The 72,089-nt window shown below is 40.9% G+C and overlaps 4 protein-coding genes across 4 annotated transcripts; 2 read left to right on the top strand and 2 right to left on the bottom strand.

The window, feature by feature from the left end:
- Positions 1 to 2,783: 2,783 nt before the first annotated feature.
- On the bottom strand, positions 2,784 to 16,665 carry LOC143296885 (osteoclast-stimulating factor 1-like). The gene is made up of 8 exons (XM_076608870.1): positions 16,507 to 16,665; positions 14,242 to 14,288; positions 12,481 to 12,595; positions 11,804 to 11,895; positions 11,037 to 11,156; positions 10,284 to 10,362; positions 6,864 to 6,953; positions 2,784 to 6,128 (listed from the first exon to the last, which is right to left on the bottom strand). The coding sequence occupies exons 1-8, from the start codon at positions 16,556 to 16,558 to the stop codon at positions 6,070 to 6,072; spliced, it is 654 nt and encodes a 217-aa protein (XP_076464985.1). The 5' UTR covers positions 16,559 to 16,665; the 3' UTR covers positions 2,784 to 6,069.
- Positions 16,666 to 21,167: 4,502 nt separating this feature from the next.
- On the bottom strand, positions 21,168 to 33,408 carry LOC143297417 (uncharacterized). The gene is made up of 9 exons (XM_076609762.1): positions 33,228 to 33,408; positions 32,530 to 32,668; positions 30,420 to 31,843; positions 28,190 to 28,269; positions 27,646 to 27,763; positions 26,197 to 26,465; positions 25,082 to 25,291; positions 24,072 to 24,209; positions 21,168 to 22,320 (listed from the first exon to the last, which is right to left on the bottom strand). Exons 1-9 carry the CDS (start codon positions 33,234 to 33,236, stop codon positions 22,146 to 22,148), a joined length of 2,562 nt encoding a protein of 853 aa, XP_076465877.1. The 5' UTR covers positions 33,237 to 33,408; the 3' UTR covers positions 21,168 to 22,145.
- Positions 33,409 to 41,547: 8,139 nt separating this feature from the next.
- LOC143297288 (armadillo repeat-containing protein 6-like) lies at positions 41,548 to 50,014 on the top strand. The gene is made up of 5 exons (XM_076609558.1): positions 41,548 to 42,102; positions 43,206 to 43,869; positions 44,508 to 44,653; positions 45,944 to 46,213; positions 47,660 to 50,014. Exons 1-5 carry the CDS (start codon positions 41,983 to 41,985, stop codon positions 47,870 to 47,872), a joined length of 1,413 nt encoding a protein of 470 aa, XP_076465673.1. The 5' UTR covers positions 41,548 to 41,982; the 3' UTR covers positions 47,873 to 50,014.
- Positions 50,015 to 53,611: 3,597 nt separating this feature from the next.
- On the top strand, positions 53,612 to 63,364 carry LOC143297358 (arrestin domain-containing protein 3-like). The gene is made up of 8 exons (XM_076609665.1): positions 53,612 to 53,970; positions 55,451 to 55,523; positions 55,834 to 55,981; positions 56,820 to 56,922; positions 59,452 to 59,708; positions 61,078 to 61,282; positions 61,754 to 61,936; positions 63,009 to 63,364. Exons 1-8 carry the CDS (start codon positions 53,712 to 53,714, stop codon positions 63,011 to 63,013), a joined length of 1,233 nt encoding a protein of 410 aa, XP_076465780.1. The 5' UTR covers positions 53,612 to 53,711; the 3' UTR covers positions 63,014 to 63,364.
- Positions 63,365 to 72,089: the final 8,725 nt, after the last annotated feature.

Here is a 72,089-nt window from a genome sequence, read left to right as displayed (position 1 = left end):
GTTAATAAACAGTGGAGTAATCTGGTCATTCAAAACGTTCATGGGTAGATTTTTGTTTGTCATGTTTGCAGTGAATGTGTCCTTTGTGATCTTATTTATAAAGAAAAGAAGTTTCTTTGCGACTGTTTCATTGAAGTCACTGAGTGGTGTTTGTATCCTTTCATGTTTCTGCTTCATCGCTGATCATGTTTAGCTGTTCTAATTTTGTACTTTAAACAAGTCATGGATTGATATGTTTAAACAGGTCATCTGTTGTTGAAGATCTTTCTCTTTTCTTTTTTTTTCCTTGTGAGCAATATTCATGTTTTGCATGAGTGGGTTTTTTTGGTGTGGTTTTTTTTTTTTTTTTTTGGGGGGGGGGGGGGGGTGTTGTTTGGTTACTATAGGGTTAGGCTGGGTAACACTGACGTTGTCTTGCATTGACAGTATCAGGAGATGGACGACAGATTGACAGGTTCCTGAGTCATAGTGACATACCAGTGTAGGTAAGAATTCAAACTAGGACAAAACCAAAACCTGTCTTCACCATTTTTGTAACGCCATTTCAGTTAAAAACTTGAAAAATCAGCCCAGACCATTGCAGCAGTCTTAATTGCAGCAAATTGAGGCAGATCAGACTTCTTTCTGTTTTTTTAATTAATGAAAGAAGAAAAACTCAAACTTTTAATCATACTTTCCCTGTATGCTTTGGTTTGTTGTTGTTCAAATAAGGGGCAGTGTGAGGCCTTTATTCATTCTTTTTTTTTTTTCCTTTGGCATGGTTCATGGTATGGTGATACTGTTTGTAACTTGCCCCCCTGGCCCCTAAACCCCCCCACCTTGTTTGCCGTGTTGTCTCCACTCTCAGTAATTTGAGAGATTCAATGCTCTTCATTTGATAGAAGGAAAACACATATAGCAAACTCCAGGAGAAAGTGTGATGTTTATATTCATGGCTCTGTAGCTTGCGTGATATATCTTGCTCCTGGCTACAGCATGATTTCACTGGGGGTTTTTCTGGAGAACAGATCTACGTTGCGGGGTAGAATGGAATCAAAGAAAAATGGGTGCATGAGAACTGGCCAGTAGACTTTGTCACTCCAGAGATGGTGCGTTTCAGTAATCTGAACACTGTTAAAATTCTGTTGAAATTGATATAATTGTCTGCCAAAAACGTTGCATAATCTCTGAGAGATTCACAGTGGCAAGTTTGGCGTATGTTGTGTAAAGATGTTTCAATGTTTACAGAGTTCTGCATCATGATTTGTTTTTTGTTGCTGGTTTTTTTTTGTTTTGTTTTTTTGTTGTTGTTGGGTTGTTTTTTTTCCTCATAGCAGTTGTGAAAACTTTGACAGCACCTCCATTAGAATTGTCAGATCATAATGAGTGTTTGATTTTTTTCACTGTTCCTAATGTTATAATTTTGCCACTGTATCAATACTCCATAGGTGGACTGTAGAAGAGTAATCCACTATTGCTGTTTGTCAAATTGTTGAATGAAGACCGACTTTGAATGCTGAACTCCAAGACAAGTTTGGCTACGTTAATAAATTGGAAACCCAGCTTTGTTTCTTTTTCATTCAATGTGGTTCATTCTTCAAGCAGTTCTGCATTATGTTTTGTCTTGCCAAATTGTTTGAGAATATCATGTGCAAATAAAACATTACAGCATCATTATCATTATGAAATCATATTGGCGTGCTGCGTTTTTATTATGGAAGAGAGAATGCAAATGCAAGTGTTTCATTCAAAAGGCCTGGGCCTTATTTGAAGAGGGGTGTACAAAGTTCACCTGATAAGCATGTTGTCAAGTTGTAATGCATCATACAAACATAAGGCAAGCTGTTGAAGGGGACAATACACAGTCCACCTGATAATGTTCTCTTGTTTTTAATTAATGTTCTATACAATTAGATGGATAGCTGTTCAGTCATGTCTTCATTATTTTTTTTTATGTAAGAAAGAGCACACAGAGAGTACATATGATATGAATTGAAATTGTTTTCTATGGATTTCTATTTATATTTAAGCGACTGGAGATAATTTATCAATGACCATGGAGAAAATGAAATGATTTTCTATAAATTGTTTGTGTGTGTCTGTCCATGTGCATTCATACAAGTATATACATATATGTACACATATCTTAGCACACGAGAGAGAAATGTATAAAATGAAATAGAATAAATAAATAAAATGTTTAACAATACCAAAGACCAAAAGAAAAATAAACCCGAGGAGAGAAAAACAAAACTAACAAAAAAGATATAAAAGGGATCAGCTGAAGTTTTATTTCACAGAATACATTCAGAACTAGTACAGCAAGCTGTTGATGCATTGTAAAAATGACACAGTGAGCCTGTTGACAACCCCTGTCAGTACAGACAGACCAGCTTTACAAAACAGTCACGGGTGAGGCTCGTCCACATGTCACAGCTGCAACTTCTTAGATGGAATCGGAACCCACGGCACAGTACCTCTTTTCAGCAATCCAGGCTGAATCCCAGGATGTGTGCATATATTTGAATTTACAAAACTTAAAGATCTATGGGGGGAAAAATAAAGTCTGATAATAAAATGAAAACTTCCCCAAATTTGTTCATTTGGACAGTATTGATGTAAATTAGAGGCATCAGTGAACTGTACACAAAACATGTAGTTGAACAAGGAATGGCAGAGGGGGAGGGGGGGGGGGGGAAGAAGCAAAATGGTGATAAAAGAAAGAAAACACAGCAGTCTTCAAGGAACACCGAGACTTTTCTTACAAGTGCCCTCTGATTTCTTCTCCCAAAACAAAACAACAAAGTAACAGCAGGGAAAAGCTACTAAAAAGACAGACCACTGACTTAAGCGTTTCCACATTTTTCTGATTTCAGAAACAAAATGAACAGTATCTAACAACATTCATGACAGAGTATTTCAGGTCACATCCATGAAGTTTCTTTCGCATGTGTGTGCATCACTTGAGTATGTGCATGTGTGCCGATATGCAAGTGTTTGAAGCAAAATGATGTATTTCCTTACTATGGCAAACACAACATGATACTTAATAGTTTGACTTCAAAGTGCTTTCCTGTGACTGCAACAGCCGAGTCTTCTCTCAAACTGTTCTTCTTTGGAATGATGTGATTAAAGCTCTCATGCACCTTTGGATGAAGGTTTATCAATAAACACCGTTAAAATGCCACTGCACGTTCGCTGTTCGTTCACATCCCACTCCTGTGTCCATGTGGACTGCGCAGTGATCAGCACACAATACTTGCTGCAGGATCAGATTGCTCATGGTAGAGATGACAGTTTCAGTTAGTTTCCCAAGGAAGCATCACTGCATTCAGCAGTATAACCCAATGTGCCTAGTCAGGCCTTGAGTGCATGCATATATATTTCCAATGCAGAATTCTGCCAGACGATAATCCTCTTGTTGCAATGGGTTCTTTTTCAGTGCGCAATATTCGTGCTGCACACAGGACCTCAGTGTATCATCTCATCTGAATGACTAGACGTTCAATTTTATTTTCTGGTCAAACATGGAAAAAAGGGAAGACCGGAAATCAAACTCAGACCTTCACTGACACTCTATTGGCAGATGAACAACTTAACCATTCGGCCACCTTCCTCCTTGAGAGATGACATACAACCTGCAGTATCAACTACTGTCATAACCTTGGTCAATTTGCATGTCTTCAGTCGTACATCATTTTTGATTTCAACATTTTTTCATCAAAAAGAAACAATAACTCCACCCAACCTGAACATGGAATACAGCTATCCAACCAATATCTTTTCCCACCCGAGTTACTAGTTCATGTGAGTGGCCTTTTGTGCAATCGTCAATTATTCAAAGCGGAAGAAAAAAGTGATTGAAAAGAAACAAAAAATTAAAATTTTTCTCGTTTTACCTTACACTTCTTTATAATACTTCACGGATGATCATTACTCTCCAGAAATTTATCTTTAACTTTCTGGAATAACATTCTCTTGTTCTGTGACCGATTTTCATCTTCAAAACACATTATGAGGCTAACGTTTCCATAACACTGTACAGAACATTAATATCAAGGCACACCAAACAACTTGTGAATCACAGAATGTCAAAACAAGATTTAAAAGATCTAGCAGTGTGCATGCATGCCTGCTCCTGTGCACGCACGCATGTGCATACATACAAAACATGTATCTCCCATGCCCCTCACCAAAATGTGGAAAAGAAACCGGCACACGCCCCATAAACGTATTGGAAAAGGGCACATAAATGAGGCTGAAAAAAGGCATGTAAATACGTTACCACAGCTATGCATAAATAATAAACAGAAATGCAACAACAACAAAAACCCAACCCAGAACACCACAGCAAAGCTTCAGTAAATTACCACAGCAAATTGGAAAAGAAAAAGCCCGAAAGACAGACCATTCCACTGTACTGAGTTACTGATTTAACCCTAACTACATGTACAGCACCCCGATACTGCTGTAATAGCTTAAAAAATTGTGATCAAACCTTTTCTTATTTTTCCTTTTCCTTAGAATAAAACTCTAGTTCTTTCTGAAGTACTCTGTGTCATCAGAAACAGACTGCAATAACAGGATACCAATAACATAAACCTGTTCAGATTTACACATGCATACAAAAAATGCACAAATATACACACACTCATTCTTGACAATTATCAAGAGAAAAGACGTAACCAACAACAAGCACACCCATATAACAATGCAAGTGCAAGATTAATTTCAGTAAGATGAGAATGATTACATTCAAATCATAAATGTGAGAATAATACTTGCATAAATACTTCCACATGATTTCAACGACCGAACAACAGAAATAATCGGAAATCCAAACTGAAGTTGAAGATTCCCAACTTGTGCTTGGCCCCTCATTTGTGACTGAGAGTAACTCCATAATTCATGTAACACTTTGTTTTTTCTACCTGAGAGCTAAGGCTTGCTTTCAAAACCTACACAAACATGCGTGTCCTGATCTGCAATACATGAGCTGTGAATTCAGACATGATCATCTCATTTGTACAAAGTACTTGCTTGCTTTGGTCCCCTCCACATATCAGAAACATGTTATTGGGTTGTTGTTTTAGTAGTGTGTGTGTGTGTGTGTGTGTGTGTGTGAGTGAGTGAGTGAGTGAGTGGATGTGTGTGTTCATATGTGTGTGTGTGTGTGTGTGTGTGTGTGTGTGTGTGTGTGTTTTATAATAAATACAAATTAATATACAATCAGACATGAAACATTACCCATCTCCACTAACCCACCCATCAACCAAAAAAAACCCATAGAAGGTACATCCACATACACTAGAGTGCCACTAGCCTATGGTACTACAATGCTAACATGCAACAAATACCCAAGAACTTATGAAAGGACTACAATGCTGAGTGTTAAAATGCCCAATGACTTACAAAAATCAACTGCCTTTCATTTTTTCTCTCAAAAAATACTGATGTGACCCTCTTGAAATAACAAGATGAACCTTGTAAGTGTATGTTACTGATCTTATCCATGACTAACACAAAGCCTCCAAACACTAAGCAGGCTGACTGATCAAACCTCGCAATACAGGCATTATATAGCAAGAAAGTGAACATTCTTTTTTATAATATGATTTACATACAACCAAAGGTGGTACCAAACCTTGCAAAAAGGTGAAAAATCTGTTTTACAGATGACCCAACAAAAGCAGACATTATTCTTTACAAGTTAATGAAGTTGTTGGCACGACCACAAAGGCAATAAAAATACTGACGATGATAATGAATTCAATAATGATAATGATGGAGCTGGCAACAATGACGGAGATGATAGCAATAAACTACGACAACGATAAATATTTCATTCCTCCTTGACCTAATTCCCTCGATGCATACAGTTATTAGTTTTTATCAAAATGCATATGGACAGCAACAACAGAGTTGAAGGCCACCTTAACTCACCAAACCACACGATTCGCTAGTATTCATACATAAAATAACAGATCTTAACGTACATGTTCTAGATGACACTGTAAATTAAAAAAATTTGAACAGAATGATGATGAATCAAAGCATCTTTCTTCATGAATTGTCAACATCTGCCTGTGATTAGTCAGAGTCCTCTTCATCCTCATAATCTTCTGTGTAACGTGACGCTTGCACACCAGCTGAAAGTAAACATAGAAAGTATATAAATAAAGAAACTGATAAATGACTGTCTGGTGGGTACCACATCAACAGAAAACAATGATAATAACTGTTACTGTCATCATTACTACAATGGGGAAAAGAAGAACAGACAGAGAGAAAGCATGGGGGGGGGGGTGAGGGGGGGGAAACAGAATAACAAAGAAAGACAGAGTAAACAGTACCGTCATTACTTCCTCCTGTTTTTTCAGTTTTCTCATGGCCTGACAAAGCGCACTGTTTCACTGCTGGTCAGGCATCTGCTTAGAAGATGCGGTGTCGCGTGTACGGATTTGTCCAAATGCAGTGACGCCTCTTTGAGTGACTGAACTGAACTGAACTTTTCAGTTTTCTGTCACCCCCATGTCTCATACAGGATGTAAGTGCATGTACATATGTATGTGCTCCATATAGTTCATTAGATTGTGTTTGTGTAGTATCGGTGTTCAAGTGTGTGTGTTATCATTTTGTCTGCCTGTTTTTTCAACCCCCACCCCCACCCCTAGCCCCCCCAAAACAACAAAACTAGCAAGTTCAACTCCAGTTCAATCTTGAGGTGAATGATCCATAAATATTTCACTATTCTCATCATTCTTCAGATCATTAAAGAACATGGGGGTGGAAGAAAAGAGAACTAAAATGGCGAGGGAGACTGGGACAACAAAGAGAAGAAGAAAACAAAGAGAAAGCATGATGGAGACAGACAAAGATCCCACCTGCTTCCCTAAGCTGTGCCAACACATCTGGGTCTTTGGCAAGGTCCACAGGCAGTTTCTTCTCGTTGTTCCGGACATCCACCCTGGCCCCTGTCCGCACAGAGAAAAATCATCATCACCACCACCACCACCACCTGGGGGAACAGTCCTACGTCTGGTTCACTTCACCAACCTGCCACATGGGTCATCAAGAACAGGAAATGCAAAGCCTCCAAGACACCAATGACTAGCATCCAGACCACCACTCAAGGTCAAGTGGAGGGGAAGAAAATCAGTCCTGGCGACTGTGGAATTTCGATCGACCACCCTCAGACTCTATCACTTCCCAGTGGGACTCGTTGCCACTATGCTGCCACTCACACTCCACAGGTTAAAGAATCTGACACGTGCTTCGCTCTGGTGGCTTGTGGCATAGACGTTTTTCTTATTGTGAGTCATAAGAATTTGATGCCAGTCTTTCTTACCAGATGAGATGACACATCACAAACTATTCTGATGTACAGAACGATATATGCTATAATGATGTGTTATTTGTTTTCAATCTGCTTCTATTTTCTTGTTCTTTTATCATTTTTAGAGGTGTTGAGGGATGAAAGGGCTGGATTTAGATATTAAAAAAAAATAAATAAATAAAAATCTAAACATTCATGCAATGTTTGCTCACTCTATCACACTCCCAAAACACAGTAAGTTCAACTCTCAAAAAATAAATAAATAAATAGAATAAAGCCTCCAAGACTTGTGTGCATTTCCCATTCCATCAAACATGGGAATTATGGAACAGAAAAGAAAAAGGGCACCACAAAACAAAGTATCTCCTTGCTACAGGGATTTTTTTTTCTTTCTTTTTAATAATTATATGCAGTTAAAGATCTTGCTTACCTTCAAATTTTTTTTTTTTTTTTTTTTTTTTTTTTAATTTATGCTGTGACCATGAATAATCACCGTGCTCAATTTTTTTGTAGTTGTTGTTTGTTTTTTTTAAGGAATTGTAAAATCCAAGCTTTATCATACTTCCACATTTCCCCCTGTTACGTCACATTGTAACCTGAACATGTGACCCAAGACATCAATCTTTAATAGAGAATCTGCTCTCATCTTCAACAGTCAATGAATCAAGCTTGATGACATCTGGATGCAAAATTCAAACTCGCTTGTACCTCCAGTACATCAGGTTGCAGCAGAGTAATGATAATAATGGCAATTTCATTTTTAAAGCACCTTTCCATGTACATATGCTCAACGTGCCCTGTACAATGTAAATACCGACGTTCAAAACATGCATTCAAATGCTAAAATTAAAAAAGGGGGGGAAAAAATCAGTTTGGGCAGCCCCTTATACCCTACAACAAGCCAGTCATGCATTCTTTTCCAGCACTGTTATGAAACCATCCCCACTTGTGCACTGATTTTTTTTTTCTTTTGTCGTTCTTGTCACACCAGATTTCTCTGTGTGAAATTTTGGCTGCTCTCCCCTGACAGTGCATCACCACAGTGCAGTGGCAACCACCTTTTTTTTTTTTTTCCTCCAGTGCTCACATTCCTTCTTTTTTCCTCCAGTCACCACAGTGCAGCACCATCTTTTTGTTCTTTTCTTTTCTTTTTTTTTCTTCTTATCAGTCGGTAAGTGTATTTGTGGTTCTACTATCAAAGTGGATTTTTCTGCAGATTGTTGTTGGGGACAACCGTTTTTGTACAGACCTCTGTGTGGTGCGTGTTTACCTTTCTCCAACAACATGGGACAACAGCCTGTGGTGTGTGTTTACCTCTCTCCAACAACAAGGGATAACTGTTTTGTACAGACCTCTGTATGGTGTGTGCTTACCTTTCTCCAGTGTGAGTTTACCTTTCACCAGCAACAGGCGACAACTGTGTAAGGTGTGTGTTTACCTTTCTCAAACAACATGGGACAACCGTGTGTGACGTGTTTTTACCTTTCTCCAGCAACATGGGACAACCCTGTGTGGTGTGTGTTCACCTTTCTCCAGCAACAGGTAACCTGGTGTGTGGTGTGTGTTCACCTTTCTCCAGCAACAGGCGACAACCCTGTGTGGTGTGTGTTCACCTTTCTCCAGCAACAGGCGACAACCCTGTGTGGTGTGTGTTCACCTTTCTCCAGCAACATGGGACAACCCTGTGTGGTGTGTGTTCACCTTTCTCCAGCAACAGGCGACAACCCTGTGTGGTGTGTTCACCTTTCTCCAGCAACAGGCGACAACCCTGTGTGGTGTGTGTTTACCTTTCTCCAGCAACAGGCGACAACCCTGTGTGGTGTGTTCACCTTTCCTTCTCCGTGTTCACCTTTCTCCAGCAACAGGGGACAACCCTGTGTGGTGTGTGTTCACCTTTCTCCAGCAACAGGTGACAACCCTGTGTGGTGTGTGTTCACCTTTCTCCAGCAACAGGTGACAATCCTGTGTGGTGTGTGTTCACCTTTCTCCAGCAACAGGCGACAACCCAGTGTGGTGTGTGTTCACCTTTCTCCAGCAACAGGTGACAACCCTGTGTGATGTGTGTTCACCTTTCTCCAGCAACAGGCGACAACCCTGTGTGGTGTGTTCACCTTTCGCCAGCAACAGGCGACAACCCTGTGTGGTGTGTGTTCACCTTTCTCCAGCAACATGGGACAACCCAGTGTGGTGTGTGTTCACCTTTCTCCAGCAACATGCGACAACCCTGTGTGGTGTGTGTTCACCTTTCTCCAGCAACAGGCGACAACCCTGTGTGGTGTGTGTTCACCTTTCTCCAGCAACAGGCGACAACCCTGTGTGGTGTGTTCACCTTTCTCCAGCGTATGTTCACCTTTCTCCAGCAACATGGGACAACCCTGTGTGGTGTGTGTTCACCTTTCTCCAGCAACAGGTGACAATCCTGTGTGGTGTGTGTTCACCTTTCTCCAGCAACAGGCGACAACCATGTGTGATGTGTGTTCACCTTTCTCCAGCGTGTGTTTACCTTTCTCCCGCAGCATGGGACAACTGCATGTGGCGTGTGCTAACTTTCTCCAGCAACATGGGACATCCGTGTGTGGTGTGTATTTACCTTTCTCCAGCAACAGGTGACAACCCTGTGTGTGTTTACCATTTCTCCAACAACATGGGACATCCATGTGTTTTTACCTTTCTCCAGCAACAGGTAACAACCGTGTGTGGTGTGTGTATACATTTCTCCAACAACATGGGACATCCGAGTGTGGTGTATGTTTACCTTTCTCCAGCAACAGGTGACAACCCTGTGTGGTGTGTGTTTACCTTTCTCCAGCAACAGGCGACAACCCTGTGTGGTGTGTGTTTACATTTCTCTAACAACATGGGACATCCATGTGTGTTTACCTTTCTCCAGCAACAGGCAACAACCGTGTGTGGTGTGTGTATACATTTCTCCAACAACATGGGACATCCGAGTGTGGTGTGTGTTTACCTTTCTCCAGCAACATCTTGACAGCGGCCGCATGGTTTTTCCAGGACGCAGAGTGCAGCGCTGTATCTCCCAGCTTGTTCTGTACACCATCATCATCATCATGAGGCAACATAAAAAAAATGTGAATACTGGAGAGTGTTGAATGTTATAAGTACCATTTGCCCCAAAAAGAGAGAGAGAGAGAGAGAGAGAGAGAGTGTGTGTGTGTGTGTGTGTGTGTGTGTGTGTGTGTGTATGTGTGTTAGTGTGTGTGTGTGTGTGCATGTGTTTGTGTATGTTAGCACAACGAAAATAACTGTTCAGTCATAAGAAACAGAAAACATTCATGACAGAACATGCCCTCTCTCTCTCTCTCTTTCTCTCATTATGCAAACATTCCCCAACCAAGCCTCACAAACACATTCCTCTGGCTTTCCCTTTCTATATTATTCATACCCCTGTGTACCTTTCAGACCTTTCCTTCCTCTCTCATGCCGATGGCGGTCTGTACTGTCAACTCTTCTTCCCCTGCCCCTTATCATGCCCACCACCCCCACCCACCCTCTGCACTGTGGGACAAAGGTCAATGCATCATTTTTTTTGGGGGGGGGGGGGGGGTTCTACAAAGTGCCTTAGATTAAGTGCACACTCCCAACATTAAACTACCAATGCATTTTTTTATATTTTAGTCTACAAAGTGCCTGGGATTACAGGGCAGATTCCCAACATTTAAACGTTGTGAGGTTTTTCCTGGCCGTGAGTCAAGCGTCTGACCTGAACGTTGACTTCACACTTGGTGTCTGCCAGGAGAATCTGCATGCAGTTGACGTGGCCCCCGTGGCTGGCCCAGTGCAGCGGGGTGGACCCTGCCTTGTCCAGGCCATTCACTGACACCTGCCAACATGCTTTGTCCACATTATACATGCACGCGCACACACTTTGCATGAACACTTACATGCTTGCATACAAACATGCACGCACATATGCACACGCATGTTTGCGTCCACATGTGCTAACACAGATGTGCATAAACCAAAATATGTATTATCATTAATTTATACTGTTGCACTCTAAACATGTACATTGCGTGTGTATACATGCAAGACTGCACATGCATGTGTGGACTGTAAATGGGATGATGATCATCTTGATGGGCATTCGTAGGTGAGTGTGTGAGTTTGTGTATGGACAGATGTGTGTCTCCACATATATTTCAGTATATATGTGTGTCGTCATTCATTTAATGCCATTCACTATTGTGAATGTATGGGACTGCATGAGTACAGTTGAGCATGCATAAGCCAGCAGGTTTGTGTGTGTGTGTGTGTGTGTGTGTGTGTGTGTGTGTGTGCATGCATGTGTTTGTGTAAGTGTGTGTATATGTGCATATGTATGCACTGCTTGGATGGATGTGTGCATGCACAATGTCTTATTCTAATGACGCCACACTTCACAAGCCATTCTGGATATTAAGTCATTGGAACACAATATAATCATATAAATATGAGGTCCACAAAAAGAGAGAAAGTCCAGCCACCCACTCTATTGCTAAGGCACTCCTTCAGGAAGTCAATGTTGCCCCGTTTGGCTGCATCATGCAGAGGGTAGTCAATGGATTCCGTGTTCTCCTCCACTGTGGGCACAACAACAACCATCAACACATAATCTGAAATCAGCTCTTCCTGATCAAAATCTTCCCACAATAAACTGTCTCCTATTTATTATTCCTAACTATCTAAATGTCACTTTGACACACTTTCTCCCATTCAGATAGAAGCCTGATAACATGGAAAATGATGGACAAACATCATTACACAAAGGATGGGGAAACTATTCGCAGAAATCCAGGTTTTGTCACACAACAGAAAGACCTGGAAGACTCTGAAGAAGAGTTCTGTGCAGTGCCTCCTTTACTCTTCACAGAGTTATTGGAGATGAAGAACATAGTATAACATTCGTCCTGCTTATCTTGACATCTGAGATTTTTTTGTTCACTGACTTCTACAAAACGCCTTCAATGTGTTCGCCTGTTTTCAATGCAAGCTAAGCTCCATTTTCACAAGCAGGAACAACAGAAAAGGAAGGAATAAAATCAAAAAGAAATGACTCTTAGTCATAACTGGCTTCAAATAGAGAGATTTGGCATGTGCATGGGGTATCAAAAATGATATCAATCATCAGCTGCTCCACACCCAAAAATGGCAGTACAGCACCGTACCATAGTTGCTGGGGATAAGGCCTGTCTTGCGTCCACACTTGGCTTTCCACCAGTCTTTGTCCTTCATGTCCAGGATGTACAGGGTGTCACCTTCATCAAATGCCAGCTCATCTGCCTGTACAGACAACAACAAAAAAAATACTTCACTTCTGATTCTGTATAATATTTCACACAGTATATCATTTTTGTTCTGTATTTTTCTTCTTCTTCTTCTTCATTCGTGGGCTGCAACTGCTACATTCACTTGTATGTACACAAGTGGGCTTTTACATGTTTGACCATTTTCACCCTGCCATGTATGCAGCCATACTCCGTTTTCGGGGGTGTTCTGTATTATATATTCCACTTCCGGTTCAATACAGTATTCAACTTTTGATTCTGTTTTGATGTTTCACTTCTGACTCTGCACAGTATTTCACTTTTGATTCTCTATCATGTTTGATTCTCTATGGTGCTTCACTTCAGACTGCACAGTATTTCACTTTTGATTCCATATCTATATGATATTTCACTTCTTTTTTTTTTCTTTTTCTTTTTTTTTTTTTACAGTATTTCCACTTTTGATTCTGTTTGATATTTCACTTTCAATTCTTTTCAGCACTGTATTCAGATTCTGTATGATATTTCTCTTCCAGTTCCAAATAATGTTTCACTTTTGATTCCTTTTTTTTTTTTTTTTTTCTCGGCAGTAATATATTGATTACCATTGATGCTGACAGAGACATTAACATTCCCAGACATGATTTCATTGTGGTTTTGGTCAGTAACATTTCATATGCATGCCTGTTTTCTCTCTCTCTCTCTCTCTCTCTCTCTCTCTCTCTCTTAATCATAGGCTTCTGTATTTTCACATGTGTGCGTATGCATGATCTGAGAGATGGCAGGATGTTCTTGCCTATCAACCACCTAAGTATCTCACCCCTCCTTCTTCTCATTGGTTATGATTATATATTTGTTGAGTTGAACTTGGAGTCGCCTCTTGCTGTCCTAGTACTCCTACTCCGATTGTTGGGAGTGCCATTTTACAACCCTAGTCTGGCTGTGGGCGAGTCCTCTTACAGCCCTAGTCTGATTGTTGGGTGTGCCCTTTTACAGACCTAGTCTGGTTATTCAGTGTGCCCTCTTACAGCCCTAGTCAGGTTGTTTGGTGTGCCCTCCTTGCTGGCCGAGTTTGGTTGTTGGGTGCACCCTCTTACAACCCTATTATTTTAGGTATCCTCTTACAGCCCTACTCTGGTTCTTAAGATGTGCTCTCCATGAATGCATTTCTCTGACTCACATGGGCTAACTTCCTGAGAGTAATTTTTATAAAGCATCTTGTGATCATTTTCCTTTCTTTCATAGTTTTATTTTTCCTGTGTGTGTGTGTGTGACTTGTTCCTATATCATTTCATGTATAACTGTGAACACCTGATTCTCTCTCTCTCTCTCTCTCTCTCTCTCACACACACACACACACACACACACACACACACACACACACACACACACACACACATTATGGATTTATATCTGCAAATAAAATAAAAAGTAAACAGTACACACATAATTCATATGTAATTTAATGTGTACATTATATACGTACAGTATACATTATCATAGATACATCTTTTTGATAACTCACAAGATTACAAGTCAACTAGTGAAAATACTAGTTTGATGAGTGAGCATAGCTAATACTTGAGAAAAATCCCCACTTTATGGTTTCACATAACTGACTGAAAGCAAATTTATGCAAAATACACACATATAATATCTTACCTGCTGTGCTTCATATGTATACAGTGCTCTGACCACCTTCACATGACCTGCAAAAGAGAAATTTTCACTTTAATAGACAAGTGCTGTGTGTGTAACAAAAAGTAGCGTACTGCTGCATTACCCTATCTAGGAAATATTCATGTTGCTAAACCAGGTAATCTAACCCAAAGAAAAGCTAGGTGCCCCATGTAGCGCCGTGTATGACTTGGCAAAATACTGTTTAGGTAAGGAGCTGATCTGATTGAAAACATTTCTGTCATTTTCAAGAGGTATCGGTCCAGCGTCTGAAGTCTAATGCTCTGATGAATTCTTGATCATATACAATATAATTATATTCATTTTAAACAAAAATAATGCTACCACATCACCAATGTTGACCATCATCATATCATGACCATTAATACTTGTTTTGGAGGGACTGTTTTATTTTGTAGATTTCATCATTCCCTAACTTATAATAAGAAAACTGTACATTAATCTACCTGTGTACTCAATTGTAGCTTACTGCTGTCACAAGCTTGCAAAAAACCCTTTTCAGGCGAAATCAAAGCTATGTCACATGATTGTTCAAAAAAAAAAAAAAAAAAAAAAGATTCTACTGAATGAGCACCGTTAGCAGATTTTTCTTTTTCACTGTAAAACATTTTTGGTATCAAATTTCAAAAGTATACATTTTTCAATTTCTATATATTTCAAACTTTGTAAATATTGTGTCTGTCACCAAATGACTTGCTCTGAATCAATGTTATGTCATGTGAAATAATCACCAGTTATCCCTCCACACAACTTCAGTTCAGTTCAGTTCTGTTACTCAAAGAGGGATCACTGCATTTGGACAAATCCATATATGCTACACCACATCCACAAAGCAGATGCCTGACCAGCAGTGTAACCCAACGTGCTTAGTCAGGCCTTGGAAGAGGTGGGGGGTGCGAGGGGGTTGGGGGGGGGGGGGATGTGGGGGAGTGGGGCAGGGGGGAGCATAAACAAATAAATCGATAAATCATTAAATTAACGAATAAATAATTAAACAAATAAATAAATGAATAATAGTAAGCAGACAGATAATTAAATAAAGACAACTCATATCTGTCTGGTATCCAGATTACAGTGACTTGTGTTGCTGAAGGCAATGAAGGGGATGCCTATAACAGAACTGCAACAGGTATTTGGTTCGCTGACATGATGACATGATAGTGTGCTGAGCTGAGATTAAAAATGTTCAGAGTTTACATAACACACATACAATCTAATAACAGACACCCAAAATAAAAATTGACATTTCTGCTGCCCATTTCAACATGTTATTGTTCTGGTAGGGTCAGTATAGTGTTAGACAGCCACCTTATCAATGTGAAACATTATAACAGAGAACCCCCACTTTTTTTTAACATGATTTGCATCATACATACTACAGAAGACACCAAGATGAAATGCTGAAAACAACAGGTAAATAACAAACATAATCACATTTAATAGAATAATTAAACATAAAATAATGTCAGGGGTGAATGTTTGTGTATAATCTAATATCATTAAAACAGTAGATTCATATATATCTGGAAATGAAACTTCACTTTTTCATTTTATTCACAGCAAAAATTACTTTCTCATTTTATTCATTGCAAAAACTACAACTTGGACAAAAAGTTATGCTGGCCTGGCTTCAATACACTCAAAAGTATTCTTCTCAATATTTGTTTGAACTAAGAAGTTAACATAATCTAATATAAGTAGAGGTTTTCAATGGTTATATTCTGGGGTGATGAATATTAAAGTCCAAGCGGGTAAACTGATATTTTTGGACAACAAATCATTTTCAAATTCTAATATTAAGGAAAGTCACAATGGGTTTTAATGGGCCATAAGGCTCTCACATTCTGCCCTTAGTATTGTGCATTACCACTGTGTATTCATTAACTGACCTATAATTATCATACGGAGAGTGAGAGAGAGAGAGAGAGAGAGAGAGAGGGGGGGGGGTCTAGAATGTGAGAGAGATACTCCAGAGAGAGGAAAAAGAAAAACACATCAATGTATCATGCAGATTTTTCAGATTTTCGTAACGTTCTCGTTCCTTCCTCAAGAGATAAGTTTCTTTTTAATACATATACATAGTATACTATACAGCATGCATACACGACTGCACGTGATCGTCTGCTACGGAAAATGTGCTGTCGTCTGCATGAAAAGTGAAACTGTTCGTGTGTGCATTCATTGATAAACATTCAACATCATCAACACCATCGCTGCCGAAACATTTACCTGGCTTTGGAATAGGTGGCGGCGGTCGTGCTGGTCTTGGCGCCGTCGACATGATCCAAAATTATGCGTTGTCCGACAAGAAAAACTTTTTAAATCGTCGACAGTCGCCCGTCCTCTCTGAAACTCTCTTCAACAAGGAAGCGGATGTTTGGTAAGGAAACGGTCAGTCTGCCTCAGTGAACCACAAAGTTACTTCCCCTCCTTACAGAAAGACAACTTTTGTGCATTTAACCATGGAGTAATTGCGTTCGCTTCTCTAAATATATTGTATCAGACTGATGGTCACCTTTGACCCTTTTTTTTTTCATTTCTGTTATCTCCCCATTTGTTTCTTTTCTGTAAAATAGTTTCGCTCTTCCTCTGTGGCCGTCATCTTGTTATTGTCACGATTCATTGTTTCTCAAGACTCAGGAATGGGAATTAGAATAATGACATGTGTTAATCTTGACACTGCATAATGTACATATCCATGTGTATAAATGCATAATCATATGTGTGTCTTTCCCCCGGGTCGATATATCAAAAGAGTTCAGTGTAACTGGCAAGTGGGTGCTAAAATAACACATTACTGTGTATTTTAATTTTTATTTTTTGATACCACGCCATCCTGTTATTGCTGTGCTCCAACTAACCCCTTATGCAGTTCCAACTTCAGGCTCAACTAGTCAAATACAGCCGCCGAACACTTCATTCTCTTTGTGTGTGTGTGTGTGTGTGTGTGTGTGTGTGTGTAATTTCAAGTTGTGCCGATCTGTGCATTTGAGTTTTGACTATGGAGTGTTGTTTTCGCTATTCTTTTATATAGTGTATTGCATGCATATCAGACTGATGATTACCTTTTTGTTATTTCCCCTTAAATAATTGCTTCTTTTGTTTCAATTATTTCGCTCTTCCACTACCTGTTATATTGCCCTGCTTCATTGTTTCCCTATAACTCAAAGGAGTTAACAGGAATAAACTCGTTCATTGTCATTGTCAATGGACAGGTTAATTGCTATTTATTGTTGTTGGTTTTCTTTTTTGTTTGTTTGTTTTGTTGTTGTTTTTGTTTGTTTGTTTGTTTGTTTTTTCATTTTGTTGTTGTCGTTTTTTGTTGTTGTTGTTTTTGTTTTGTTTTTTGTTTTTGTTTTTTGTTGTTGTTGTCAGTTGTTTTTTTAAACAAAATTAACATGCAAACACGAGGTGTACACAAAATGTATCGCTCCTTCCCCTCCTGTAGACCCAGCAGCGAGTGTCGTGCGCAAAGGGGATGGGGGTAGTTGTTCAGTTTGATATAGGGTTGGTCGACAATGTGTTTGATTTTTAAAAAATATATTTGTTTATGTATTTATTTTTTGTTTTGTTCATTCATTCATTTATTTATTTATTTGTTCATCTATGTAAAGTCACTGCAAGAGGCGGATGCCTCGATCGGTTTTGATAACGCGTCAAAACCTAAAACCACACAAGTTCTGAGGGAGAGGCAGAGAGATCTAGATTGATTGACTGAATGACTGATTGATAATTCTAAGTTGATTTTCGAGGATATTGAAAAAACAATAAGCAATTGTGTGCTTTTTTTTCAGTCCAGGCCCCGTCCTATATCATTGTTGGAGCTACTGATATTCCTGCTACATACTTATACAAGGTAATATCCAAATCTAGGAAATGGAAAATTCCCTCCACCTTTTTTTAATTCCTGTCCCCACCCCAGAGCCTACCACCCTTCCACGCACACTAAGACACTCATTCGCAGAGTTCACGAACAGTTACAAAAATGCATAAAGGGCTTTCAAAACATGCACACACACACAGACAGACAGACAGAGATTCGCAATGCTCACATGCACGCATTCGACTTTACACGTTAATCTAAGATCTCATGCAGACGAGACTGTATAAAGGATCATTATAGCACTGAATTAATTGTCGCTTGACAGCTGAGCCGCTGACTCAGTGACTATTGCCGGGGTGCTGCAATTGTTCTAACAGCTAGTGTCCTCTAACAATGCACGCACTGTTCATTCAAATCCGTCTGAGATGGTCGGACTGTGAACATAAACAGTGGTGAGATCCCATAATTGAGCGTGGTACAATTCATGTGCGACCTCATCAACAAAATTATAATGGTCACGATATGAAAGCCGGATCGACTGTCAGCGGAAAGAGTACTTCAAGTTCGCTTACATTGTGTACAAGACTGATTGTGTCCACAGCCTTGGAAATAAAATAATAGAAAAGCAGGGGTTTCAGTTGGGAAGTTGGGTGGCCGGCGTACGGGGAAGGGGGTTTGGGGAGGGGGAGAAAAAAAAAAAGAAAGAAAAAAACAAGAAGAAGAAATAATACGAGCGACTTGTTGTTCATTAATTGGAGGAAGATGACAGAGTGGTTAAGATACTCATGTATGTGTCAATACATTGTGTCCCTGAAAGTCTGGCTGGGTTCGATTCCTGATTTCGTCCTTTCTTCTAAGTTTGGAAACTGATACCAAACTGATGGTCTGGTCATTTGAATGATACGATTAACGGAGGTCCCGTTGGCAACACGCACGTTGGCGCACTGAAAACAAACACAGTACGCCTACAAAAGAGTTGTCCTCGTGCAAAATTCGAAGTCCACTTGGGTAGTGATGAGATTAATGATCTGTTGGCTGTTGTCGATAAGGTCAAGTTGTTCGTGGCTGTGGTCCGTACGTGAAGGGTGGTGTAGTCGAGGCGTTGGGCCCTGAACTGAAGTCCAATCTGATAGGTACACAAATGTATTCACATGTTGTGCTGCTGGTCAGGCATCTGCCAAGCTGACGGATGTGGTGTAACGTGAATGGATTTGTTCGAACGCAAGTATGCCCCCTTGACAAACTGATGTACACCGAGTAACCGTCAGCTTCAGTTTGACCTAGCTTGACCAGAAATGACAGGAAATGCGATGTGGTGCATTATTATGAGAGCGTTCACAGTGATCTTTAGTAACCTATCACAAGTCATGTACCTAGCTGCTTAGATTAACGTATCATAATCATTGTGACGCATGTCGATCAGTTACATTTACAACATAACGCAGCAACGCATGATGTAACTAGTATTATGTGGGATATACCGCGTAATTTATAGCTGTGGTTTGATGCTCCCGATGTGACATAGCAAAATGTAACCCAAATCATACCGTTACGTGACTCACATTGTGTGTGTGTGCGTGTGCGTGTGCGTGTGTGTGTGTGCCGGAGTGTAAAGAAGGTGATGCGTGTTGCCCGGCTTAATTATCATCTTCATAAATGAGCGGTTAACATTAGATGTTATCAATAATGGGAGGCGGTCATGGAGTTAGTTATATCTGATGCTTTTGAATTATTCTCTTTTTTTTCAGTTGGCAGACGATGTAATTTTCTTTTCAGAGACAGTTTTAATGTGGGCTGTTTTCGGAGTCAGTTAAATAACTTGCATGTAGCTGCCTCAAGACGTCCGGCCTGCGCGAAATGGCTGCGTTCAGGGTAAACCGTGCACCCTCTTTTTCTGTCCGTCAGATTATGTCAACATATTCCTTACTAGATTGCATGGTGATACTTTGTCTTTGATATTTGCTGCTCTACAGCTTTGGATATTTTTTTCTATCCGCGTATTATTGATATATTGATATTATCTACCGTCTGAGTGCATTTCTTTATTCTTTTTCCTTTTCTAACATTTCTTGTTGTACTTAGGCCTGCCCAGCTTTTTGTTTACTTGGTTGCATTTATTTCATTTTACATGTGTTTACTGTTGTTCTTTTCGAATTGTTTTATTTCATGCCGTTCACAGTGTTAACAAGTAAGCACGTCAATTAAAAGTTACTTTGGACAAAACTACGTAATATATTTTTGGGAGGGTGGATATTTAGATGCAAGGGAAAGATAGGTATATAATGGTGTCACGCTATAGGGCACGAGCGCACACACACACACAAACACACACACACGCACGCGCGCACACACACACACACACGCATGCACGCACGCACGCACGCACGCACACACACACACACACACACACACACACACACACACGATAAACATAACAAACACATCCTGCGGAATACACTTTAATTTTAGAAATGCAAAAAAACATGAAAAGTAAAAAGACCCACAACCTCCAGTGTACAAATCGCATGTAAGTCAGTGTCATATTTACAATGTTGCAAACTACAAAACAAAAGCAAAAATGCGGGCAGTTACACTAATTTGCTTTAATTCAAGTCCACCAATGTCCTCAATTGCATATATTATGTGTATGTCCCCATTAGAGCAACAGCGATTTATCAGAATAAAAAAACGTTATCAGGAAAAAGGGGGGCGGAGGTGGGGGGGGGGGAGGCAATTTGGCGGAGTTGGGTTTTGGGGGGAGGTTGAAGAAGGCACAGATGGGCTGAGTGGGAGAGATTCAACTGCACCAAAATCTTATGAATCCCTTTGATGAGGACAGTAAACAGTTCAGAATACAACTGATTCCGTTCAAGCGAATAGGACGCACTAACATCTCATTATAAACCCCTTTTAAAGAGGACAGTGAACGACTAAGAATTCAATTCAGTTCAAGAGAATCTAATACACTTACATCTCATGTATTCCTTTAAAGAGGACAGTCAACAATTCAATATGTGTACAAAGTTGGTGTGTTGTTTTGTTTTTTGTTGGGGTTTTTCTTTTTCTTTTTTTTTTTTTTTGTTTTGTTTTGTTTTTTTTTTGTTTGTTTGTTTTCTTTTGTTTTTGTTTTTTGTTGTTGTTTTTTTCCAAACATCAGCAGATGCAAAGCTAGAGAAGGGGGTTTAACCCTGGCGGGAAGCAAAAGAGACATCTAAAAGCATACATTTACATAGAGGGGATGGCAACAAAAACGCCAAAGACTCTGCGGGAAGCCGGCACGTCTTTCTCTGAAGACAAAACGACAGTGTCAGTACACAATTAAGAATACAATATCTCTCTTTGTCCACGCAAAACAGGATATGTCAAAACAATGTCGGCTCAAGCAATAAAGTTCTGTGTGTGTGTGTGTGTGTGTGTGTGTGTGTGTGTGTGTGTGTGTGTGTTCTTTTTTTTCTTTTTTTGTTCTAGAAATGAGTGTGTGGAGGAGCGGGGGGAGTGGGGGTGCAGGGTAATGTGTGTGTGTGTGTGTGTGTGTGTGTGTGTGTGTGTTGGGGCTCATGTACGTTTATGTGTATTTGATTGTGATTTCATATCTTTGAAACTGCATGTTTGTTGAATATCTGTTATGCATGTGTGTGTCTATGTGTGAAGGTATGTCTGCATGTTTTACATTTATTTGCTTATTTATCGTCATTGTTGTCTCTGTGTGTGTGTGTGTGTGTTTGTGTGCGCGCGCACGCGTGCGCGCGCGCTTAGAGTTGACTTCAAGATTTTGCACCAAATAAAAATTAGTAGTAGTAGTAGTATTAGTATTTTATATATTTTTATGTATTTATCTATTATTTTTTTATCTTTTTTTTTTTTTTCTCAAGGCCTGACTGATAAGCGCGTTGGGTTACGCTACTGGTCAGGCATCTGCTTGGCAGATGTGGTGTAGCGTATATGGGTTTGACCGAAGGCAGTGACGACTCCTTGAGCTACTGATACTGATACTTCAAAGAGAGTTCCAAAAGGCTGGGACACGTCCCCCCCCCCCCCTTAGTTCTTAGCACAGGTAGCGGTTGCAGGAGCAGCTCTGTGGCAGGTAGACCCTGACGTGTTTGACGCGCTGACCCCGCTGCCAGTGAGGGCAGTAGACCATGACGGTCACCCACCCGTACTGCTCCACACAGCGGCTGAGTCCACCCGCCCTTCCAGTGCACTGGTTGCAGTCATCACGTCTGTTGGGACACACAGGCTGGCTGGTCAGTGCTGTTATAGGGTCTTCATGATGATGATGATGATGATGATGGAGTGGTGTGATGGCCTAGAGGTAACGCGTCCGCCTAGGAAGCGAGAGAATCTGAGCGCGCTGGTTCGAATCACGGCTCAGCCGCCGATATTTTCTCCCCCTTCCACTAGACCTTGAGTGGTGGTCTGGACGCTAGTCATTCGGATGAGACGATAAACCGAGGTCCCGTGTGCAGCATGCAATTAGCGCACGTAAAAGAACCCATGGCAACAAAAGGCTTGTTGAAAAATCCACTTCCACAGGAAAATCAAATAAAACTGCACGCAGGAAAAAGTACAAAAGAAATTGGTGGTGCTGTAGTATAGCGACGCTCTCTCCCTGGAGAGAGCAGCCTGAATTTCACACAGAGAAATCTGTTGTGATAAAAAAGAAATACAAATACAAATACAAATAATGGACACTTAAGGGGGTTCAGGCACGAGCAATTCTGCACATATGTTGACCTGGGAGATCGGGAAAATCTCCACTGAGGCGCCGTTACCTAGATTCGAACCCGAGACCCTCAGATTGAAAGTCCAACGCTTTGACCACCCGACCATTGCGCCCCTTTTACGCTCTGCTACAATGACATTGATGACGACGATATCAGAAACTAGCACAATAACTGTAACGTCCGAATGCTTACGATCTGGAGTGAAAAAAAACAAAAAAAACAAAAAAAAACCAGTTATAATGATGATGGTGTTGACAGCAAATTACAACAAAATCGTAGTGTGTCTGCCAATTTTAAATAGTGGCGATGATGATGATGATGATGATGATGATGAAAAAAAGCACAATAATGATATTAGCAAAGCCTTAACAGTTTTGAATAGTGAAGATGATGATGATGATTATGATGATGTTAACAACAAATAACAACGCGATCGTAATGAGTTCAGCAGGAATCTTCACCAGGAGTTTCTTTGTCTGTCACCCTGTGTATGTACCACGTAAAACTTCTTCTCTGCAGTTTACCTGCATTACGTTGGCAGCCGAGCGCCAACGGGCTCGGAGATGGCACTCAAAACTGTTAGTGAAATCGGATCACGGGCACCCAGCATCCCAACTGTATCATTTTCACTGCCCATCTCAACATGTTGACAGTGGTGTCAGTGTAGTGTAAGGACAGCCCCACCCCCACCCCCTCAACCCCCCCTCCCCCCACCCACCACCCAACACCCCCCTCCCTCCCCCACTTTCTTGCTTTCCAGGGAAAGTTATCCTCGTCGGGCCTTCTCGGCACCTGCAGTGGTTTGTCCACGTGTATTAACTTGACCATAAGGTGAGGGTGTGGGTTCGAACCCGCTCTCACCCTTTCTCCCAAGTTTGACTGGAAAATCAAACTGAGAGTCGAGTCAGTCGGATTAGACGATAAACCGAGGTCCCGTGTGCGGCACGCACCTCCCGCAATGAACAAGAACCCATGGCAACGAGAGTGTTTTCCTCTGGCAAAATTATGTTGAAGAAATCCACTCTGATACACAAATATATAAGCATGCACTCGAGGCCTTATTAAGCGCGTTGGGTTATGCTGCTGATTAGGCACCTGCCTAGCAGATGTGGTGTAGACTAGCGTATTATGGATTTGTCCGAACCCAGCGACGCCTCCTTGAGAAACCGAAACTGAAACTAAACTAAAACTGTAAATATCCCAGAGCAAAGTCTCGCCTATAAAAACAGGGAGACGACTATACATACGAGCACTTGGCGAAGCTGACGCCCTGGAAGCCAGAGTTGACCACAAAGCAGCGTTCGTTGTCCACGGTGAGGGAGCGGAGAGGGAAGGTCTGGACTGGGCAGGCAGTGTACACAGGTGCCATCGCCTGGCCCAGGGTGCTGGGGAGGGAACCAGAGGTGGGTGTGTTTCAAGAAACGTGTTAATTGGAGTGATGGCCTAGAGGTGACGCGTCCGCCTAGGAAGCGAGGGAATCTGAGCGCGCTGGTTCGAATCACGGCTCAGCCGCCGATATTTTCTCCCCCTCCACTAGACCTTGAGTGGTGGTCTGGATGCTAGCCATTCGGATGAGACGATAAACCGAGGTCCCGTGTGCAGCATGCACATAGCGCACGTAAAAAGAACCCACGGAAACAAAAGGGTTGTCCCTGGCAAAATTCTGCAGAAAAATCCACTTCGATAGGAAAAACGAATAAAACTGCACACATGAAAAAATACAAAAAATGGGTGGCGCTGTAGTATAGCGACGCGCTCTCCCTGAGGAGAGCAGCCCGAATTTCACACATAGAAATCTGTTGTGATAAAAAGAAATACAAATACAAAATACAAATTATGGGCAGAGGCAACCATGAACATGAAGCACAACACAGAATGGCACGAGACAGACATAATGAGCAGCTGTAAATTGTCTTACATGTACCATTTTGCAATCACCACCCAATTTGAGGAATGGAGGAACTGGCATTGGTATGTAGGTACGATTTTACGTTATCACACGATTGGAGGAATGGATGAATTGGGATAGTCAGTTAGCATTGGTATGTGTTGGTATAATCATGTGTGTAGAGGAGAAAGAGGTGGAAGGGGAAGAGGGAGGAGGAGGAGGGGCAAAGAGAACAGCGTGAAAGTCGTAAACGGAACAAACGCACGCAAGCAAATCTGCACACACACACACACACACACACACACACAGAGGACCACACACATGCACACACACGCGCACGCCGCGAAATAACACACTCAACGTACTTACTTCTTATCGAAGTTGGCAGGAAAGTATTTCACGTTTGACAATGTGTTCTTCTTCGCTGGACCCGAGAAGTCAAAAGAGAAGGTAGATGGCAGGCTTAGTGACTCTCCAAAACTGGTGAATGGGGAGGTGCCTTTTGTCTCTGGAAGACTCTCATAGCCGACCATAGGACCCAGATGAGGGTTGGACCGTAGTTCTGACATGATGGCATCCCTTTAGTGTCAAAAGATAAAAACTTTTTTTTTTAATCGTTTGCGCGTAATTTTTCGACTGTGAAAGCAGCTGATATCAGCAGTGATATCAGACTATAAAACTGACACTGACATATTTTATTGTCCATTTTAGTAGTAAAGCCCAGTAGACAAGGGGAGTAATCATTTCATTCAACAAAAATATCAGCAGAGCTCAAACTCTTAAACATTACATAAGTTGGCACGCCCATCGCGCATGCTCAACACACACACACGCGGTCGCGCTAGCGCACGCTGCCAAATATAAACTGGATCATCTTAACATCAACAAACACGTTGTTCAGAAATGTTTTTTTCTAATGCGCATTGCTTCTGCAATGTATTTAGCAAGATTTATAATGTCAGTTTCGTTGTTGTTCGACATAGATTAGAAACATTATTTGTACCAGGGTGGTACAAGGAATAATTTATTGCATTGCAAAGATTGCGTTTATCTGCATAAGCGACACAGTGGAATAGAAAGTGTTCTTGAATTTCGTTATCGTTTCTGCATGCTGGGCAGATAGTGTCATTTAAGTATTCATTATGAAACCACTGCTTACAGGGTTTGTTGTTGTTGTTTTTTAACTCGCTTACCCTCAACCTGAATGTTATCAAACTGGAGAGAGAGGGAGAGAGACAGACAGACAGACAGACTGGGAGAAAGACAGTGAAAGAGACGGTGGTGGGAGATGCTGAAGGCAAAGTCCACCAAACGAAGACACTACAGAGTCGTATTCTAACACCTAATAATTACCTTTCGTTCAAAAGATTACAACTGACAACACTTCTCTTGCTGTCTTGTTCGTAGCCATAATTCCCACAAATTCCATAGACAAAACACACACACACACACACACACACACACACACACACACACAAACTCACGTGGGGTAGTCACTGTCCGCATCAGACAGTTTATAACTGGCCGCCAGATCTTGACGGCGGAAGCACTGGGCTCCCAGAGGTGCACCCTGGGAAGATGGCAGAAAGGAACTTCCTGTGCCGAGTGTACCAGAAACAACTGGTCCGAAGCCGGTTTTGGGTGGGGAGCTCGCAGCAGCCGCCTGCTTTGCCTTAAACGAGGGGTAGTCATCACCCGTGGTACCATCAGAGTAGGTGTGTTGTCCTGAACCTGCACTGCCTCCTTGTGGAGTCTGCAGGATAAATGAATCTTTAGTTTAACGCATGTTCAATAATCTTTTTTGTTGTGATGTTACTCAGTATCACATTCAAGCGAAACACAAACCTCTCGCAAATTAACACACACACACACACACACACACACACACACACGTTTTGTTTTTGTTTTTTTGTTGTTGTTATGTTTTGTGGGGGGGGGGTTGGGGGGGTTGTTTTTTTTTGCTTTTTAATTGCTAGTTGGACCTAATTTAAATGATGCAAGCTACCCCATCTGACGACAAAATAGAATCAACTGGACTGTTACTGTTAGACTACATCTCTCTGCAGATACTGTCTCCGTATTACCACAAAATACAAAATACACACTGGAATGTCACTTTAAAATATAGGATTAGAAAATATGAAAATATTGCCAGCATCGAATGGAAAGGAAAGACTGTGTTGGCTACGATTATACGTCCTTTGTCGAACGAAGCTGCGGTACTTGAGGCCTTTTTTTTTCTATTTTAGCCCCCCAAAGCCCCTCACCCTTCTCCACTAAGTATCAGCCCCCACAACATGCAGCAAATATCCTTCAGATCTTACTCCTCCTTTCCTGAAATCAATCCAAAACAAGTGCAAAATATCATGGTAATCATAGTATTTGAATACGCCCATGTTCACACCAGCAGTCGTGATAACTTTCAGCTAGCATGATATAGGTGCATAAGATTCAGTTTCAGTTTCTCAAGGAGGCGTCACTGCGTTCTGACAAATCCGTATACGCCACACCACATCTCCTAAGCAGATGCCTGACCAGCAGCACAACCCAACGCACTTGTCAGGCCTTGAGTGCATTCTTGTATTATAACTTGTGTACCAATCAGAATGGATTTATTTTTACATAATTTTGCCAGAAGACAACACTCTCGTTGCCATGGGTTCTTTTTCACTGCGCCAAGTACGTGCTGCACACAGGACCTCGGTTTATCATCCCATCCTTAAAGACTAAATGCAGTTTGATTTTCCAGTCAAACTTGGGAGAAAGGGCGAAAGCGGGATTTGAACACGCGCCCTCACGGACTCTCTGTATTGGCAGCTGAGCATCTTAACCATTGTGGCACCTTACTCCTGGTGTGCAGAAAATGCAGAAGAGAAGAAAACAAAAAGAAAGAAGCTGACATGCAGGGGCATGCATGGGTCTTCACTACCTACCTGTGAACCCTTGGGCAGTCCAGGTGCTGTGAAGAAGGGACCGCTGCTGCCCACCTGAGCACGGGTCTGGGGGAAGGATCCGGGGTTCTTCTGTCCACTGCTGGCTGGAATCACCTGCCTGTCTCCAGCCAAGCGGAGATACAAAAAAAAGGACATGCACTTTATCACCCCTCGATTATGCTCATCTGTCTTTCTCTCTATGTCTCGGCGTCTGAGTTTTTCTCTGCCTGCCTGTCTCTAAACGTCTGTGTGTGTGTCTGTGTGAGAGACAGAGACAGAGAGAAAGGAGGAGGAGGATAGAGACAAAGAAACTAAGAGGGGGGAAAGGAGAGAGGAGGGAGAGACAAAGATATGGGTTGAGGTGATGACTTTTTTTTTCTTTTCTTTTTTCCTTCCTAATTTGGCTTTTGTTTGCTTCTTGGTAGTATCCACCAATGCATAAAACTTGCTTGAAACTGAGAAGAAAAAAAACCTAATAGTAAACACCGTTGCATGGTCTGAATTCAAAGGCACTCAGCATCGTGACCATTCATGATAACCTTACCTGAAGCTGCTGCCAAGGGAGTTCTTGGAAGATGCAAACTGCGGCGGAAGGTGCGAGGCAGCGTTCGTGGGTGCAGGAGCCTGGGAAACCATAGCACCGTGATCAGTTTATGGAGTTTCATCTCACACAACATCAGCAGCATTCGCGACTATCACACACGTTGACGATAATCAAAACAATGTATGTCATCAACAGTCCTACCTACAGGCGCAGATGTTGGTCCCACACACTGCACACTTATGATTATTTCTTTCCCCAACGCCAGCGTTTCGTTGTGCTGAAATGCGAAGCATAAACTCTTTACGGTGGAAGAATTAATAGCATGATCTTACTGAGATCCTACTGACACACGCATGTAGGCAGGCAAGAAGGCAGGCAGGCAGGCACACACACACACACACACACACACACACACGCGCGCGCGCGCGCGCACGCACACACAGAAATATTCGCGTACACTCACGTTTTGCATTTTTCAAATGTGTGGGATTTGTTTCTTTTTCTTCTTTTTTTTTTTTTTTTTCCTTTTTTTTCAGATGCCATCACTGATCTTGACGGTGCACACGTTTCGTCTACGGACTGTCAAGTGGTTCTATTCGCCTACGCTTAGTGCACAGTACTGTAAACACCAAGATCCCTTTTGATTTGAGTTGGTTTTGGGTGTTTTTTTTATGGCATTTATACCCCGTTAAACTGTGCATTACGAGCATGCGTCCAGCAGTTCCATCAGTCTTTTGTCCGTTTTGTTTGTTTGTTTGTTTGGGGGTTTTTTGTTTGTTTGTTGGGTTGTTTTTTTTTGTTTTTTTTTTGTAGTTGTTTTAATAAATTTCCAGTCATGGCCTGATTCTGTTTCAGAGATGGAAGCTGGCAAAAAGATTTCCTAAAAGGAAACATGAGCATGACGTCACCTGTTGGCGAAACCAACGAAGGTGCGTCGGCCGGGCGAAGCGAATATTAATCAGTCAGCAAAACGATTCTGCTAGCTGCCACGATGACGTGAAGGAGGAGTCCGGTGTTGGAGAACAAAGCGTCAGCGAAACGCGCGAAGGTGAAACGTGTGGCATCCGATCTTGAAAAAACAACGGGTGGTATGTGTAGGCCTACATATTTGCACACACTCCCCAACATCATCTGTGTTCTACTCATTAACTCTCTCCATACGAACGGCGAAAGAGACGACGTTAACAGCGTTTCACCCTAATTACCATCATCAAAATATTGCAAGCGGAAGGCTTTTATACCGAAGACGTGAATGTTGACAAAGAATACCACAATTCTGACGACGGAAGCTAAAGGTTGGGTCATTCAGACACCCACTGGACATCCGAGGGGTCTGTGTAGAGGAGAAGAGAGGACTGGCCGTACTGAGTGAGTTAAATATTGTCAAGCTGACCGTGTACTCAGCATCAAGAACGCAGCCACATGTCCGGAGAAAGATTTTTTTTTTTTTTTTTTAACCCGTTTTTAGTGCCTGCAAACCTCGTGGAATTCTCTGCCACAGACACTGCGCTATACACCAATCCTATCAATTCATACGTTTTGTACTGGCGTGAAAACTATTTGTTCAAAGTCAGACCAATTATTTGTGTGTGTGTGTGTGTGTGTGTGTGTGTGTGTGTGTGTGTGTGTGTGTTTTCCCTTATTAGTTTGTATGCGAACAGAGCGCACAGAATTTACTTGAGACCGCGGCGGGGTGTAAGACATCATCATAATTTGGGTAACATAAATAACTTATAGATAAATAAATAATAATGGCATTTGTAGTAGTAGTAGTAGCAGTAGTAGTAGTATATTCGTATGCGCTAAGAACATGCGGAATATACGTAAGATAGCAACACAGTGAAAGTCATGTTATTATCATCATAATCATTATCATCGTAAGTCGAAAACAAATCTACGATGCATGTACATAAATAGATATGTCAAATGAACACACCGAGTTACATGATTAAACGCAACATGACAATGTTTTCTACAAACATAGCAAGAAAGCAAGCGAAACACAAACAGAAGCAGATAAAAACAAACCAAAACAAAAAAAGAGAAAAAGACATTAACCAAAAAAAAAAACAAAAAAAAAAAACAAAAAACCAGCATAACAGATAAAAGCAAAACAAAAACAATACCAAAAAAAGGGGAGGGGGGGGGGGCGGTCTGAATAGACAACAACAACGAAACAAACCCACGAACAAACAAACAAAAGAACCGTGACGCCAATGGTAACATTTACCGAAAACTGCCGAGGTGCGGATGGAAATGCTGCTCCGGTCAGCCCAGCAGGTTTGCCCTGTTGTTTTCGCGCGGCCTTAAAAGAAGGGTAGTCTCCACCAGTCGTTCCATCATCATACACGTGCTGACCTTGCTGGGTGGGGCTTTTCTGAACACCGTTCCCCACCTTAAGTGTTTGGAATTGAGCTGGGAAATCGTTTCCAAACTGGACAGCTGGTTGCTGCTGCTGCTGCTGCTGCTGTTGTTTCTGAGCAGCCATATGGGCGGGATAATTGCCGCCTGTCGTTCCATCTTTGTAAGTGTGGAGAACTTGGTTCTGATTTCTGGGGGCCGGAACAGGAAAACCAGTTCCAAACTGGGCAGTGGATTGTTGTTGTTGTTGTTGTTGTAGCTTTTGCTGGGCAGCCATTTTGGTAGGATAGTCTTCACCGGTGGCTCCACTTGCATACGTGTGCTGAACCTGGTCTGGGTTGTTTTGGACACCACTGCTGGCCTGTGGGAACTGGAACTGAGCAGAGAAGCCTGCTTCTAGCTGAGTATTAGGTGGTGGTTGTTGCTGCTGGCGTTGGCGTTGCAGCGCAGCCATTTTGGTTGGGTAGTCTCCACCAGTTGTTCCATCCTTGTAAGTGTGCTGAACTTGGTTCGGGTTTGTCTTAACATTACTTCCAGAAGGAAGGTTTGAAAACTGAGCCGGGAAATGTCCTCCAAACTGAGCCACAGGGGGTTGTTGTGGTTGTTGTTGCTGCTGCTGTTGTTGTTTTTTCTTTATGGAAGGGTAGTCATGCCCTTTTGTACCATCAGGATATGTGTGTGGAACTTTGCCCGGGTTCTTGGTGTTCACTACAGCGTTTCTCTCTCGCGCGCCAGGAGACAGCTGCGAGTTTAGCGACTGAGCTACGGAGAAAGGATGCTGCTGTTGTTGTTTTTTCTTTATGGAAGGGTAGTCATGCCCTTTTGTGCCATCGGGATATGTGTGTGGGACCTTGCCAGGGTTTTTGTTGTTCACTACAGCGTTCCTTTCTCTCGCGCCAGCAGACAGCTGCGAGTTCAGCGACTGAGCAACAGAGAAAGGATGCTGCTGTTGTTGTTGCTGCTGCTGAGCTTGCTTCTGAGCCATCCTGGTCGGGTAGTCCATTCCACTCGTGCCATCATTGTAGGTGTGTGTCTTCTGGGTGGGAGGATTCTGGGGGACGGGCAGGTGTTGTTGACCCGTGTTTGGGAATCCGGCCCCTAATTGTTGCTGCTGCTGCTGCTGCTGAGCGGCTTCTTTGGCGGCCATATGGCTGGGGTAGTCGTCACCCTGGGTACCATCGGCGTAGGTGTGTTTCTTCTGCTGCCCGTTGTCCTTCTGTGGCTGCTGGGGTTGCGGAAAAGGGGGGAGGGTGTCCGGTCTACTGGAACCGAATGACTGTCCGGGCAGGAACACTGAATTGGAGATGAAACAATGTGTTCAGTGCACACTTTCGTGTGTATGCCGCATCTCTCTCTCTCTCTCTCTCTCTCTCTATATATATATATATATACCTTTCACCCTCTGTGTGTGTGTGTGTGTGTGTGTGTGTGTGTGTGTGTGGTCCCTCAGAGTTAATGCCTGGACACATTAAAAAAGCGCGCGCGCATACACGCAGGTAAGCGTGTGCGCAGGACTACTTGCCTGCATATGTACGTGTCTAAAAATCACAAGCAACATTATTTTTCGCGCTCACGTCAGCCGAAAAACTGAGAAAGATATGTAACAACCAATCTACTATACACAAAATCTCTCAGTCGCGCGTGCGCGCGCGCGCACACACACACACACACACACACACACACACACACACACACACACACACACACACACACACACCAGAGGCAGACGCCAATTGGCGACAGAACCAATAAATACGACACCGTCGCAATGTTGCACGCTTATCAGTCCGAAACACAAAAGCGTATCTCATATTAGACTCTCAGCACAGGAGCCAGACAGGCGTGGAGATGGAGTAGCTGCCCTACAAACTAAGAGGGGACACAAAAATTATTAAACAAAACAACCATCCTGACAGACAGATACACAAACGAACAGTCACAGACACGGACGAACTCATTTGGACGATTCCGGAAATTACCGGAAGGCGAAGGAAGCTGTGCGCCCGACTGGGGGAGGGAGAAGGAAGAGCCAAATCCTGTGGGAAAATCATCACTGCCGCGTTGACCGAACACTTGTGACGTCACTGGCACCCACAGCACAGCACTCAACGCTGTAAACTGGAAAAAGAAAAAGAAAAAAATGGGGGGGGGGGGGGGGGGGGGACGAAAGAAAAAAGAGAGAGAGAGAGTGTGTGTGTGTGGAGGGGTGGCGGGGGCACACAATTTGTTGTCATGATAAATACGATTGTCGTACATATAGACCTATGTTGTTTAGATTTGTTGAAAAAGCCACCTTGACTGTTTTTAGGGCAGTAAGTCACGTCATTTTTTACGATATCCTTTTTTTTTTTTTTTCACATTGTCTATACGGAGAAGTTAGGTTATAGAAATACAACATCAAAAAAGGCCTGAAATAATTTTTAGTCTCTTCACTTTAAAAAATATAAGACGATGAGATAAAACGTGAACACATAAAACTACACAACAAATAAGTCGATATTTCGTGCACGCTTTCTGCCCGCCCATTCAACACACACACACACACACACACACACACACACACACGAAATTAAACACTTTGCTTATTTTCATTTGACTGATTTTCAAGAGAACGACATATCTATAAAACTTTTTTTTTTTTTTTGGTATTAAAACCAGATATTTTTCCCCAGCTTACCAGTTTCATGGCAACTTCAGACTATTGACGTCCTGCCAGTTACTATAATGCGCAAATTGCTGCTCAGAAGCAAAAAGTTGTTTGAAAAAAACAACTTTTTTTCCACCGAGTTACAGAAAAGCTCTAAACATACACACTCCCTCTTTTCTCTTCGAATAGTCCAGTTCCTGCCACCTTTGTCTCACTCGAAAAGTTCTGGTGATTATGTGGTCAGTTCACCTTTTTATACTTTCGGTTTCTATGTGGATGAGTCTAAGTCAGATTCATACAGGGGTGGTAGGCTGGTTGTTTGGTTTCCAGAAACTGTTATATGCTTATGGGAGGGAGGGGTTATAATTTACATGATTTTATGTCCTTTCCACCACTTTGACTCCGCCTACTATTGTTGGAAAATGACGTTGATTGGTTGATTCTTGGCTTCCATTCAACGCCGTGGTCAACCTTCCCATGTCTTCCAATCTCTCATGGGCCTACCATTACAAAACACTACTACTACTACTACTACTGCTGCTACCACTGTACTACTACCCTCTCTCTCTCTCTCTCTCTGTCTCTCAATAGAACAGAACAACAGAACATTTTTTTTAAAAGGTACAACGTAGTGACCGAATTCTAAAGGCTTCGTATAAATAAGTTGCAAACTGTTTGACTTCTCCTTCTCAACATGACGTCGTGAGCAAAATTAATTCATACAAAGAAGGCTTATAGTAAAATATACGGGGAATTGAATTGTACCTAATGTCACTTAACTTTGGACGACAAAACATAATAAAGTGTAATTCGTTTTCTTCTAAATTTTTGCATATTGACAGGTAAGATCATGATCATTATGCTGTCTGTAATGGAAATGATGAATAGCGATATCTGATAGCCCAAACCTGAACCATGTCAAGACACATTTTAAATGTTTGGGCAAAGTCATTGATAAATAAGGTGCCGGGACACAAAGCAAACAATTGATCTGATTATATAATTATACATAAACGTTATCACTTTCTTGCAATAGCTGAGTGGTCAAAGCGTTGGACTTTCAATCTGAGGGTCCTGCGTTCGAATCTCGGTAACGGCGCATGGTGGGTAAAAGGTGGAGAATTTTTCCGATCTCCCAGGTCAACATGATTATGTGCAGACCTACTTGTGCTTAAACCCCTTTCGTGTGTATACCACGCACGTTAAAGATCCTGTAGTCAGTGTCAGCGTTCGGTGGGTCATGGAAACAAGAACATACCCAGCATGAACACCCCCGAAAACGGAATATGGCTACCTACATGGCGGGGTAAATAGACAAAAACGGTCATTCACGTAAAATCTTACGTGTCTGTCTGAGTGTGTATGTGTGTGTGCCTGAACTCTGAATGACACAGGAAACAAATGATGAGCGCCCAATGGCAGCCGTCAGTGGGCTTTACCCAGGTAGGCAGCTTGTTGTGTAAATGATCCCCAGTTTGTTAAGCACTTACAGCTTGGTCTTCGACCGAGGATAGGCGCTATATAAGTATCAATATCAAATCAAATCAAATATGAGCGTTCCATTCTTGCCATTTACAGTTACCTAGATTGGTACGGAGACAACGAATAAATCCTGTGATACCCCCACTTTTTGGTTCAGCCAAACAAATCCAGTTTCAAATTCATACAGTTTAACTCTCACTTTTGTTACCCAGTTTATCGCAAGTTGCGCCTCGCATCCAAGTCACATAACATATTATACGCTTTCGCCATTTTCTGTTCTATTGCTCTGTTCTGTTGTATCATATAATGTATGTCTTGTTTCATTTTTGTTTTGTTGTTGTTGTTGTTGTTGTTTTTTGTTTTTTTCAAATACCTTTACACACCACCCCTTCATGAGGTGCCATGGCCTTTTTTTGAATAAACCGTCCCCATCCCCCCCCCCCCCCATCCCCCCTCTCCTCCTTTTCTCTCTCTCTCTCCCTCTTAGTGGGGTGGTGGGAGGGGGTGTGTGCATTACTCGCTTTCTTCCGTTCAGTATTCCTCCCGTGTCTTCCGATTAAATTTTCTCATGGGCTTACTACTACAAAAAGTACTGTCACCACTGCTACAGCTACTACTACTACTACTACTACTCCTGCTACTACTACTACTACTACTACTACTACCACCACCACCACACTCTGTATTTGTCTCTTTCTTCCATTCAACACTGCATATTTTTCACGCCCAATAGTGTGTGGGAGCAGATGAATTTGACTACACAGTTTCTCCTTTCATAAGTTCCATGTACCCTATATTCTGAGAGGGAAGTAGAGAGAGAGACAGACAGACAGCGACAGCGACAGAGACAGAGACGTTTAGGTGGAGGAGAAAGAAAGAAATTCAGACTGAAACTGGCAAGGCCAGAGAGAAAGGAGATTTTTTTTTTTTAAATTGAGAAAATTAATTATTCCAAACACCCAACTTTCTGTCAGAACACCTATACGTATAGTCTGCCACTCCCAACTTCCTTCCCGTCCACCAGAAAGCCCTCAAGAAACCAGCCATTTGTTCGATTCTTCAATGAACTGATCCAGACAAACTATGAAACCGTAAACATTGTTTCCAGAAAAGATAAAACAAGATTTATTGGGCGATCAATCTGACGGGACTCCAGCCGAGTTTCGGTTCCACGTCTTCATCAACCTGTCTTCCTGTGACAGCCGATCGCAATGGTGTTGCTGGTGACGATGACATTTAAAAGCGGGTGACTAGTTTGTTGTTTGTTAGGGAGATGGTCAGACCAGCCCAGCTCAGCGGGGGGGGGGGGGGGGGGGGAGGTATTTAAAAACACCGGACAGAACATTGATTGCGTCTGGGTGGGCTGGGTCGTTATCCCCCTCACCCCCCCCCCCCTCCTCTCCTCCATCCCCGCTTCCACACCCCTCAGTCCTTTCCTTGTCTTCCCGAGCAGGAACATGATTGGTTGTTTGGTGAGGATATTGACCTGAAATAAATTCCTGTAAGCTTACGTTAGTGTCCAGTTGATTCCGGATCGTGGTGGAATGTTTGACCTTCAGTGAAAACTGTCACACTTCCCCTGCCTCCACCCCCTTCCACCCCTCATCATACGCCCCCTGTTCTGTCTCTCTCTTGAGCTCATTTGCCATAAAAGCTGGGCGAATTGTTGTCTTCTACATAACTGCACACTCCCCCTCCCCCTTTTCCGTTCAACAGTCAATCTCCCTTCCCCTCTCTCTCTCTCTCTCTCTCTCTCTCTCTGTCCCCCATTTGTGACATCATAAACATGCCTCAATTGTACTTAAACAACCCGAACCAGACAACAATGATTCCCTCCAGACGAAATGAGTACTGTTCACAACAAGGCGTGGACGTTCACTCCGTCAGTCACAGAGGAGTGGGGAGGGTGTGTGTGTGTGTGGGGGGGGGGGGGGGGGGAATGTGGAAAAAAGCCGTTTGTGCACATGTAATATCCATACAAATTTGCTAAAGTCAAACCCACTGATGTCAACAGGATTATATGCAGACTTGAAAGTGTCTGAGCTCCCAGCGTTTGGTGGATTATGGAAATGTGATACCCAGCATGTATCAACAATGACATATCCATCAACAAGTTATTCGTGTGATTTAGAAGAAGGAGGAGGAGGAGGAGACTAAAGAAACATCGTCACAAGCACCAGCGCAAAGCCCGCACTGGGCCCACCCCAATACAGTTTACGCACACATTCCTACCTTCCCTTAAAAAGACTCATATCTACAATTTGCGCGTGCAAACCGAACACTTCACGTTTCAAACGTCACACACAACAGTACAACAATAACAGGAAGATTTCTTAAACCTGCATGCTTCTCGTGTGTTTTAGTATTGTTTGTCCACACAATCAGCATATGCAGCAGTCGGTGGGAAAAAAAAACAACTGATGAAGAAAGTTCCAAGTTTCGGTTTCAGTTTCAAACAAGGAAGCAGATACCTGACTTGCATATAAGCGCGCTGCTTAGGCCTTGATCGCCCACAAAATTCTTTTTTTATATATGACATCAAATCATTACAAAGTCTTTCAAAGTCGGAGTTCAAGGTGAAAGCCAGTTCTTGTTGAAAATAACTATTGTTCATATCAGGCAGATGATGCATTTCACTGACTTACTATGCTTTAAATTTTCTTCTAAATACATCGTAAATTCAGTGAAAACTACCAAGGTTTCATTATGTCGGTTGATGATTTCTATTTTTGATATTTCGTTTTCTAACATTTCTTGTTGTACTTAGGCCTGCCCAGCTTTTTGTTTACTTGGCTGCATTTATTTCACTTTATTTCACTTGTGTTTACTGTTGTTCTTTCTGAATTGTTTTATTTCATGTTGTTCAGTTTTAACAAGCAAGCAAGCAGTCACTCCGAGCGCACGCACACACAGACACACAGACACACAGACACACACACAGACACACACACACACACACACACACACACACACACACACACACACACACACACACGAGTTTATAAAGTTATCATGGACGGTCAAGCTTAGAAATGTCAGTATCACTCTGATCACTGGGGCAAAAAGGCTTCGATCAATATTAAAGGTTACATAACATCACACAGATTTGTTCTCCTTCTTGTTCTACAAATCTCATGTACATGTGCTTCCACGTGTGGGTAAATCTTTCGCCCATTCTCAAGATGCACACAGGCCTTCGCACACTTGTTACGTGGCATGTGTTTGCAATTCTTTATCGCGTGAATTTCGATTAAGACTGCTTCATGATTGCATCATCTATCAGGGCCATTCACGTTTAGTTTTGGTATTGTGGAAGATTGTGCCACAGATATACATTCCAGTATGAACATCAAGACTTCGGTCGCGAAGAGTCAGTTTATTAGTTTTGACACAAACGTCTCCGAAAGTAGGGCTTACGACTTCTTTTTTTTTCTCTCTCTCTCTCTCTCTCTTTTTTTCTATCGCAAAGTATAGTGTGAACAAGAAACCTGGAGTTACGGAACCGTTGGGCGTTAACCTGGAAACAGATAAAAATTATTTATCGGGGAAGGCACCCATCCCTTCTTTTATTTCCAACGGTGTTTCAGTCCAAACTGCCCAACCCTCTCCTCCCCCATTTCTCAAATGTCAGAGAGTGCATCCCTCTGCTTCTTTCTGTCTGTCTGTCTCTCTGGTTCTGTTGTTTGTCTGTCTGTCTGTCTGCCTGCCTGCCTGCCTGCCTCTCTCTCTCTCTCTCTCTCTCTCTCTCTCTCCCTCTCTTGTGCTTCGTGTGTGTGTGTGTGTGTGTGTGTGTGTGTGTGTGTGTGTGTGTGTGTGTGAGTTATTTTTACCATGCTTATACCTTTATGTAGTATAGTATTCGTATTCTATGACTTTAAGTAGCATTGTGTAGTGCATGCAATGACATATATAATGTAGTTTTGTGTAGTGTATACACTCTTTCAGGGCGGGGACTGGATGAAAAAAAAAAGCGCGCCAGTGCTTATCTATTATCCTCGATAATAAAGAATTTGTCTTGTCTTGTCTTGTCTTGTCTTGTCTTCTCTCTCTCTCTCTCTCTCTCTCTCTCTCTTCTCCCATATTTCTTATTAAAAAATATTGCTCCAGTCATTGCAAGCCATATATTATCATGTAGTTACAGGTCAGTAGACCAAACTCGGTGAATGGGAGTGTTGCAGTGATGTTTACGATGTCCAAGACATCAAAAAACCACTCCCGACACATACCACCCAGCCATTGTACTTAATGCGCAGGTATCCATCTTGCGCCAATTCTCTATTGCTCGTAAACCGGTCACCTTCGAGATGTTGGGTCAGTGTCAATGGGGAGGGGGTGCAGGGTGGGTGGGGGTAGGGAGACGACAGAGAAAGAGGGAGGGGGTGGGGGGGGGGGGGGAGGGGTACGTAGTGATGGTGTTTAACCCCGAATCAGTTTTATGTGCAACGCCTCTAGCCTGTCGCTGTAAGGAGGTCAACACACTGAGTAACGTAAACAAACGAATGCAGCGAGAACGACACTAATAAATCTAATGTCTTCTTTTGTGAAAGAAAAAAAAGAAAGAAAGAAAGAAAAAAGAAAAGAAAAATAGAAGAAGCGAAAATCAGGGAGGGAGGGAGAGAGAGAGAGATCGAGAGAGGGAGACAGAGAGAGAGATGTATAAAGACAGGCACAATGAGAGCTGCACATGGAAAGAAAGAACGTGGGAGACCGAAGAAAAAAAGAGATCAGACAGCATGATGTCGAGATACACACCGTGACAGCCAGTCAGACGCGCGCGCGCACACACCCACACACACACACACACACACACACACACACATTCCCCCTCAACCCCCCCGCCTCACCCCCATCACACACACAGACACACACAGAACGAATAAACTCAACCACACCTTTTCAACAACTGGAATATCGCTGGGGAGAAAAACAACAATGACACAGATGACCACACACGCATCATAACAGGTAAAAGGTCGATCACCGACACCAACACGGACACACACACACACACACACACACCCCTATTGACCGCCGCCCACTGTGGCACGATGACGTTTATTTGTTTCGCTGCTATACGTCATAAAAATTTCCCGGGCATCCCACACGCCATAACGAAAGTGTCAAGCAGTGCGCGCGTCTCCTCTCCTCTACCTGGAAGTTGACGGGGAAGATCTGTTGGAGGAATGGTGTTGAAATATTTCGAATGTTGTCGTGGATGATCTCTGTCTGTATCTCTGTCTGTCTGTCTGTCTGTTTGTTTTTTCCTCTGAAAAAAAGATGATGATGTTGATGATGATTTTTGAAACTTAAAAAAACGAAAATTATATCACAGGTAAAGAACCTGTTCATAAAGATATAAGTTCTGGTACAGTAACACATGGTTACTAAGACATCTTTCAGAATATAACATGAATATGCAATAGGTCGGATAACTGGATCGTAATTATTATGATCACACATACACACGCATGCACGCACGCATCCCCTCACACACACACTACTCACACACACACACACACACACACACATGCACGCACGCAAGCACATATACATACTACTGACACACGATGGATTCGAGAGTGATGATGAAATAGAAAAAGCTGACTGTCTTGGTTTCACACAAGGATTTGTTTATTCGTTTCCTATTGTATTGTTTCCTTTTCTTCACCCCCCCCCCCCCCCCCCCCCCTTTTTTTTTTTCTTTCTTTTTTTCCCCCGGAGGGGGTGGGGTGGGGGTCCTGCGCTTTATGCTTTCTTCATTTTTTTTTTTTTTTTTTTTTTTTTTTTAGCTTTTTTTTTTAGCTTTTTTTTTCTTAACCCGTTTTTATCTCCAACAAAGTTTACCACAGTTTACGATAAGGGGTCGGGAAGTGTGTGTGTGTGTGTGTGTGTGTGTGTGTGTGTGTGTGTGTGTGTGTGTGTGTGTGTGTGTGTTCACGGCATAACTATATATGATATGATATTTTGTCTCGTGTAGATATAGGTCTATAGGTCGTTGACCCAGGTTTTATCATTTCAAAGGCAGGAAGGCCGGTGCAGTTCTAAAATTTGTTCTCTAGATCAGTTGCATGATCAGTTGTATATAGTATCTCGATCTCCTTCGTACGGCACACACACTAATCGACGTACACTCTGCCATAATTTAGAATCAGTAGTTATGCAACACGCTATTTCAACGACTGACTCAAGTCAGCCATCAGTTTTTTTGAAGCCGTCAACACACCACTGAGACTGATGATACATTTATATGTACAGTAGTGTCGCCTGTTCTTATTAAACGTAAACAAGTCATTGAGTTATATCTGCTGATATGTGAAGCGAAAATGAGAAGATATGTGCGCTAAGAATTTTTCAATGGCAGTCTGTGTGTGTGTGTGTGTGTGTGTGTGTGTGTGTGTGTGTGTGTGTGTGTGAGCATTATGAACTTTTGAAGGTGATGGAAAGTTGTAAATTAAGGTTAAATATATCTCCGCTAAAAAATATTGTTGCCATTTGCTTATTCACTTCAGTCAGCAGTCTTTTGTGTTGGATGTTTTTTGCTTTGATTCTCGACCAGGATAACACATGTGCGAGCATGTTCGTGTGCCTGTGCGCGCGTGTTTCAGTTCGCTTCGTTTCCATGGCAAGCTTTCGGATGATTATCAATGCAACACAAAATTCCGGGGAGATCACTTTGCATGAGTTGTCTCAACGCTCTCAAAGGGTTATCCATCTCATATTCAAGCGTAGGGATATTTCATTTTTCTAATTTATTTCTTGTAAGAGAAAAGCGACTGAAGTACAAAACACATACATTAGTCATACATATTGATTCATGTTTAACTAAAATTTACTTTTATTTTCAATCTTGGTATATAATAGCAGTATTAAACAAGCTGGTCATGGTCAGCGCACGTTCATCCGTTGAACTGTAATGCGACATGCGGCATGCTGATTGCTGAAATCGAAAGCACGAAGAAGAAACATTTTTCATTTTTTATTAGACCTGTGCTCATCTTCATATCATCTTTGTTGATTTACCTTATTCTGCTGATTGGACTGTAATTTGTACGCAGAAGTGACCGTGGTTTCGTCTTAGTTTCACCAGTGTTGACAAGTTGTGACTCATCTGTGGACCAACTTCTAGATTCGTCTTTCGTTCTATGGCAACGTGAAGTTGAATGTTGGGCACCTCCGGATGGTGTTGTTTAAGCCTTTTTACTGTTGATCATAAACTCCCAGGTAACTGTCATATTGATCTACGTATCTACTGGTGGAAATAAAGACCCCGAAGTTCTTCAGGTAGACTCAATAGGAAAATTTCATGATGGCAAAACAGATAACACAACAAACGTTCGATGACGTTGTCAAGGAAAATATGCAAGAATTTGAGATGACCGCAGAAGAAGCCATCGAAGACGCCGTCAAGCAGTTTGAATCACAGGTTTGTGGAACGGGAAACAATATACTAGTACCAATTGAAAATTGTGCTCCATGTTTTCTGGGTTTGTTGTTGTTTTTGTTTTGATAGCTGTAAATGTAATGTAGATGCCAACAGAAAGTAGAAAACTTCAAACAAAAAGGTCGAAAAGGGGAAAACTTTTAAAGAAAAGATGTAGCTTAAACAGGTCACTTTATTTATTTATTGCGAAAATTTGTGAATGTATCATAACGAAGAGCTTCAGCATGGTAACAAATTATAGTTGTGAAATTCAGGACTGTCATATATATATATATATATATATATATATATATATATAGTGATTATCAGTTTTCTGTTTCAGCACCATAATATTGCAGCAACATTTATATAATTTGATTAAGAATGGTAAAAATTATGACTTGTATGTACACAAAATTGGGTCTTCTTGTGTCAATATTATGCTTGATCACTTATAAGTTTTAAACGAGAGGCATATCTTTTAGGTTCATGATATAATGTGCCAGAGCTGGTAAAATGCTGATCACAGGAGTGGAATAATTGTTGAAAAATGTGTTAATGTGTGTGGTTTACAATATAGTACATTTTACTTCTCATCTATGAGTGGGACACTCCAGCATTGAAAAGGCTAATCGGAATACTGTGCTTACAGCTCTGTTCAGTAGGTGTTGCTTTGCTATTATTTCCATGATATATATAAAAAAAAAAAAAAAGGTGCTTCCCCACACTTATGATACAGACCTCCTTTCATGATAGTAGCACTTATACCTGAATCACAGAATGAAAATCTTGCTATTTTTTCTTCTTCTTTTTATATATATATATTTTTTTTTTATTATGCTTGTTATTAATTTTTGTCATCTCTCCCTTTCTTTTGCTAGCTACATGCAACAGTATACCATTTTAATTTGATGGTGTACTTTCAAGGAGTGCAGCTTTTGACTAGTCAGTTAAAACTTAAATTTTACTGGCAGGTGCCTCATTTTGTTTCTTTGAATTCTGTCTGTTACATTTACAGCCTGCATATACACTATTGGAAATGGTCATCTGCTGTTTACTTTCCACTTCATGAGGATGCACACATCAAATCTGAATTTTCTTTGCAGGAAGTGAATCTGGCCAACATTATCAGGGACGTCAGTTTGTACTCAGGAGCTGATGGAAACGACACTACAGTTCACCCAGTGATTGCAGCTGTACAGAAGTTATCCCAGGCGCTTGATGGAGACGTGCCTGACACTGCCTCTGTCATATCTGATCTGGCTACTGTAGAGCATGAATGCAGCATAGACCTGTCTCACCGTTGCTTAGCAGGGAGCAATCAGGCTTACCCGACACTGTTGAAAGCACTCCGAAAATTTGCAGCTGACGAAAGAGTCATCAGTGCTACACTTCAGGCATTCTGTGCTCTTGTTAATGGGCAGCCAGATCTCCTTGACGAAGAAGGAAGCAGTTTATTCATTCAGTATTTATCTGATTTTCAAGAGAAAAGTGAAGTTCTGCTGCTGGTTGTAAGACTAATCCGTTTGTTCTGTGTGAAACATGAATCCAACAGACAGGCCTTTGTCGCCAAGGACCTGATCAAACTTTTGTCAGGGCTGCTGCAGTCTCAGCAGTCCAGTCCTGACCTGGTGAAAGAAATTTGTTTTGCGCTGAGGGTGCTGACCTTTGATGATGATGTCAGGGTTCCATTTGGCAAAGCTCATGAGCACGCAAAGATGATTGTAACCGAGGGTGATGCATTGAAAGCCATACTTAAGATTTCTGAAGGTATGTTTACTCTATGTTGCAGATTTCGGTGACTGTGATTTCATGCCATGCTAGAGAATCTCTTTGAAGTAATGAAAAGATAATGTACATTTGTGCAATCATTATTTGAAGATTATTTGGGATTTTCAGCATTTGTTGTTTTTTTTTAGTAGATTTGCTGAATTGGTGCAAACACTTACAACATGTCATGGAACGTCATTTTATGATTGTTACATCATTTTGTATTCTTGGATATTAGACTTTTAGAATCCACTATAAATAGAAATGAAAATCAGTTCAGCTCATAGAACCTTTGTAGAGATGTTTTTTTGGACTATCATCATATAGCATGGTAGATTTTGCTATCTAACAGTGAAACACACACACACTCGCATACTCATAAACATTGCCAGTGGATCATCATATATATTTTTTCCCCTTTTTTCTCCTCTTGTTGTGTAGTATACATTCAGAAAATAAATAATTGTTTTTTCTATTTGCAGGAAAATGAATAAAGTGTTATTGTCTGGAATAGACTAATAAATGAATAAAATGTTGATAGAGTGATAAATATATGAGATGTATTTATAAGTGTTATAAGCTACACATCTATGGTTGCAGAGTTTCCAGTCCTGATCAGTGTGTGAATGTGTTTCCAGTGTATTCCAATAACGTTGGCGTGTTGGGTGAGCTCTTCTTGACACTGGGGAGTCTGGCTGTGCGGAATGAGTTTTGTGAGGAGGTTCTTAGCCTGGGTGGAGTTCAGCTCATTTTGCAGGCCTTTGAAAAGAACCTTTCTGACAAGGTATGCTTAAAACCAGGCATGGTGGGGTTTTTTTTTGCTATGTTTATTATAACCACTTTCAGTGTTGTTCATTGAAATCCAGAACAAGTGCAGTCTTGATTTTTGCAAGGGAATGGTTTAATTTAGAATTATATAAACATTAAATTTGATTCTGATCCAACATGGCGCCGTAGACTAATTCTGTTTGACTTCATATCTTTTGTCTAAACCATGAACTGATCCTTGCCACAGTTTCTCATTGAAAGCATATCCATAGAAACATACCTGTTGCTCATCATTGGTCGTCATAAAATAAGAAATTGTCTTGAATTATGCTTCACTCTCACTATGACCTTGGTTGTGATTTCTCTGTTCTTCAGTTCCTGTGGTGAGTTTGGTTCCAAAGTGTTCTGTCTCAGCAGAAACATGACTGCAGTTTCCACTCAAAAGTGGACATACACTTGCGCTGTCTGACTCTGCAGCAAAGTGATAATTGTTATAAGTATGGGGCATAGCAAGATGATGTCCCATGTCTGTTGAATCAGAACAGGCACCATTGAACACAAGTGACCAGGCAGCAGTGCATGGCCTCCTGTGTTGGGTGGCCACTTGGTGACCTGACACTGGACTGCTGGTGATTTGAAATGGGCAGCTTGAGAGTAAAGCCGCTGAGATCATTCTGACTTTTTCAGAAGTCACTGAAGATCAGCAACAACAAAAAAACAAAACAACAAAACCCTTGCATTGTATTACTTGGTAATTTCTTGTATGTTTTTGATTTGTGTTTGGACTGTGCCTGTTAAATTGAATTTCAAAGAAAAAAAAAGACCTTTGATATAGCTGTTGAGCAGCTCTGTATTTCATTCATAATCAAATATTTGTTGGCATTTTATACATAGTATCAAAGGCACTTTTGCACAGTTTGTACACAATTGTATATGATGAATGTCATCTTATCTTGTAGGTCATAGTTTGTTTTGAAAGTTATTTCTTAAACTTGAAGATTTATTTGTGTTTACTAAAACAAGTGTTATCTTGAAATCTTGTATGCTTGTAGAGCTTCTGGAGTCAATCACTGGACATTCTTATGTTTCATACTGGTGATGTATGTTTGGTATATTGTGTGATAGAGTTACTAATTCGTTGAAAATTGTGTTGTTTCCATTAAAAAAAAAATAAATAAATAAAATAATAATAATAATAAAAAGAAAGAAAGAGTAATTATGTTAAAAAAAAAATAATAATAATAATAAAAGATAATTAAAAATAAACAGACTTATTAAAAAGTTTATGAGCTGACCTGTCATTTAGGCTATTGTGCGGCAAGCTCTGGTGGTGCTTCGAGCCCTGGCTGGTAGTGACAAGGTCAAGGTCGCGGTGGTGAAGCAAAGAGGTGTGGAGCTGGTGGTGGCGTCCATGGTGAAACATGCCAGTAATGCGGCCATCGCTGAAGGGGCGTGTGGGGTCATTGCAACCTTGACCCTGCGTAACCCTGACCACTGCACTAAGGTCATGGAATGTCAAGGTCACGAGGCAGTGGTGCAGGCCATGAAGATTCACCCTAAAGATGCTGCAGTTCAGGTGTGTGTGTGTTTGTGTGAGTGTGTAGGCAAACCCAGTGAACTCATTTTATGCAGATTAAGAATGTGCATACATAATTATCCAAATAGAATTAATTGAGGATTAACCTCTTCAGTGATGGGCGTTATTTTGACTTGTGCTTCCTGTTTACCAGGCAGGTTTGGGTAGTGGAGGGTAGTAATTTACAAGAAATTCTTGCATGTAAACTACTGCAAGGAAGTATACATAACCCACACTTTTCTGAAAGGAAAATGAACAGACTATCAAGTTAGATAGTTAGAAGTTAATTTGACTCAGTGATTTATATACACATGTCCTTCAGTTGCTGCTCCTGTTTGTGCCACGCTCACTCACTTTATGCTCACTGTCCGACAGTATCAAAGAGGTTAACAGTGACCCACTTGGCCCACAGTGCAGATGATAGCTGTTTGATCAATGCGAGCGTGCTTTTCTAAAACCATGCTGCGCACGTAATTCACGACTCTCTTCACCCCCTTCATCACTCTCGTCTCTCTCCTTTCCTGCCCTGAATAAGTGGATGGTTTGTATTTGCAGTTTGCTCCAGGTCAGCCACAGAGCTATAATGGGCCTCCTGCTCCACGTTCCTTCCTTTTCTGGGTACATCTAGCTGTTCAAGTACCCCCATCCTCCCTCCTGTCTGCAAATCATCATTCTAACATTCAGTTACGTCAAGCAAACCATCAACAATGTTATGCCAAATCGTTAATGACTTGTAAACCTTCTGCAACATCTTGGATAGTAAAATCTACTTTTTGGGGGGGTGGGTGTGGGGGGTTCACACCGTTGTTTCAAGCCCATAGGGTAAGGTTGTGGTTCGTCATTGGCTAATTTGAAAGCATTGTGAGGGAGGTATTGACAGTAACATCCTTTCAGTCATACAGAGTGCGATTGGCTATTGTTCCTCACGGATAATTAAAGTAGACATATCAAGCCATCTGACTGGCGGCTATTGGGACACATCAACTTTGAAATAGAATTGTGAAAAATCCTGAAATGATGCTGACATATATGTACATCATGGGGCAAATGGCAAAGCATTTTTGTGGATGTGTGTGTGTGTGTTTGTGTGTGTGTCTCTCTCTCTGGATATATATTGTATATATATATATATAGAGAGAGAGAGAGACAGATATAGATGTGTGTGTGTGTGTTGGGGCACTGTAGAGATGAAGTGAGGATAATGAATTGACTTCATTATATAATGTAGTAAGGAGCAGCATATGTACAGCTAAGGGGAAATTATGGACTCGGTCTAATAGTGTGGTATGCTAACCAGTGCAGTTAAGCCTTGTTGGGTTTTTTGTTGTTTTTTTTCTTCTTTTTTTTTCTAATAAAATGTCAAACAAAATAATCAAACAAACTGATCAGATCATTCAGAAGATTTTCATGTCTTTTTGTTTTATTTTGTTTTATTGTCACATCCAGAAACAAGCCTGCATGGCCCTGAGGAACCTGGTGGCTCGAACCCGGGAGCACAGCACTGCCATTCTGGAGCTGGGAGCTGAGGCCCTGCTGAACCAGGCGGCCAGCAAACACAAACAGTGCGAGGACGAAGCGAAAGCGGCGCTGAGGGATCTGGGTTGTGCTGTCCATCTCCAGGAACGCTGGACAGGGCAGAAAGGAGCTCTGGGGCAATGATTCTTTCTTTCATGTCGCGTATGACCCTCTTATATTTCAAATATGGAATCGTGTATGATGATGACGAGATGGATACTTAAATCATGATGATCCTCAGTTGGAGACCAAGCTCTGAGCGCTTTACAAACATGGGGTCATTTGCACAACAGGCTGCCTGCCTTTGGTAGAGACGACTGACGGCTGCCATTGGGCACTCATCATTCGTTTTATGTGTCATTCAACCAACCACTTTAACCATTTGGCTGTTGTGCCCATATGTAGATTGATGGAGGTTTTCAGAGAGAGAAAAAATCAACAAACACACACTAAACTCAGATTTCATTCAACAAAACAGAAGTGGATTGACATGGTGAAAGCCGTGCCAAATGATTTTTATTATGTTCTTGTTCTTTCATCCTGACTATATATACTGATATAGACAGACAAGCAAGCAGGCAGGCAGAAAGGCAGAGAGGCAGACAGATTTAATTTGATAAGATAGGTAAGCCAGATAGATTGATAAATTGATTGATTTAGATAGATAGATAGATAGGTATCCCTCCTTTGTAGAAAAAAAGGCAGACACTGAAATAGAAGAAAGGAAAGAAAGCTTGCTTATTTTACTATCCTCTCACAAATATGATTGAGGGGGTTAAAACAACAAAAAACAAATACAAAACATATTTGAATTTAGAGTTGTAGGCGTCATACCTGACAGGACCTGTGAACTATTTTTCAGTCTTCACCTATCCCATAGTCTTGTGGACCGTTGGGGCGCCACAGGTGATCTGGCAACCAGCATCCTCCAATCCTCTCGGTTTTCCAACCTCCTGACTGTATCGCTCAACCTCAAGCCCATCCATTCTGGGATGTTGTCCTCCCATCTCTTCCTCTGTCTGCCTCTCCTTCTCCCCCCTTGCACTGTGCCCTGCAGGAATGTCTTGGCAAGCCCTGATGATCTCGTGACATGGGCATACCATTTGAGCTTGCGTCTCTTGACCAAGGTCAACAGGTCTTCGTAGGGCCCAATGACTTGCCTGATTCTGTTTCGAACTTCTTCGTTCATATCTTTGTAGGAGATGCCCAGGAGTCTTCGAAAGCATCTCATCTCAGTGGACTGTATTCTCTTTTCCATTTCAGCTGTTAAGGTCCACGATTCACATGCATACAAGAGTATTGATGTCACCAGGGTACGCATCAGTCTGATCTTTGAGCTGAGTGCAATGTTCCGGTCGTTCCAGATGTACCTCAGTTTTGTGAGTGCTGCTGTCGCCTGTGCAATCCTGGAGAGTACTTTGGGTTTTTCAGTAATGACTAATCAATATGCAACAGCCAATAACTCATTGCTGTCCCTGCTGTGATGTTGATCAAGTATGATACTCTTGCTTTGAAAACAAGCTGATTGATTAAAAACAAAACAAACAAATAAACATGATGAAAATGATGAATATTTTTTTTATACAGTATTATGATAAAGTGCTGTATAATCTGTTTACCCTGCTGTACATGGTTGAATCGGCAAGAAAGCATATGCAGATATGCATTATTACATATTATACATGTGCATGCGCAGCTCAGGCACTCGCACACATGTACGCACATTCTCATTTTGCATTTTTCAAATGTGGGTTTTTTGTTGTTGTTATTTTTTGTTTTGTTTTTTTACGAAGACTATCACAAAAATAAGAAGTTATTTGGATGTTTGCTTAAGCAGTGCCAGGTGTATACAGTATTTTAGATTGCACATTTTCATTTACATGAGTTGCTGCTGTACAATGCTGTTGATGTATACAACTCTTGCCTAGAAATACTGATTAAATTTCAGAAATATCTCCTTGCTCTCTCTCTCTCTCTTCCTCCCTCCCTCCCTCCCACTTTCTCTCTCTGAGTAACTGTATTTTTCTCTGTGTCTCTTTTCCCCCTGTCTTTCTCTCAGATCTTTCACCAAAATAATTTGTTTTGAATCTCATTCTTCACCTGTCATTGTTTGTTTTTTTCATCATGTGACATGTTCATTCATTTGATTTGTCATAATGTGCGTGAGTAGATCCATTTCATATGTTCATTCAGCATTGGTATTTGATTGGAGTGTGAACACAGTACATTTTTTACTTGAAATGATTCATTACATGACTGAAAATTCAGTGAAAAGACAAAACTGTTCATCCTTTGGTGTATTGAAAGGACTGTGTGTTTCATGAATGTGACTGTGATGTGATCTGAATGTGTCATGCATTTATGTGATATATACGTACTAATATTAGTACAAAGTACTTTTTCACATCTGATGTGTAATTCACTTAGTTGCATCGTTGTTGATAGATCACAAGAGTGATAAAGATCACTCTTTGTTACACAACACAACACAACACAACACATCACTCTGTTTCATTTTCTCAAGGAGGCGTCACTGCGTTCGGACAAATCCATATACGCTACACCACATCTGCTAGGCAGATGCCTGACAGCTGCATAACCCAACGCGCTTGTCAGGCCTTGAGTGCATGCTTATATACATGTGTACCTATCAGAGTGGATTTCTTTTTACATAATTTTGCCAGAGGACAACGCTTGTTGCCATAGGTTCTTTTTCAGTGCGCCAAATGCATGCTGCACACAGGACCTCAGTTTATTGTCTCATCCAAAAGAATAGACTCTCTGTTTGATTTCCCAGTCGAACTTGGGAGAAAGGGTGAGAGCGGGATTCGAACCCACACCCTTACGGACTCTCTGTATTGGCAGCTGTGCGTTATAACTACTCTGCCACCTTCCTCCTCTGAAACATCACTCTGTGTGAGACAACACAACACAGCACAACACACAGACACACACACATGCATGCATGCATGACTGAACATACACGAACATGCATGCACACTTACACATTATACATGCATGAATGCACATTTGCGAACGTATATTTGTAATGGACATGTGTTCATGTGTGCACTCTCGCATTTTCGCACAGACAGACATGAACAGACATAAGCCCTTTCATAAAAGCACCAACTTTGGTCAAGATCACTAATCACCGTTTGAATTTTGAAAACAATCTGGTGTGTATGCCATGTTTTGTCTGAATCATGTGTGCCTGTGTGTTCTGCGCCCAGACACACAAATTCACTGTCAAGCATACATGCAACCACACAAATGCATCCATACAGCACAATCTTATCATGTATGCATGCTTTCTCACATTATTTTACCACCTCAAGTTATTCTAAACCTGGGAACAGGGATTGGAGATTGAAGGGGAGAATAGGGAGATGGATGGGGAGAGAAAAAGAAACATTTTGAAATGAACATAAAGGCTGTGAGACAAAGAAATTAAGGGAAAGAATATCTGGAGAAAGAATGTATGACTGAAATGAGTAGGGCTAAGAGACAGGAACCAGATATGCACATCTTTGACACAAACTCTGATAAAACTAATCTTTATCAAATGGTAACAGATGAAACAAAGTGGGTCTTTTTTTCCCATGTGGCCCTCAACTTCAAAAGTCTAAGCAAATAAGGTTATGCAATGAATACATGACATCGTTCAAGCAGATTCAAAATATAGATTTTTATCATGATTATTCACCCATACATACACATGGCATGCACATGCACACAAATACACACACACGCAATATTGTCATTGTGTTAAATGTGGAATGAGACAGAAGACGAATGTGGAGATGCCGAAAAATAAACCAGCATGCATTTTGTCCAGTTCGTTTTTTGTTGTTGTTGTTGTTTTTTGTCTTTGTTTTTTTTTGGGGGGGAGGGAGGGGGGGGGGGAGGAGGAGGGGTAGAACTACATGTATGAATATGTCCAATGAATGATTAAACAACAAACTACTTCAGCCCATTAACAAATGACTGATCTAAGATACAGGAGTAAGATCAGAAATCCTTTCGTTTATAATTATGATGAAATCCCATGATAATAATAATAATAGATACTTATACAGCAAGCTGTCCAGAAAGCTGATACAAGTGCTTTACAAAACACATGGTTTTATACATTGCGCATTACATTAATGTCATATATTGCCTACATACCAAAATGAGACTCGCAAACTGTTCACACACATCATAAACAAACTGCATGCATGCATATAAAAATACATGTACATTTGAACATTTTGAGGGGTGAGTGGTCGCTCAGCTGGGTAGCGCACATCTGCAAAGTCTCTGGTATAAAAAAAATAATTACCATGTTAACTGACTATCTAAAGTATACATTTTGCAGATGAATGAATAGTTCTCATTACACCATTAGCTCTCATATGACATCACACAATGACTGATGGCATCCGACACAGCAGGAGACACATACAACACAACAAGACCCAGGACAGACCCCTGTGGGACACAATATCTCAAGGCAGATACAATATAATTATACTCTATAGTAATTTGCATTCATACATACTTTCTGTGTACTATCTGACAGGTAGGCCTAAGCTGCAATCTATGTCAAGTTAGTGCAGTGTCATGAATACCAAAGAAAGTTTTAAGTCTGTTCATGGGGATAGTCAAAGGCTACTGACAAGTCTAACAGAGCAAGAAGAGATATTTTATCATCATCAAATCCAGAAAGCAAATCACTGACTATTCTAAGAAGGGCAGTTTCCCAGGTATGATCACATCAATAACATGACTGATGAGAATTAATAAACAATTTTTTTTTCTTGTTGAGATGAGACGTAGCTGAGACAATGCAATATTTGTTTGGCAATTCTGACTACTGACTAATTTGAGACAGACCGATAATTTTTCAGACAAAGAAGGTTTTTTGATGATGTACATCAGCAGATTTCAAACTTTCAGGAAAACAACTAGACAATGTAAAGAAGAACTGAATTAATAACACAGGTGATATGTGGCAGCTGAACACTGATCAATACATTGAAACAACAAAGAGGGCAGGACAGGCTGGGGTCAATCCAACATGGTTTCGGACAAGCACTCGGACAGAGTCAGTTCTTCACAAACTCCTCTGTGACTAATTGGAAACAATGCAAAGCAGAACCATACTGGACTCGAGTTCTTTAACAAGTGAAGAAGTACGCACATTAGAGGCAAAATATATTTTATCGGTTAAAAAATAAGAAAATTTCCGTGGTAGTTTAAGTGCACATAAAATATTGTAGGAAAGGAGTGTCTTTCACTCTTTGGAGAAGGTTTTTTGTAACATTAAACAGCCTTTTTGGCTGTGGTGCATGCAAGGACTTTCAACACTGTCAGTAACTCGATTTCTAGCAGCCTCGAAAATGTCCCAATTAACCACATTGAACGTGACGGTGGGCGACAGGAGATCACGACGTGTCGTGCATGTCGAGAACAGCGCGCAGGACAGTAGACAGCTGATCAGCGGTCGGCTCAAATGGATGATGAGTCAACAGATCAATTCTAAAAGCATCCAAGTCAATCGAGGTCAGTGTGCGCACCTCCCTGAACACATATATGGGGGAGGGGAGGGGGTGATTATACGCAACCATCTGGCCTAACGAATATTTTAAAATAGTTTTAATCGATTACCTTCACCTGGCTGTTTACATTAAACTTTTTTTCGGCGTAAAGCCGATACTTGGACCTATCGTAGCTGCAGTATGTGGGCATTGATACACCTGCACGTGCATCCTGTCCAACAGCGGACGGGCGGACGTTCCCCATGGCAACAGTTTTATTTTGTCAAATTCCTACTTGGCTCAAAATGTTAATCGGCATGCATGCTTCAGCTTCAGGGAAAACATCCAAAGAATTTCGGACCTCCAGGACCCAACAATGCTGTATTTCTGCATGAGAACGCTTTCATAGCGCTCTCTGTTTTCCCACTGCTCGAAAAAGAACAGCACCAAGTGCAAGAAAAATGGGCAAGGTGAAATGTTTCGAGATAATTTTATCGGACAACAAGTCCGTCTTCCATCCTGGGGAGAGAGTGCTCGGACAGGTGATTGTAGAACTGAAGGGTGATATGAAGATGCGGTCGCTCAGGATTTTCATGCGCGGAGTGGCCAAAGTTCACTGGACCGAATCTCGTAGCACGGGCAGCAGACTTGGTTCCTACACAGAGCACTTCAACGCAGAGGTGGAATACTTTTTCAAGCGCCAAGTGTTGTTTGGCGGAGGTGAGTAATAATGATAATAAAACACGAATATTCCCCATCGCATGTCATTGTGTTGTTGCTTGACGACGCATATTGCTGTTTTATTGATTGTTTATTGCTAAATTATCCATAAAGCAAAATGAACACCCTGTTGTGAAATTTAAAATAGGAAGGATTTCTTCACAAACCTCCCCTTGTTCACATGAGAATAATTCATTGTTGCATGGGTGACAAAATGAAAATGAGGAAGAAGAATCAAGTGGTTGCTTCTTAATGCCATAAAGTGCCGAAAGAAACACTACAGGTATTAGTATTACCAAGTATTACTTACATTTCAGAAATTACACGGTCAAGAAAAGATGTGTTCGGTGTGGGGTGGGGGACATAGGTGCTGTGAGGATCAAAGCAAATCAGGCAATATCCACATTTCTTCTCCTATGTTCTTTCCATTCAGATCCATTCCGAAGATGGAAAAAGTATTTAATTGGTTGATAACATTGTACTGTATACACCACATTTCTTCCCCTCTTGAATGAGGTAGTGTAAAAAAAAATAATTTTTAAAAGCCAGTCAAAATATGGAGGCGAAGAAATGTAGAGTATATATTACACTGTTATTAACTAATTTACAACTTTTTCTGTCTTCTAAACGGAAAAGTACAGGGGAAGAAATGTGGATATTGCCGGAAATTCTGTTTGTCTGTTGGAAATCAACAGTGGGAAAATAGTGAAGTTTAATGCATCAGTGTCTGCATACATTCTGTGTTTTAAAATCAGATTAATTATAAAAGTGGCCCTGCAGGAAAAGGCTAAGTAGAAGTCATAAACTAAAAGCCTGCTCGATCAACATACATGGGGATGCAGCCGTAAAATGCAGAATTCAGTACACATTCACAGGGAGAAAGAGTTTGTGTGTATGTCATATATGTGAGAGGGAGACCCAGAAAGAAATGGAGAGCAAGACTGAGAGACGCGTGGCAAAACCTACAGCATCTCCGTCAGAACACTTGTGTTCATTCACAACCATCAGCAGCATGGAAATGGAGACAGGTGGAGATACAGATAGAAGAAAATAACATTAAAATGCATTTTGTGTTTTGGGTCAGTGGTCAGTGTATGAATTTAGGCTGATTTTGGTCTGTGGAGGGAAGGGTGAAGACAAGGACCAGGACTGTAAAAGCTTCAGAATGTCTGACTGCCTTCTTCCCGGGGCTCTAGAAAGGTGGAGTAGATCAAAAACCAGAAAAACTCCAGATTGTTGAAACCTACATAGTATCAAATGTTATGTAAAAACTGGTAGTGAATCACATATTACATTAATTTTTTTCTTATTGAGCTGTAGTTAATTAAATATTCTCATATACTATATGTTAAGGAATAGTTGCACTTCTGTACCGGTTTTATTTACTTTAGATATTTTGATATATATCATATGTGATTTGACCATTTGATGTCTGTCTCTGCATTTTTTATTTTTCAGGATTTTGCTTTTTGTTTTTCAGAAATATCAGATGGAAGAGACACTTTGACAGAAGGTCGTCATGAATTCAACTTCTCATTTGAGCTTCCAATGGGGTGAGAATAAGTAATTTAAGAAATTTACACAACAGTTTGATTGATCTTGATTTTTGTAGTCTGATAGTATGACTCATGTTAATTTGTTCTTATTATACTATGTGTTGGTAATTTACTTCAGTTCAGTATATATATATATATATATATATATATATATATGTATATATATATATTTAAACATGTTGTGCTATGTTTCTGTCAGGGATACCTACCTATAGATATCTATATATATGTATATATATATATATATATAATCATGCTATGATAAAGAACTTTATGTTCAAGCATGTTCCTGCTATGTTTCTTTCAGGGGTATCTCCACCTCCTTTGAAGGGAAGCACGGCAGTATACGGTACTGGCTGAAGGCTGAGATGGACAAACCATGGTCGTTCAACCACAAAACCAAAAAGGCATTTACCGTCATCAGTCCCATCGACATCAACAGACCAGAATACCAGGTAGCAGCGTCAGGATTGTGTGGCTGGATAAACTATACTGATTGTTCTTCTGTTTTTGTGATGGGTCATGTGGTGAATTGTTTTGGATTTGGATTACAGTATGTTAGTTTTGGGGGTTGGTTTGATTGTTGTATTTGTTGAATTTTGTTGCAGGTGTTTGTGAATTCTTCTTTCAAGTCTGGCCTTACAACCCACCTCTTCCCAAAATCCCTGCCTCTTCCTTGCCTCTTCCTTGTCTTCAGTTTCTCCAGAGTTATGCATGCGTGTGAATGACTGGTGCGAAAGCGCTTTGACTTGTCTCTGCACAAGATTCAGCGCTATATAAATAACATTATTATTATTATTATTTGTTTAGCTTGTGACATGATGTTGTTTTTCTTTTATTGTTTTATTATTATTTCTTCTGTTTCATTGTCTCTGTTGGGGTAAAGAAGGGAGGTGAGGGAGGGACTTGTTCACACTATATTGTATATTATTATATAAAAATGAATTTTGTTATTGTACCCAGCGCACACTCATGCACGCACTGTCACACATGCATACATGTACACAGACATTCAGATCACTCACTCACACATACACACATGCACTCACACACACACACACTCACTTTCACTCACACACACACACACATACACGCACACACACACACACACAGAGTCACACATGCATACATACACACAGATGCTCAGATCTCACACACACACACACTCTCTCTCTCTCTCTCATACTATTCATGCACTCTCTCTCTCATACTATTCACGCACACACATTCTTTTCCATCTGTAACCATGCACACAGACACATGCATGTGTACATAATACTTACATGTTTCCAGACCCAAGTGGAAAGCAGCGTGGAGAAAACGTTGTGTTGCTGGCTGTGCACCTCTGGTCCCATCTCCATCACGTCCCGCACCGACCGTCGTGGTTACTGTCCTGGTAGGTGGATGCTTCAGCCTTCTTTTGCTGCTCCTTTACCCTGCAGTATTCTTCCCCATGAAACCTGTCACACTTTAGCCTGTACCACTTATGCCTGTAATACACTCCCATATGAAAATTGTCACGCTTCAGCCTGTGATATACTCTCGTTTGAAATCTGTCATACTTTAGCTTGTACTACACTCCCCTGTGAAATCTGCCACACACTTTCGTCTGTAATACACTTCCCTTTGAAATTTGTCATATTGTGCTATCCAGTTTGGTCTGTTGTGTGGATGTAACGTGAGAATGACTTTGTATACTTGTGTACCATCAGTTTTTGTGTGTTTGCATGTGTTCGTTCTTTAGTTTAGCGTCTTTTCACTATCAGTGATATTAGATGATAATTTTTTTTTTTTTAGTGGGAGAGGGGGAAGGGGGTGGGGAGGGATGAGGGAAAAGGAAAACAGAAAAGGTAGAAAACTACCAAAAAATGCATCACTAACATGCAATTACATTTAACAGTAACAATTCAATAATAATAATAATAATCAGAAACCATAAACACAATTCTGAAGTACATTAAATGAATGTAGAAATAGGGCTATGAACTAATGCCTGTGAAAGTTCGACCATAAGAACCTCGTCAGAAATAACTTTCCCAAAATCATCTGCAGAATAGTAATTCTCATTGAAATACTTGGGCAACAAGGTACGTAACTGCTGATAGTGAAACAAACAATGATGCAAGCTCAACTGTTCACCACAGATGCATGTAACATTTTTACTGTACTTTGTTTTCAGCACATCAAGTTTTATATGGAAGAAAGTAGAGATTTATTAATCTTGTATAGCAAGCTGATGGATTCGGTATCTTTTCTTTAATAATATTCTTGGGGAATAATGTCCCTTTAAGTGTTAAAAACATTTTCTTCTATCGGTTATGAAATCAACACCTTGCTGATTTTTCTAACAAAGTGTGAGTCTCTTTTACGGAAAGACGGACACGTATTTTTGTCGATTTTTCTTAATCTTGTGCTCCTGTTATAGCTGCTTTATCAGCAGTTTCATTGCCATGAATGCCCACATGAGAAGGCACCCAACAAAAACTGACCTCAGTCCCTTTAATCCTCAAACATTGTACCAAATGATTTGCCTCAATAACTAAGTCTGGTCTTGTTTGTTTGTTGCATTGCATGTGTGTGTGTGTGTTTGAATTGGTTCTGTCATGTTCCTTTCCATTCTTCTTTTAAAGTACATCTGCAGAGCTATAAATTAACCCAGAGGATTGCATTATAGATTATTAGTCTGCATGTTTTAAGGGTCTTGAAGTACAAGAAAGGAAAAAAAAATCTGTGTGTGCAAGGGCTCTTTCGTTTCAGTTGTTGAGAAAAAGAAGAAAAAAATCATTGTATGTTTCTCTGGACAGAAAATCATTTGGCAGTCTCTTACCCACATTTCCTTTGTATTGCACTTTTTTGAAATAATGATAACGGTAGATTTGATGGACTTGCACAGACATACTACATTTTTGGTTGACATTTGATGTCAATTTTAAAGTAAATATAATGATGAAAAGCTTCATAGAATCACAATGAGCTGTATGAGATGATGATGATGATATTGACATTGTCATTCTCATCAGAGGGTCTACAGCCATTTCATTTGTTTGACAACTTTGCATGTCAATAACGACATTGACACTGTCGTTCTCACGGGAGAGTCAACAGCCATTTCGGCCAAGTTTGACAACGATGAGATGACGATGATGACATAGACACTATCCTTCTTGCTGGAGAGTCAACAACCATGAGATGACGATGATGGCATTGACACTATTGTTTTTGCAGGAGAGTCAACAACTGTGAGATGGTGATGATGACATTGACACTATCATTCTTGCATGACAGATGACAACCATGAGATGACGATGATGATATTTACACTATCGTTCTCACAGGAGAGTCGATGGGCATTTCAGCTGAGTTTGACAACCATACAATGTCGATAATGACATTGACACAATCATTCTCACCGGAGAGTCGATGGCCATTTCAGCTGAGTTTGACAACCATGCAATGTCAATAATGACATTGACACTATCATTCAAACCAGAGAGTTGACGGCCATTTTGGCGGAGTTTGACAACTAGGAGATGACAATAATGACATTGACACTATCATTCTCACTGGAGAGTCGATGGCCATTTTGGGTGAGTTCAACAGAGATGAGATGATGATGATGATGATGATGACGATAATGACATTGACACTATCATTCTCACAGGAGAGTCGATGGCCATTTTGGGTGAGTTCGACAGAGATGAGATGATGATGATGATGATAATGACATTGACACTATCATTCTCACAGGAGAGTCGATGGCCATTTTGGGTGAGTTTGACAGAGATGAGATGATGATGATGATGATGACGATAATGACATTGACACTGTCAATCTCACAGGAGAGTTGACGGCCATTTCGGCAGAGTTTGACAAAGATGAGATGATGATGATGACGATAATGACATTGATATCATCATTCTCACAGGAGAGTCAACGGCCATATCGGCCGAGTTTGACAACCACTCGTCCCGCACGGTCATCCCCTACGCCACGTTGTACCAGACACAGGCCTTCTTCGCCAGCGGCAAGTCGCGGATCCGCCGCACCAAGTTCACGGTGCTGACTGGCCTCCCCATCGCCCCTGGCACCCGCGGCAGCTGGGACTCTCAGCTGCTGAAGATACCTGCCGTGTCTCCCTCCATCATCAACTGCTGCGTCATGAAGGTGGACTACTATGTCAAGGTGAGTGGTGGTGCGCATGATATGCTGTGGAAGATGTGTGTGTGTGTGTGTAAGGATGTCTTAGTTTTCTTGTCCTTCGAATTTCTTTGGTTTTGATGTAGTTTGTTTTTGGTATGGTTTTTTTTGTTTGTTGTTGTTCATCTGTGATATGTCTGTCCACTAAGAATGATATTAGAAGAAAAAGAATTTTTAAAAAAGGGGGCAGGGGGGGCTACTGGGAAGTAGAGGGGGTTGGAAGGTGGGTGGTGGTATAATGAACTGGATGTGGGAAATGTGGAGTGTATGTGCTCAGTGTGTGTGCGTGTGTGGTGTGTGTGTGTGCGTGCATGCATGCGTGGTGTGTGTGTGTTTGTGTACGTGTATGTGCTTGCGTGCGTGTGATGGTTTCTGAATGCTTTAATATTATGCCATTCCCGATTTTTAGATTTGAAAGAAGTAAAGCACACCCTATGTCTGTAAGTACTTGTTTATTTTACCATTTGATAACGAAACAAACGAAAAAAGAGAAGAAATATTAATGTTGGTGATTCAAAACTGTTTTGAACAGAGTGTTTTAAAAGCAGTGGTATATATTGGTTCATTACAACATGGGTGAAGACATGTTTAGGGGTGATACTTTGTTTGCAAATACATGTAATATTTCTGGTATATTTGGTTTCCAAAGCATAAGTTTTCCATCTACGCGTAAGGGATGTTATTTTTCTGTTTATGTGGACTTTTAAAAAAAAATTTTAACATCATTAATGGTAAAATTCATGTACTTTTTATTGTATTTTGGAAGGGAAATCTAAAACTGCGTTTCCATGAAAACTATTCATGAAAGTATAGAATTCTGGTAAGGACAAAGTAATGTGAACTGAGTGCTGATTACACATTTTGTTCCTTGTTTCACTCCTCTGATATGGCTTTATTTGTGGTTTTATGCATGATGTTCCTGGATATTCAAAGATACCAGTGCTTGTTGTTATATAAGGAATTGTGCATGATACACCTGATTATTGAAGTTGAGTAATGCTTGTCCTACAGGTGGCATTAGAAGTGATATACTTGGACAGTACAGTTGTTGTTAAACATCCCTGGAGCCTACAACCTGTCATTTGATGCTTGTTGCATCATGTACAGGTGTTGTTACACATCCCCTGGAACTACCACCTGTCATTTTATGCTTGTTGCATAATGTACAGGTGTTGTTAACACCGCCACAGCCTACAACCTGTCATTTGATGCTTGTTGCATTATGTACAGGTGTTGTTAAACATCACCATGGCCTACAACCTGTCATTTGATGCTTGTTGCATTATGTACAGGTGTTGTTAAACATCGCCAGGGCCTACAGCCTGTCATTTACTGCTTGTTGCATCATGTACAGGTGGCATTGCACATCCCCGGTGCCTACAACCTGACAGTCCACCTGCCCATTGTGATTGGAACGGTGCCCTACAGGCGTGCTCAGTCCTACTGCTTCACCCAGTCTCGCTTCTACCGCGAAACGCAGGCCCAGTTCGCTGACATGGACTTTCTGCCCCTGCCCCCACCCTACCGGGAAACCATCACACCACCCCCACCGTTTGAAGGTCAGTGTTGTAGAATAATGAGGAACAAAATTCCCAGTCAAACAACTAGGCCATATTGAGTGCGGAGTGCAACTGCTGGTAGTACAAAAGGGCTGATGGGATGTGAGTAATGGGGGGGCAACATAACAGATGAATACAAGACGTCTGGAACCATCTCTCTGTGCACTTGTATCCTTTCTTAAGCTTGGTTACTTGTTTTAGGATGATTATAAGAGCAGGATTTTTTTTTTTTAAAAGGGGGAATGGATATGTATGGGATTACGATATGTATGGGATTACGTTTTGTGACATGCATAATCAGTTCTGTTTTAACCCCTTGCCTCATATGGAAAAAAACCCCAAGCCGTTATGGTTATAAACACAAAAACAATTGTCATGCATTACTTTATGAAATTTGGTATAAGTGAAATTTCTATGTAGCGTTACAGTGTTGGCCAGTTCTCATCCCCTGTGGACATTGACTGTGTGCAGACCCCCCAACATATGCAGAGAGCATTGGTGGTGCTGTGGACCTGAACGATGACGACGATGAGGAGCCAGGGTTCAACATGGGCGACCTGACCTTCACCCCCATGTACACATATGTGTATAACTACCGACCACCCCCCTCGGATGATCCCGGGGAGGAGTTAGCTCTGGCTGTTGTCCCTCCAGGTACGAGTGACCAGGGTTGGTTGAAGCTGGATATTTAAGAAATTTTTTCTTCATATCTTTAAACAGTGAAAACTAAAGAAAAACAAGAGAGGCAAGGCCTTCAAGACTCACTTGTGATACACTGAAAAAAAAATCCAAGCTTTTTATGTATTGTGTATAATTTCAAAATGTAATGTTTAAGATGAGAAAGATCAGTTTAAAGCATTAATTACAGAGTAATTTCCCTTTTTTACTATCTGCACCAAAAAAACGTTTGCAAAATAAATAAAACTTCCATGCTTAGCAAAAGAAGTTTCTGTTTGAACAAAAAATGATAATAATGACTGCTCTTGTTGTTGGGTCAGAATATCAGATCAAAGTGCCAAGTTTAGAGAATACAAAAAATATAAATATAACAGTAAATGCAGTTTGCATATAATTAGGCTTCATTTTTTATTTTTTTGTGCCCATCCCAGATGTGCAATATTGTTTTAAACAAGATTACTGGAAAGAACTGAATTTTTCCATTTTTTTATGCCTAATTTGGTGTCAGCTGACAAAGTATTTGCAGAGAAAATGTCAATGTTAAAGTTTACCACGGACACACACACACACACACACACAGACAACCGAACATCGGGTTAAAACATAGACTCACTTTGTTTACACAAGTGAGTCAAAAATGTGGAAGACAAGAATATTATATCTGTGAAAAGTTGCATGCCCTCACTGTTGAAGGTTAGTTTTCAACACTTGCCAGTTAGGGCAGACATTTCTCAATGTGGCCCCTCAACCATTCTCTTCTTCCTCTCATCATAATATTTGTAGAGTTTTAAAAATTGACATTACTGATTCTCCTGTTCTTCTGATCATAATAATGTTTACGAGTTGAAATATCAACATTACTGATTCTTCTCTTCCTCTCCTCTTGATAAGGTTTGTAGAGTTTAGATATAGACATTACTGATTCTCCTATTCTTCTTATAATGATAATATTTGTAGAGTTTAAATGGCAACATTGCTGAAATCCGTTTCCTCTCATCATGATATGTTTATGAATCTATACATCAGCATTCGTGAACATTGTTTTCAGAGTGAGCCGAGATGAGTCGAACAGGGTCGTGTACACACCTCTCTCTCTCTTGCACGCGCGCGGGAGGGGAAATCAAGACGAAACAAAAGAAGAAGAAGAAGAAAAAAGAAAACAAGGCAGCTGATGAAGGTAGGTGAAGCTGTTTCAAGACAGGGAGCTCCCCACGTCGTCATGTCGGGCACATAGGACTGACGGGGAGACTGCTGCATCATGTTGCTGCCACCCTCGCTTGCATCTGCAGAGCTGGTCTCTTGCAGTGCATGGTGGTGGTTTCGGGGAGGGTAGGGGGGTGGGGGGTTGTTTTGTTGGTTGTGTTTTTTGATTACTTGTTTACTTCTGTGTGATTTTGTGGTTGACAGTGACTCGCAGGGTGAAGAAAGGTTGTGGTGCAAACGAAACACAAAACATTAGTTTGTTTATGTTTTGAAGAAATACAGAACATTTGTTTATGTTTTGAAGCGTTTTTGTCAACGAATGTTTGTAGGGTTAAGAAGGCTGGAAAAAAGAAAAGGGGGATGGGGGGGGCGGGGGGGGGGGGGCTTTGTGAAAATGCAAAACAGGATATTTTGTGTTTTTTAAGCACCTTTGTCAGTGAAGCGATTTAGTTAAGAACGATGTGCAAGCGAAACGAAAATCATTAGGGGTTTTTGTGTTTGAAGCGTATTTGTTGGTGAAGACGATTAAAGGGTTAAGATGGTTGTGCAAGCGAAATGCAGAACTTGAGTTTTTGTTTGTGTTTTGTGACACTTTTGTTCGTGGGCTGAAGAAGGCTGTGCAAGCAAATCATGAAACTTCAGGAGTTTTGTGTTTGAGTGCTTTTGTTGGTGAAGATATTTGTGGGATTGCGCAAGTGCAGCACAAAACGGGAGGAGTTTTTGTTTGAAGCACACTTGTCAGCGAAGGTATTTGTGGGGTGAAGAAAAGGTTGTGCAAGTGAAACACAAAACATTTAGATTTTTTGTGCTCTGAAAACTGAACAGCAGAAATATGTGATTTTTGGGGCGTCTGTTTGCTTGTTTTTGTTTTGTTTTGTTTTGTTTGTTTTTTATATGTTTGTCTTGAACTGAAGGTAGTGGAAAGCAGAGTAAAGTGTTGGTGAGGAAAAAAAAATGGATTGGGAAAAATGGATTCATAAGGGTGCAAACTTGTATTCCTGATAATACACCTCTCTCCCCCCATTCCCTGTATTGTATTGGTCTGTTGTGTAAGTGTTGGTGACTTGATTCTATCAACTTTTTTCACAAATGTTTGTGAGTTTTTTTGTTTTTTTTAAATGTGCGTATGCTGCTTTTTGGCTTACCTTGTTTAATCCCAGTTGTATACACATATGTATGTGATGGAATGCATGTTTTCTTCACTTACAGGCCTGTCCTTGTTTTGCTTTTGGTTGAAAAGCTCAAAGCGTTGTTGATGGGCATGATATGTATTATTGTACACAGCAGTGTTGACTCAAACATAGATGATGGTGAAAAAAAATTGTGTGCGTGTGTGTGTGTGTGTGCTTGTGTGTGTGTGTGTGTGTGCGTGCGTGCGCGTGTCCTTCGGTTTAATGTCTTTCCAGTGAAAGCGATACCAGAAGAGTGTGTGTATGTGACTGAAAGAGAGCACTGATTTTCATGTAATTTCTTTCTTGTTTTCTCACTTGAGTAGATTTGTTACTTTTTCAGCCTGTATCAATAGCAGCATGTATTAAGATATTATTTTGATGTGCTGATTGGTGTTGGAATCTTCCCTGATCCTGCAGAAGTGAACAGATCATTAACATATGATTTGGCGTCAGAGAGTTTGTGTATGTACTCTTGGCATGTTGGTCGTTGATTTAACATCTGTTTGGGCAGGTGATACTAGACAAGTGCACACGTGTGTGTGTGCATGCATGCATTTTTGCATGCTTGTGTGTGTGTGTTGGGTGTGGGGGGGGGGGGGGATTTTTTTGCTGGGGAGGTTTGAGTGTGTGCGCACCTGTTGTCTTGAGTGTGTGCAAAAGAGTGCTGGAGATAAAAGTTAATTACATGCCTAAGGTAACGCAGTAGGTTTTTGATGGTTTATTGTTTGTTAACTGGTTGTAACAGTTAACCATTTCAGTCTTTTTTGATGATGTTGTGAATCTTTACAATGATTGATACATTTCTCACTTGTCCATCCTTCTTCCAGAATGCTTATTAATTCATGATTGTTGGATTTTTCTTTCATTTTTCTTTTTCTTAAAAAAAAAAAAAAAAAAATTATTTTCATAGATTTATGACACACATTTTGAGCTTTGTAAGCTGTTCTTATGAAATTAGAAATCCAGCATTTTGTGGCAATTTTTGTATTCTTCGTTTTAAGGTCACAGTGATTGTGACAGTACGTTTTGATAATGTCTGTAATTTATTTTTCTAATCATGTTTGTGGCGTCTTGATTTTCATGTTACTGGTAAAACCAGTTGTCCTGAAAAAGCATGTCATTGTGTTTTTGGTCCAGGAGTATGTGATAAACATTGGCGAAGCATTTCAGTTTCAGAGATCAGTGTGTCAAGATTGGGGGGAAGGGGTGGGGGACAGGTGGGGGGAGGGGGGAATGAAGCAAGAAAAAGAAATGGGGGGTTGGAATTGTCAGCATTTTGTAAGTTCATCTTCAGTGTAATTTGCTGCTGAGTTTGTTTCAAATGAAATTGACAACAGCATTAAACATAGCAGTTTAAAGCTTGCATGTACATTTGTGTGCAACTCACAACACAGCCTGACCCAGTCTCTGATAGCAAACACAGAGAAGTACACAGATAAATTGAAGCTTTCACACACATGGGTATGTCCTTGGTAGCAGACCCCTCCCCAACCCCAGCCCCTCCTCTGCCCCCTCCCCCCCCCCACTACATCAGTGGAGTGATGGCCTAGAGGTAACGCATCCGCCTAGGAAGCGAGAGAATCTGAGCGCGCTGGTTCGAATCACGGCTCGGCTGCCAATATTTTCTCCCCCTACACTAGACCTTGAGTGGTGGTCTGGACGCTAGTCATTCGGATGAGACAATAAACCGAGGTCCCGTGTGCAGCATGCACTTAGCGCACGTAAAAGAACCCACGGCAACAAAAGGGTTGTTCCTGGCAAAATTCTGTAGAAAAATCCACGTCAATAGGAAAAACAAAGAAAACTGCACGCAGGAAAAATACAAAAAAAAAAGGGTGGCGCTGTAGTATAGCGACACGCTCTCCCTGGGGAGAGCAGCCCGAATTTCACACAGAGAAATCTGTTGTGATAAAAAGAAATACAAATTACCCCCCAAGACATGTCTGTGCCTTGAAGTTGGACAAAGTCAAAGTGATGTAATTGGATATCACTTTTTTTTTCTTTCTTGTTTTTTTTTCTTCCTTTGTTACGCTCTTTCTTGTTTTGTTAAGCTTATACAGAAATGATTAAAGTTTTGCAAGAGAAATCAAGTTTACCTTAGGTAAACTCGTGTTTCTAACACAGTGCTCACAACAGCTGATGCATAAAGTGGCACTGCTTGAACTTGGAATGAAAACATAGTTTTTGGGAGAAAATATTGAAAACATGTTTATGGAACATCAGGCATCAGTTGAGATTTCATATTGGTTGTGTATTTTTGCTGTTGTTGTAGTTGTTAGTTGATTGTCTGTTATTCTTAGAGTCTCAAGTGGAGCTGTATATGATCAATGTTTTTTCTACTGCAGTGGGAAGTCATTTACAGCTTGATCTTTTATGAAGGACTATGACTTTGAAATAAAGAGGCAAGATTGCACTGGTTTAAAGTGCTGCAGCCTTGGGGGCTAGTTGGCCTTTGGGAACCATTCCAACGCTGACTGTCCTAGAACCCTCTTGGCCGAGAGAGTGGGGATGTAACTTGGGCAAGACACTCTCCACTACAATCAAATTCTAGCCAAGATAGTCAGGACGGCAGATGCCACCTCTGCTATTCTGATGGTCATTGTCGGACACGGCTGACTGCCATACATACATCATACATTCTGAGAGTTCTGTAAGTTAGACCAAAGATGTGTAACTTGAATAGAAGTAGATGGAAAAACATGCAGGGTATCAGTTTAGCATTTTTGGTGTGGATGTGGGGCAGGGTGGGGAGGAGATAAACATGAATTGCAGGAACAAGAAAATGACTGCTTTAAATGAAATGACGGTTTTGAGTTAGGGTTTGAACGGTATGAATTCTGACACAAAACTGAACGTGACATTTGTTATTACAATCAGGCAAAGAGTATGGGGTTTTTTTGTTAATTTTTTTGCTCTTTAAGTATCAAAAATTTAAGCTGAAAGAATGTTGTATGATGATGCATTCACTGGTGCTGTGTGTATAAAAATATCCCCACTTCCATCCTCCAAAAAATCTGTACTAAATATAACCAAAAAAGAGAGAGCGAGTGCTAGAAAAATGCATTCTGTGTTCACCACTGACTGTCTTGCTAAGCTTTAGGCATAAATGTGTTCATCGTTTGTTCCCAAAGTGTTCCATGTGCAATGACTACAAGTTACGGAGATATGAATCTCCCAACCTACCTTATTCAAGCATGCTCTGCCTTGTCGCTCCTCTGAAGTCTTCTGTCAGTGTTTTGAGGGTAACAGCGTGTGTCGCTCATTTCTTTTTAAGGTTTGACTGTCTCATTTGGAAACCTTGCTCAGTTTTTCTCCTTTTTTTTAAATTTTAATTTACTTCTTTTTTTTTTCTTATCCAGAACTTGTCAACATTTATTCCATTGGCTGTTTTGTCTCAGATACTTACTGGGTAGATCTTCTGTCACACTTGAAAAGATAGCACTATATATTTCATTATTTTAGTAGAAAATGGAATGTTGTGTGTGTGGAGGGTGAGAGAGAGAGAGGAAAAAAGACGTAAATAAATCAAGGAAGAGCAAAACAAGTTTGATGACCCAGCGTTTGTTAACATCACGGCAGGAAAAGTTGTTATGTCCAGCTGCATGGTGTGATTGCGTTACCTTCTCTCCCCCAAACGTTGTGCTCAAATGTGATCACCCCTTTTATCAGGTCCTGAATGAAAAGTACCTTACATAGCTGTTGTGGTGACTTTGTACAGACACCCCACAGAGACCCACGAGATTGGGCATACTTGAATCGCTTTTGGTTTACTAAGGTTTTCATCCGTGTCTGTTTGGGACTGCAGTTAATACTGAAGTGTGTTTGAACAGTGTCATTTCACACACATATATATATATATATATATGTGTGTGTGTATGTGTGTGTGTGTGTAAATATATATATATATATACACATATATATATATATATTTGTCATATGGTTTGTCGTGTGTTTACCATTTTTTTGTTGTTGTCAAATAAATGTAAAGACTCGTGTGATAGTTGAAACAGTCAAAGCCATGTGTTTTGTGTCATTGTTGCTCAGCTGACAGTTGTTTATGAGTTTTGGGCATATTTCATCGCTTTTTGTTTTATTTTATTGGTAAGTATTTGCCTGTTACAGCTTTCAGTGAAAACAGTTTTCATTTCCTTTTGCTTGGGATAAAGGCAGTGAAGGAGTTTTGTTTTGTTTTGTTTTGTTGTCTTTTCAACTGTTCATGTGTAAACTGTATTTGTTGCATGTTATTTTTTTGTTTGTTGAAATCCATTTTTGTGATAAAGAAGGGATATTTTTCTCTCCTTTTACGCTTTTTTTTTTTTTTCTTTAAATCAGGACATCTTTGACGCCTTTTAAGCAAATCAGCATTAATTTCCTCTGCTGAATGTGCATCTGTTTTTGAAGGAAATATCTCTAGTACATTTAGAAATTGTTTAATCATTTGTTTGGGTTTTTTTTTCTTTGATGCGTGTTGTTTCGACACAGAAGCTAGTTTGTCATATCTGAAATAGTTGAGCGTATACATAATTTAGAACATGTAGGCATTACAGTGAGCATACTTCATGTCAGCCATATCTCTTGCCTTTGTATCTATCATTGTCCTGTATATACTGCAAGCTTACGTGGGGGAAATATGCGGTCCCTTTTGGAGCTTTGCGTCCGTTGCATTCTCAAGTCAAAGCACATTTCACATTGTGACAGGCATTACAAGTCTACCTTCAGAAGACTGTGAATGAATGATTCTCAGGTTGTATACAAGTCGACCTTCAGCAGCACTTGTTTTGTGAACACTTGAAAATCATCAGGAACCATAGTTGGTTTTTTTGGTTTTTTTGTTGTTTTTTTTTGTTGTTGTTGGGGAGCGAGGGGTTCGGTGGGGTGGGGGAGGGGGGGTGCACGCATGCATGTATCAAAGAACTAATCCCAGGGTTGTCTGTTCCAGTAACTGTCACTTATCGTCAGCCCCTTCTCATAGGAACTTTTTTCAGCCAGCTGTAATTTAAGAATTGAAAGCAGACAGCAATGTTGAAGGACAGCAAAGTTTGATTTGGGAGCCACACCAGAGTCAAAGTAAAACACAGGGCAAATTGAAATGTATACCAGAGTCGAAGAAAACGTGGGGGAAACCAGCAGTTCCATCTTAGTGGAGCCTAGCTTTCGTCTGGCAGGTTATCATGATCCATGGGGGTATAGTGACTGGTTACACCAGGGCCTGTGATGGTTTTTTGTTTTCTTTTGATCTGGAAGGACTGGAAATACTTGCTGGTCCCTGGTTGTAGACGGTAGAGATTGACCTGACTTGACACTCGCAAGGAAGAGATCTCAAAACGATGGGTCATAGCCTGCCTTGCCTTGAAGAAATCTGAACACACACGCAAAGGTGCATGATTATGTGTACACATACGCAAGACAGATATACATATGCACATGTACAGGTATACACATGTGCTTGCTCATGCTCATGCACATGCGCACACACACACACATACTCACACACACACAGAGTACAAAACACACTCTGAAACACACATACATACATACGCTCACACATACTCACAAAATACAACACACACACACACACACACACACACTCACGCAACAACAACAACAGCAGCAGCACACAGCAACAACAACCACACACACACAAACACACACACACACACACACATTTATCTGTCTATCTGTCTGCCTGTCTGTATGCTTGCTTGCTCTGTCACTTACGAAGGTGTGTGTGCAAATTCAGCACAGTCAGTAATCCTTGCAACTAGTCTTCCTCTGCCCATTAACTCTCTCTCCATACGAACGCTGAAAGAGACGACGTTAACAGCGTTTCACCCCAATTACCATCATCAAAATATTGCAAGCGGAAGGCTCTTATACTGAAGAGGTGAATGTTGACAAAGAATACCACAATTCTGACGACGGAAGCTAAAGGTTCCGTCATTCAGACACCCACTGGACATCCGATGGGTCTGTGTGGAGGAGAAGAGAGGACTGGCCGTACCGAGTGAGTTAACGACTTCCATTCATCAGTTCAAACGTACATCATCTGTATCACCCTTCAGTGAGGTCAATATAAATGTCCTCCCAATTTTTGTTACCCCATTTTCATTGCAAGGATTCTTCCATTTTCCTTTGTGAAGAGAGATTGTCCTTTCTGTTGAAATGAGTGTGTTTTTCCTCCTTTGTTCTTCGACCATATGCTTGAAATATCAACTTCTGATTTGTTTGTGGATAATATTGTTTCTGTTACAAAAAAGAAAAAAAAAAGGAAAACAAAATGCTGTTTGTGTTTTGTGCCTTGTCAATTTTTTTTTTTTTTTTTTGGGGGGGGGGGGGGCGAAGAATGTTAAATATATAATCCAGTCATTTTTTCCAAAGATCTTTTTTTTGTGTGTGTGTGTGTTTGCTTTGAACTGGTGATGTTAATTTATACCCCTTGTTGCATATCATACGGGAAGGCATGTGTGTGCATATGTTACTGTGTTGTTTGAGTATGTGTGCCTTCCCCCACACCTACTCTCACACCCCCTCACAGTTCCCCCCCCCCTCCCTTTTTTTTTTTTTTTTTTTACTTCTCTTCTTGTGTATTTATTTTCACTTTACTCCCCACAATTTTCATATTTCGAATCTGTCCTTTTCAGTTTTTCTCACACACATACAGGCAGAAGTGCACAGAAAATGCACACGCATGGATGCTCACACACGTTACACATGAATAACCAAAAGAGAAAACACATCATATAAAAGGATAGGGGGAGGGGGGTATATGCAGATGACAAGCTCTTAGTTTTTCTGTTTATCAACATACATACTGCCCATTATGATGCCTGACATACAGGGCAGCAACTTTTTTTTTTTTTTTTTTTTTAGTGAAGCAATGATGATGATAATAGTAGTTGATATTTTTGTTTTGGAATAATGATTGTCAGGAACAGACCTGGGTTGTTGTTTTTTGGGGTTTTTTTGTTTTTTTTTTTTTTTTGATAGATCTGCCTGGCTGTTCTGAATTTTTTGGTTTTGTGGGGTGTGATAATCGGGGTGTGTCCGCTGCGTTCCTTTTGATGTAGTATATAACCTGACAGGTGCAATGTGTATCTTTTTCTTTCATATATACCAGGAGTATGAGCCCTTATCCTCTCCCACCCCCCTCCCCACCTCCTCCCTGCCCCCTGTAACCAATACTTTGAGGTACTTATGACTTAAAAAAAAAAAAATGAAATGTTTATCTGCCCTTGGCTAAAGGTCTCTGACTGTTGTTCAGTGGGGTATGATGAATTTGATAGATGGTTATACTCATTCAAAATGTACATGTAGTGAGAAACAAAAAGGAACAAATCGCACTTTAGTGGATATTTTGGAGGGTGCTATATACTTTTGCAATGTTGGCCAAATTAAAATTTTGTGTGTGTGTTGTATTTTTTTTATTTGGTTGTTTTTTTGTATTTTGACCAAATACTACAGTTGTCACAATTCAGTGTTGTTTGAGCATGTCCTAGTTTGCTTGTCATTGCATGGGTATGTTTTTTGTATTGGCAATATTTCTGTATTTACTCACATTTTGGGTGCTGGACAGAGGGTGTGTTTCGTGGTGCTCATGTCTGTGTGGCATTGCCCCTGTCAAGTTGAGCGTATCTCGTAGTGATGGTGTAGTTTACCTGCGGTTTGTGGGTGGAAGTACTGTATACTGCTTAGGGGTTGAATCTCAACATCTGTGTTGTTGTTTCAACCATGGTTGATTTGTAGTCCGCATGTTA

This window comes from Babylonia areolata, chromosome 22 (genome assembly GCF_041734735.1).
Source record: "Babylonia areolata isolate BAREFJ2019XMU chromosome 22, ASM4173473v1, whole genome shotgun sequence".
NCBI lineage: Eukaryota > Metazoa > Mollusca > Gastropoda > Neogastropoda > Buccinidae > Babylonia > Babylonia areolata.
The sequence above is the reverse complement of the archived record's forward strand: the minus strand, read 5'-3'. Positions and strand labels throughout refer to the sequence as shown.

Excerpts from the sequence above, each read along its gene's own strand:
- LOC143297288 (XM_076609558.1), top strand. The coding sequence starts at position 41,983 with ATGATGGCAAAACAGATAACACAACAAACGTTCGATGACGTTGTCAAG. Across the intron at positions 44,654-45,943 it reads AAAAGAACCTTTCTGACAAG|GCTATTGTGCGGCAAGCTCT; the intron begins GTATGCTTAAAA and ends CCTGTCATTTAG. Across the intron at positions 46,214-47,659 it reads CTAAAGATGCTGCAGTTCAG|AAACAAGCCTGCATGGCCCT; the intron begins GTGTGTGTGTGT and ends TGTCACATCCAG.
- LOC143297417 (XM_076609762.1), bottom strand. Across the intron at positions 28,270-30,419 it reads CCGCACCTCGGCAGTTTTCG|GCTCCTGCACCCACGAACGC; the intron begins GTAAATGTTACC and ends ATGGTTTCCCAG. Across the intron at positions 27,764-28,189 it reads TCCCTTGGCAGCAGCTTCAG|GCAGGTGATTCCAGCCAGCA; the intron begins GTAAGGTTATCA and ends GGCTGGAGACAG.
- LOC143297358 (XM_076609665.1), top strand. The coding sequence starts at position 53,712 with ATGGGCAAGGTGAAATGTTTCGAGATAATTTTATCGGACAACAAGTCC. Across the intron at positions 55,524-55,833 it reads TCATTTGAGCTTCCAATGGG|GGGTATCTCCACCTCCTTTG; the intron begins GTGAGAATAAGT and ends TGTTTCTTTCAG. Across the intron at positions 59,709-61,077 it reads AGGTGGACTACTATGTCAAG|GTGGCATTGCACATCCCCGG; the intron begins GTGAGTGGTGGT and ends CATCATGTACAG.
- LOC143296885 (XM_076608870.1), bottom strand. The coding sequence starts at position 16,558 with ATGTCGACGGCGCCAAGACCAGCACGACCGCCGCCACCTATTCCAAAG. Across the intron at positions 11,896-12,480 it reads CCTTATCCCCAGCAACTATG|TGGAGGAGAACACGGAATCC; the intron begins GTACGGTGCTGT and ends TTGTGCCCACAG. Across the intron at positions 6,954-10,283 it reads CAAGATGTTGCTGGAGAAAG|GGGCCAGGGTGGATGTCCGG; the intron begins GTAAACACACAC and ends CTGTGCGGACAG.